Source organism: Zootoca vivipara, chromosome 4, assembly GCF_963506605.1.
Source record: "Zootoca vivipara chromosome 4, rZooViv1.1, whole genome shotgun sequence".
Lineage (NCBI taxonomy): Eukaryota > Metazoa > Chordata > Lepidosauria > Squamata > Lacertidae > Zootoca > Zootoca vivipara.
Genome location: NC_083279.1, coordinates 93,535,191 through 93,596,138, shown reverse-complemented (window position 1 = coordinate 93,596,138; position 60,948 = coordinate 93,535,191). Strand labels below are relative to the sequence as shown.

At 45.5% G+C, this 60,948-nt stretch overlaps 1 protein-coding gene across 4 annotated transcripts; it reads right to left on the bottom strand.

Moving 5' to 3' along the window:
• Window positions 1-1,660: 1,660 nt before the first annotated feature.
• On the bottom strand, window positions 1,661-48,031 carry NARS2 (asparaginyl-tRNA synthetase 2, mitochondrial). 4 transcript variants are annotated; one of them, XM_060273911.1, is made up of 15 exons: window positions 47,951-47,992; window positions 44,124-44,302; window positions 42,208-42,317; window positions 39,536-39,656; window positions 36,772-36,912; window positions 31,021-31,101; window positions 25,630-25,730; window positions 18,900-19,032; window positions 14,771-14,869; window positions 13,192-13,229; window positions 8,834-8,900; window positions 8,126-8,263; window positions 4,536-4,633; window positions 4,056-4,082; window positions 1,662-2,766 (listed from the first exon to the last, which is right to left on the bottom strand). In XM_060273911.1, exons 2-15 carry the CDS (start codon window positions 44,265-44,267, stop codon window positions 2,622-2,624), a joined length of 1,443 nt encoding a protein of 480 aa, XP_060129894.1. In that variant the 5' UTR covers window positions 44,268-44,302; window positions 47,951-47,992; the 3' UTR covers window positions 1,662-2,621. The 4 variants fall into 4 exon arrangements, with proteins under 4 accessions (XP_060129892.1, XP_060129895.1, XP_060129894.1 ...); XM_060273910.1 differs by having other exon boundaries at window positions 1,663-2,766; window positions 47,830-47,986; XM_060273909.1 differs by lacking the exon at window positions 42,208-42,317 and having other exon boundaries at window positions 1,661-2,766; window positions 47,830-48,031.
• Between the last annotated feature and the right edge of the window lie 12,917 nt (window positions 48,032-60,948).

Sequence of the window (60,948 nt, the reverse complement as noted above, 5' to 3'; positions counted from 1 at the left end):
ACTCTCCTTCCTTGGGTGTGGCAGCTAGATTGGTGACTGGGAGCGGCCGCCGAGACCACATAACATCGGTCCTGAAAGACCTAAACTGACTACCAGTATGTTTCCAAGCACAATTCAAAGTGTTGGTGCTGACCTCGAAAGCCCTAAACGCCCTCGGCCCAGTATACCTGAAGGAGCGTCTCCACCCGCATCGTTCAGCCCAGACACAGAGGTCCAGCTCCGAGGGCCTTCTGGCAGTTCCCTCACTGCGAGAAGCGCAGCTACAGGGAACCGGCAGAGGGCCTTCTCGGTAGTGGCACCCGCCCTGTGGAACGCCCTCCCATCCGATGTCAAAGAAATAAAAAAGTATCTGACGTTCAGAAGACATCTGAAGGCAGCCCTGTTTAGGGAAGTTTTTAGTGACTGATTTTTTAATTTATTTTTTAATATTTTGTTGGAAGCCGCCCAGAGTGGCTGGGGAAACCCAGCCAGATGGGCGGGGTATAAATAATAAATTATTATTATTGTATTATTATTGTTGGAGGTTTTTAAGCAGAGGTTGTCATGTATGAGGTAGTTGGGATTCCTGCATTGCAGGGGGTTGGATTATATGACCCTTGGGGGGGCGGTCACTTCCAACTCTATGACTTGTCTGAAAATCCTGAGATACAAAATTAGATGATGTGCAGTTAGTTCAGAGGGGTGGGAATCTCAGGTCCAGGGGCCGGATGTAACTCCCTATGTCTCTCTATCAGGCCCTTGGAAGTCCTCCAGGTCACATGCCCTCTTCCCCAGGCCAAACTCTCTTCACCCCACAAATGCTTTTGTCCAGCTGGCAACTCTTGATAATGCCTCTCTGCATGTCCAAACAGAGCAAAGAGAAGGGTGGATGCGGAAACTAACCTGCTGTAAAGATGGGGAAATTTACATACAAGCTCCGCCCATGTTTTGCCTCTGGCCCCACCCACTATTGTCACAGGGCCCTTGGAAGGTTGCCCTGAGGGGCAATGTGGCCCTCAGGCTGAACAAAGCTCCCCGTGAAAGCTACGACCTTGCTGAACCGCATGCTAAGCTGCTTGCTGCCTTTTAACCGCTGGCGGGGGTGTAAGAATGAAGCGGAGGTTTGAGAGAACGGCTGGCAGCAACCCCTTCTGGTTCTTATCCAATCAAGGTGTCATTTCAATTCATGCAGCGGTTCAGTTTCCCTAACAAATTCCCCGTGCAATCCCTGAGATACTCAGAGAGACTCTTGCAAGCAACGCTGTGACTTTCAGATGGGCGCCGAGCAGCAAAACGGAAGCAAGGCCTTGCCTGCAGTGGTGCTCTGCCACCGAGCTGGATTCGGAGGAAATTCCGTCTGGCCAAACACTTTTTACCCAAGAAAGCGTATCGCAAATTTTGCAGCGGCGCTTAGGGACTGTGCCGCTCAGCCCTTGCGCAACCTGGGCCCTCCACGTTTGCTTATTCCATGGGAAGGCAAATTAAGGCCCGGGGGCCGGATCCGGCCCAATCGCCTTCGAAATCCGGCCCGCAGATGGTCCAGGAATCAGCATGTTTTTACATGAGTAGAATGTGTGCTTTTATTTAAAATGCATCTCTGGGTTATTTGTGGGTCATAGGAATTTGTTCATTCATCCCCCCCCCAGAATATAGTCTGCCCCCCACCCCCAGGTCTGAGGGACAGTGGACCGGCCCCCTGCTGAAAAAGTTTGCTGCTGACCCCTGGTTATTTGCTTCAACAATTTATATGCCATTTAACTCTGTTGCCTCTAAGTGGCGTACAGGGAACTCCCCACTTGCACATGCTCAGCACACAGACGCCCGCAGGCGCATGTGCCGTTTTGGGCAATGAAAGGAGGCAGGGGAGGAATAGACTTGCGAGCGTCCCACTGACACATGGGGTGGCCAGGAACAGAGCCCCCGCGTTAAGGGGCGAGATCCCCCTGTACCGTAAAAAATTGAAGATAAATTCAGCTAAAACTAACCGCAAAACCAGAAGAGAAAGAATACCGTTCTTGAAATAACTGATGAGATAAAAATCTCTTCGCCAGGCACCAGAAGGGGAATTAGTCCAATATCAGCACAGAATTGGACACAGTCCCTGGTGAATAAGAGTAATATGCCCAAGGTACGGGGGACCACTAATAGTGGTTCATCTCCCAGCTGCCATCGACCCCAGCCAGCATAGCAAATGGTCAAGGAAGATGGGAGTTGGGGAGCCCAACAAATTCTGGAAGGCACCATGTTTGAGGAATGGCTGGCATCTCTCTCTCGCAACCTTCAGAGTATGTTGCTTCTTATCCCTCCGCGTTGAGAGCTTGGCGGTCAGCCCAAATGCTTCTCGCAGACGAATGGACACAAGGTGAAAGTTTAATTGTGTTCATTCGAGTTATGGCCAAAGACAAGGCAATTGTTCTCTCCCATCCCCTCCAACAGTCAGTGAGTCCTACAATGCAAAGTGCTCTGCGGATTTAAAAACAATGCAATAATCCAAAACTATCCTCTGTTCCAAATGTCTTCGGTGCGAAGTTTACCATAGTATTATCCAACGCTAAAAAAGGGGATGGGGGGGACAACATTGCAGTTTTGTCAGCAGGGCATGGATTCGTAAAAACGAGCAACGGCGGCATCTTCGGGAAAGGCTACAAAATGCAGGAGTGTGAAAACCGCGGGAAGGGGATGACGTCTTTGATGTTCTCGACTCCCAAGATGCAACGGAGGTACCGCTCAAATCCCATTCCAAATCCACCATGAGGGGTTGATCCGAATCGACGCAGGTCTATGTACCTGGAATGCAAGGCGGCAGATCAGTTATGTTTACCAATACTTGGTTTGATCCAGCAAGCCTCTGTTCCGGTTCCAGTAACTGAGGAAGTTGTCTCATTCAGAGTCAGAGAATTGGTCCGTCCAGCTCAGCACTGTTTCCCTTGCTGGGAGCTGCTCTCCAGGGTTGCCTCCTAGCCATACCTGGAGATGCTTGAAATTGAGCTCATGGTTGTCTACACTGACTGACAGCAGCTGTCTGGGGTTTCAGGTAGGGGAGATTCCCAGCCCTGTCTGGAAATGTCAAATGCAGTTACAGTACTGAGAAAGACGAGCAACCACTTTCCCCCTCTAAAATCGTTCCGAAGGTTTGTTTCTGGCCAACTTATTTACTTTAAGAGGTAGAATGGTAAAGGTAAAGGACCCCTGGACGGTTAAGTCCAGTCAAAGACGACTTTGGGGTTGCGGCGCTCATCTTGCTTTCAGGCCGAGGGAGCCGGCGTTTGTCCACAGACAGCTTTTCCGGGTCATGTGGCCAGCATGACTAAACCGCTTCTGGCGCACTGGGACACCGTGACAGAGGCCAGAGCGTACAGAAATGCCGTTTACCTTCCTGCCACAGCAGTACCTATTTATCTAATTGCACCGGCATGCTTTCGAATGGCTAGGTTGGCAGGAGCACGGGACAGAGCAACAGGAGCTCACCCCTGTCGCAGGGATTTGAACTGCTGACCTTCTGACCGGCAAGCCCAAGAGGCTCAGTGGTTTAGACCACAGCGCCACCCGCTGAGGGAGAATGAAAGCTCTGTAACTCACTTTGTCGGGCAGGTCAGGGGGTCCCAGGGGCAGGAACGCAGAAGACCATCATTCAACAGTGGATCGCTCTCCATCAGGAGGTTGTGGACTCTCCTTCCTGGGAGGTTTTTAAGCAGAGGTTGGATGGCCATCTGCCATGGATGCTTTAGTTGAGATTCCTGCATTGCAGGGGGTTGAACTAGATGACCCATGGGGGTCCCTTCCAATTCTACAGTTCTATGGTCCTATGTCCCAACTGATGCATTTAGCAGGTACGATGGGCCATCGCAAAACTGTGCTCCACCACAAGAGACTGAAAAAGGATTTGTTCTCCCCTCCAGGCTGCAAAGGTTTGGAATCATGAACTGCAGTATAAGAAGGGACCCCCAAGGGTCATCCAGCCCAACCCCCTGCAATGCAGGACTCACAGCTCAAAAACCTTGGACAGATGTGCCACCCAAAGGAGGGGGATCAGATCCACCTGGGCAACACTATGAACAAAGCCTGGCCGTCCTTACCATTGGTAGGTGTCTTCAAGCCCCAGCCTGTGGAACCAAGGGGAAAACATCATGAAAGCAACATACAAAAGGCCTTATATTATGGGAAACCGCTTTGCGAAAATGTGCGTATTAGTCAAAAAGAAACGATAGTGGACACAGGAGATTTTCAGAGGTGGGCGTTAAGATGAATAGAAAAACAGGCACTTGAGACAACAAGGCAATGCACAGCGGTGAATTTCTGCCCCCCTCCCCAGCCCAAACACATTTGTGAGAAAGGGGCTGCAACAATATATATTTTTTTGCATTTCTGCATATTGGACAGATTGCACCGACGAGTCTGGCATGCCAAGGAACACATCCCCCAAGAAGCATCTGTTCTGTCTGAACACGCGACCGGCCTCTCCCCTTTAATCGCTGGCGTCCTCAACAGACCCTCCTTGACCAACTGTCCAAAAGCTCCCCCCACAGTAAGCCAGAAGCAGAAAACCTCTCCCTGACCTCTGTAGGCGGGACTGTAGGAAATCGGGTCGGTCTTCCCTCAGGCTGCCTCCGCAAAGTTCCCCGACTCCTGGTACAAGGAGGTCAACTGCCGCCACCTTTAAAGGAAAGGGGAATAAAGGAGTAAGTCTCTCTCTGAATCGTGTATCTAAGTTGGCGTTAGCCAGTGCGTATACTAATGCTGAAACAGGACCGTTTTATTCTGCTTTTTAATTACGGGTGTTTAAGTTTTAAAGTCGTGCAATCAGGTTTTGTACGCTGTAAATCAAACCCAGCTTGGGTTTTGTGTATGTATGATTACGTATGTATGTATAATTAATCACTTGCATTAGTTAGTCCCTTTACAGAAAAAAAGAAGTCTCAAAGCGACTTAGCCACAAGATAAAATGCAAAACAGGTGAAATCAATTAAAAGCCAATTAAAGCAAAACAAAACCCAACGGCAGCGAACAATGTGCATTCCTAAAATGCTCACTCTTCTCATTGAATTGCTGGATAAATCCGGTTCCACCCCATTAAGGCATGACAATGTGGTGCCATTCAGATGCTGCTGACTGACAGCTCCCATGACCCCTGACCTCTGGCTGTGCTGGCAAGGGCTGATGGGAGTTGGAGTCCAAAAACACTGGCTATCCCTGGCCTAAGTAGTAAGCAGGGATACTAAATCACAGCAATTCAATGATTAATAGGAGTATCAATAGGAGTATAGCATCTAGATCAAGGGAAGTAATAGTACCACTTTATTTTATTTTTATTTTTTTAATATAATTTTTATTAGATTTTAACAAGAAATACAAGAAAAAAGAAAAAGGCACAAAAAAGAAAAATACATAAAAAAACGACAAAAAAAACAAAAAAAAACAGATTCAGACTTCCTCATTTCCCCTTCTTGAGTTCTTATTGTTAAAAATAGTTCTCGCATTTTCCCATTCTAACTTCACATTCTTTTTTCTAAATTTCAACTTTTTCATCTTTTTCATTGCTATTATCCATTCTCCTTGTACTTTAACCTCTTTTCTCTTAACATCCTCTCTCCAAAATTATTATTATCTAATCCGTAGTCTCTTTCCCTTACCCAAAAATATATAAGATTCACATCCTAATTTATTACCCATTTACTTCCACCCACACAACAAAGTTCCCACCCCCCCTTCCCTGGAATCGAAGTCTCCAGATGAATCAGCCAGGTTCTTCATACAATCCTTAATACATTCCGAGATCAGACCATATTATTTCAGACAATACCAAATAATCCAAGACCTCTCAACCCACCCCTAGTCTGTCCCATACCAACTTTTGCCGAACTCTTGCCCCCCTCTTCTGTAATCCCATCACTTTGTATCTTTGCACCTTTTCATCCTCTTTCTGCCCCCCAACTGTTTGTGTCCTCCCCTCTCTCACCGGGGCGCTGATTTTCCCAACCTCTTTTTTGGGGTGCTTTTTTGCTTTTACCCTCTCCTGTTTCACTTCTCTCACCAGTGAAACAGTGTTTTCTCCTACTTTCCCTCCCTGTTCCACCCCTCCCACCAGTAGAACAGTGTTCTTTTCAGGAAATAAATCCATTGGTTCAGCATATTGTCCTTCAGTATTATCTTTCTCCTCTTCTATGTTTTTTACATACGTCACTCCAGCACAGTCCTGGTCTTCCAATCTTTTTTCTTCTCCCTTCTCCTGATCTTCTATATCTGTTGGATCCTGTGTTTTACAGTCAAAAACAAATGTCTTGACAGTCTCTTCTCTCAGAAAGTTTACATCAAGCTTGGAGATGCTCACTTGCTTAGTAAGATCCAAAATTGTTGCCAATATTAAGTCCCACTGTGTGACTTCCTGTCCACTCTCTGGAACCTTCTCTCCTATTCCTTTGTCTAAAACCTCCTCCATCTTTGTACAGACCGGCCGTGGAGTTGAAATTTTAGTCCAATATATATGAAAAGTGAACAAATAGGCAAAAAGCCAAGAATCCAGTCCCACTTGGTCAGAATCTCTCTCTTTACTCCTTCTTTTCCTCAGAGTCAATACTGAGCAGCCTCAAGGCAAAACAAATCCTCTTTCACTGTTTACAGCTCTCAGTCTCTCACATTCAGCCAGACACATTCCTTTGTATTGTGACGTTAATCAGCAAGCTGACTGATCTTTCCTTTGACCCGACTCCAGGCTCGCAGGGGGCTTTTCTCATGCTGGATCTCAGTCTTTTGCAGAGATAAATACACCGCTTACTTTTTCCTTTACTCTGCCTCAGGAAAAAGCTCTTTTTACAGCATTTCTGGGTTTTCTAGCTTGCTGCGATCTTTAGTTACTCAATCGGGGGGAGATGACTTCCCTTTTTAATCTCCGCCTCCCACTGCCAAATTCTTGTTTCAAATTGATTGGTTTCAACTTACTTCGTCCAGATCGTAACTTTTTCAGGAAGAATCCACCGCCTGCAGGTTGGAGGCTCGGAGCTTCGCTTCTTGGAGGTAACGATGGTATGCCTAAAATGGCTCCCGCGACTGCCACTCGGCTGGCTCTCAGGGGCTCTTGCGGGCTTCCTGGGCAGCTGAGGAGTCGCTTCTGGAGCTCCGCCAGGCAAAATTTGCCCCCTGGACGCTCAACCAGGGGTATTTACGGGGATCCGCGTGCCCCCGCGGATTTCCCCCCCCTCCGCGATACCAGAAACCTCGCAGCGCGAGGTTTCTGCGCCTCCATTTTCCAGCGCGGCAGACCGGAAGTACGTAATAGTACCACTTTATTCTGCTCTGGTCAGACCTAACCTAGAGTACTGTGTCCAGTTCTGGGCACCACAGTTCAAGAAGGATACTGACAAGCTGGAACGTGTCCAGAAGAGGGCAACCAAAATGGTCAAAGGCCTGGAAATGATGCCTTATGAGGAACGGCTTAGGGAGCTGGGCATGTTTAGCCTGGAGAAGAGAAGGTTAAGGGGGGCCATGTTCAAATATATAAAAGGATGTCATGTCATATAGAGGAGGAAGAAAGGTTGTTTTCTGCTGCTCCAGAGAAGCGGACACGGAGCAATGGATTCAAGCTACAAGAAAGAAGATTCCACCTAAACATTAGGAAGACCTTCCTGACAGTAAGAGCTGTTCGGCAGTGGAAATTGCTACCAAGGAGTGTGGTGGAGTCTCCTTCTTTGGAGGTCTTTAAGCAGAGGCTTGACAGGCATATGTCAAGAATGCTTTGATGGTGTTTCCTGCTTGGCAGGGGGTTGGACTGGATGGCCCTTGTGGTCTCTTCCAACTCTATGATTCTATGCCTATGCAGCAAACAGAAGCTTTGGGAGTTCTGCATGGTGCCCTAGCCAATCCTCTCCTTTCCTGGGAGATCATGGGTTGCAGCCAACGTTAGTCCTACTCAGAGTAGACCCACTGGAATTAATGGACATGACCAACTTTTGGACGTTTGTTTCAACGGGTCTGTTTCGAGCTGGGAACTCTATTAATTCTCACCCACCACACACAAACATCCCCCCAAGACTAGGGGCATCAGAAAGGCAGCGCTGGACCAGACTGCTTCATTCCAGAAACTGTATTAAAAGCAAGATGCAAAAGGGTAATATCCTGCACTGCCTGGGCATTCTTAACTTGGAACTCTTACTGTATGTTGGGCTCCGTCTTCGTTGTCCCGCATATAGAACGGCTTCAGGTCATATGGATAGTTGAACACAAATACGGGGATCTCGCCGCAGTGCTGGACCAAGTATCGCTCATGCTCACTCTGAAGGTCACGACCCCACTGGAAAAAACAAGAGAGCGGAAAACAAAAATTATTAATACTCAGGCCTCGGTATTCCCGCTCCTGACATTTAGTTTTTCAAAGAAACCCTCTGTCAGAGGTTATTGCGGCTACTCTAGAGTAACGACGCTCCACATGCTTGTCTTTTAATAGTCTTTATTGGTGCACTCTATTTACAGTGTAACGGGGTGTTGGAAACATGTCTGCTCATTCCGATCCAGAATCCGGCACTGCCCCCCTGCGCGACTTCCCCCAACATAAGAGTCGCGGGACAGTGAGTCTCCTCCCCTTTCTCCTCCTCCGTAATTCCGGAACCGGGGGAAAAGGTCTACGCTCCGTGCTTTCCCTTTCCCCCCTTTCTCCTCCTCTCTCTTCCCGCCTGTGGAGCCGGGGCTCTCCCATGTTGCTAGAGACCTGGCACTCTCTCTCCCCGTTTCCTGACTAGCCTCTCCAGAGCCCGCGCTTCCATCGCTGCTTGGGGAGGAGCTGCTTCTGATGAGAGGGGGGGGGTACTCTATACTCTCTTCCCCTTACACTCTCCTTCACAAAAACACACAAGGCAACACTCACCTCTGGTTTGTAAATGAATTCTTGGTGAGCTCGCTTTAAAATCTCTATCGCTTCTGTGTAGGACATCCTAGAAGGTGGGAGAAAACCTGTTGAGAACTTGGGCTGTTTCATTCTGGGCACACATTTATTTTAGGACGGGGTGGGGGAGCTCCCTGCCGCAAAGGCTACCCCTGAGGCTCAGGTGGCCTTGGTAATAATAATAATAATAATAATAATAATAATAATAATAATAATTTATTATTTATACCCCACCCATCTGGCTGGGTTTCCCCAGCCACTCTGGGCGGCTTCCAACAAAACATTAAAATACAATAATCTATTAAACATTAAAAGCTTCCCTAAACAGGGCTGCCTTCAGATGTCTCCTAAAAGTCTGGTAGTTTTTTTTCTCTTTGACGTCTGGTGGGAGGGCGTTCCATAGGGCGGGTGCCACTCCCGAGAAGGCCCTCTGCCTGGTTCCCTGGTGGCCTGGAGTGCCTTCTATCAGCTTCGGCTGGTGGCCCAGCTGTGCCCCATCTGGACAGGGATAGCCTAGCGACTGCTGTCTATGCTCCGGTAACTTCAAGGTTAGAGTACTGCAATGCATTCTAAGTAGGACTGCCTCTAAAGACGGTTCGGAAACTTCAGCTGGTGCAGAATTCAGCAGCCAGTTTGCTCACCGGGGCAAGATAGTTTGAGCATATTACACCGTTTCTGGTCCGACTGCACTGGCTACCGATTAGTTTCCGGGCCCAATTCAAAGTGCTGGTTTTGACCTATAAAGCCTTAAACGGCTCAGGACCGCAATACCGCAAGGACTGCCTCTTCCCATATGAACCTACCAGGACCCTGAGATAATCTTCTGAGGCTCTCCTTCATGTGCCTCCTCCTCGAGAGGTCCGGAGCGTGGCAACACGAGAACGGGGCCTTCTTTGCAGTGGCTCCCCCCTGGGAAGTTCGCCTGGCGCCTTCATTACACACCTTTAGATTCCAGGCAAAAACGTTCCTTTTTAATCAGGCCTTTTAAAATGTTTTTTTTTGTGGTTGGGGCTATTGGGTTGTTGTTTTTATTCTTATTAAGTATTTTCTGGTTTTATATTTTCATTTTATTCAGTGAACCGCCCCAAGACCCCTGGGTATAGCGCAGTATATATATTCAATCAATCAATCAATCAACTTTACTCTTTACCCAGGCCTTTGGCCATCAAATAATCTATTTCCCGTGAAAATGTGTTTGGGGGGGGGAGCTGTTCTTATGATTATTAAGCTCTGTATTATGTTTTTATTATTAAGCTGTGCAAATTATGTTTTTATTGTTGTACACTGCCCTGCTGCAATAATAATAATAATAATAATAATAATAATAATAATAATAATAATAATAATAATAGGGTAGGCATGCCACTTTCTGTGCTGTTTGAAAGCAAGGCTATTTAAAAGCCCTTTTGCAAACAGCTCCTCACTGCTCTCTGAACCTCTGGTTGCAAAAGTGATTTCAAACAGCTCAGACAGTGCTTGGGCCCACCTGCCAAATTTGGCCCGTCAGGGGTGGGGAGATAAAAGAGCTGGCCTGCTGGTGAGAATAGGTCCCCCCACCCCCATTTCAGAACAGGTGATCCCCTAACATGCTCATTTGGGGAGGGAACGCAGCTCAGTGACTTTACACGCAGAAGCTCAAAGGCTCCATCTCTGGCACTTTTAGTTAAAAGGAGCAAGGAACAGGGACTGGGAAAGACCTCCCTCTTAAGACCCCTGAGGAGCTGCTTTCGGTCGGAATAGGGAATGCTGCACTAGCTCGACAAGAAAGGAGTACAGCTCATTGGAAGAGCAGCTGCTTTTCCAGCTTTATTTCTGAAGAATAAGGCGGCAGAAGGCCCCAGATTCATTCCCCAGTGGCAACTCCACTGTGTCCAGTTCTGGGCACCACAGTTCAAGAAGGATACTGACAAGCTGGAACGTGTCCAGAGGAGGGCAACCAAAATGGTCAAAGGCCTGGAAACAATGCCTTATGAGGAAGGGCTTAGGGAGCTGGGTATGTTTAGCCTGGAGAAGAGAAGGTTAAGGGGTGATATGATAGCCATGTTCAAATATATAAAAGGATGTCGTATAGAGGAGGGTGAAAGGTTGTTTTCTGCCGCTCCAGAGAAGCGGACACGGAGTAATGGATTCAAACTACAAGAAAGAAGATTCCACCTAAACATTAGGAAGAACTTCCTGACAGTAAGAGCTGTTCGACAGTGGAATTTGCTGCCAAGGAGTGCGGTGGAGTCTCCTTCTTTGGAGGTCTTTAAGCAGAGGCCTGACAGCCATATGTCAGGAATGCTTTGGTGGTGTTTCCTGCTTGGCAGGGGGTTGGACTGGATGGCCCTTGTGGTCTCTTCCGATTCTATGATTCCAAGTAGCTAGATAAGACTTCCTCAACCTCGGCCCTCCAGATGATTTGAGACTACAATTCCCTTCATCCCTGCCACTGGTCCTGCTAGCTAGGGATCATGGGAGTTGTAGGCCAAAAACATCTGGAGGAGCAAGGTTGAGGAAGCCTGAGCTAGGTGGACTAGGATTTCTTGACAGCTAACGGCAGTGCGAGTTAAATTCTGCTGCCCTGGGAACACTGTAGCATCGCTCCGTGGGAAGCCACAAACAGGCAGTTTGGAAAAGGAAAAAGCCACAGCCAACTGAGCCAAATACGACACACTTAAAATGAAAGCAGCCTGGTCTGCGGGTTTGATGTCACAGCCAGAGCACATTTCGGGCCGGAGGAACGATTAGCATTCATTTCTGCACTTACCGGCACAGAGAATGCGTCTCTTAAAGCTTACGACATAATACATGCAAGGGCTTATGACGAATGCCTGGCAGCTTTTTAATTTATTAATTTTTTAAAAGAAAAACCACTCGGGGGAGACAATTTCAACTGGAAAAGTGATGGGAGAGTTGGTGGCACTTAACCCCCCCCCCTTTCCCTGCTGCTATTTCTCTGCTCTAAATCATCCCCATTCTGAGGCAGGTTGTCTCGAGGGATGCTGTTAAATATTTGCCACCTCCAGATGTTCAGCTACAACTCCCATCATTCCTGATCACCAGGTCTTGCTTGCTGATGGGAGATGGAGTACGACAATATTTGAAGGGCTGCAGGCTCCCTCCCCCACCTGAGATAGGCCCTTTTTAATCCCTGCAAAGGTTCTGCGATGCCCTCAACACACACACTGTAGGCTTAAATGGAACATATCGCTTAAGAATCGCTTTCCCCTTCGTGAAAACTTCAATACTGAATGGATTGAATCTGTCATGGATGCTTTAGCTGAGATTACTGCATCTCAAGGGGCTGGGCCAGACGATTCTACGAAAGGAAGACTAGAGTCCACCCCAGTAATGGTAGGATTAATACTTCTTATTTTATTTGTTAAATTTGCATGCCGCCCGTCATCCGAAGATCACAGGGTGGTCCACAAGATCAACATGAAAACTCAAAATACAGAATAGGACAAAAGCAAAATAACAACCCCGCTGCCACAAAAACCAACAACTTTAAAGGCCACAGAATGTTGCTTGGCCAAATGCCTGGTGGAAGGGAAAAGCCTAAAGATACGTAATGAAGGTAACCAGCTGAGGCTCCTTGGGGAGAGGCTTCTACAAATGGGGAGCCACCACAGGAAAGGCCTGTTCCTTATGTTGTTGCATAGCTGCCAAGTCTCCCGTATTCCCCGGGAAACCCCCCGTTTCCCCAGCTGTTCCCAGCCGAAAAAACGGATTTTTTTGTTTTCCCCCGGTTTATTCTGGCACGGCGGCCATTTTGGAACTGGGCAGAGCATGCTCAGAAGCGACTTTTGATGCTGCTTTGCCCAGTTCCAAAGTGGCTGCAGCGCGACTTCTGGTGCGGCGGCCATTTTGGAACAGGGCAGAGCAGCATCAAAAGTAGCTTCTGAGCATGCTCCGCCCAGTTCCAAAATGGCGGCAGCGCTACTTTAAGTCTGCTACTTCCGGCCCAGTCCCTTATTTTTCAGGCCGGAACTTGGCAGCTATGTGTTGTTGTCCTCTAGACCTCTCAAGGGGGAAGCTGTGGGTTGTGGGGCTGCATGCGCTGCCCATGCCTCCATTTGTTCAGTGAGCATGAGAAAGGCTGGTTACCCATGTATGCCTATACAGAGCTCTACCATGTGATGACACCCCCCCCCCCAGGACTAGCATAGGAACTCTCAGCACCCTTAGAAAACTACAGTTCCCAGGATTCTTTGGGGGGAAGCCTGTCAGCTTAAAGAGGCATGTTACTGCTTGAAATGTACCGTACAGGATACATTTCATTGTGATATAATGAAAAAAGCTGGAAAACTTCAGCCGTAGCCGACAACAAACAAGAATGCCGATGTATTTTTGCTTACGTTATGAACTGGTTCTTCAGCATCCGTTCCACCTTCGCCTTCGGGAGAGGAAGAAACAATTCACAATGGCTACCGGAAGAAGAGTTCAGAAACCAGCACAAGTTTCACATTTGTGTTTTTCGGAAAGGCTTTCAGAATGGAACCGAAGATTTGCACATCTAATCTAAGCGGGAGATCGGTTTCCATTTCTGACCGAAACCAGAGTCAAGACTACCCGGGGAGGTTTTCCACATGGAAAGCTGAGTTATGCTGTTTCAACCAACGCACAAGGGACAGATGGTGGCTTCGTTTTGCATTGGGAGGGTCTGCTGGCTGTGGGAAGGAGCTAGGCAGAGCACCCACAACAAAACGATCTGTGCCAGGTCAGGCCGAAGGCTTACCTGGTCCATCCAATCCAATCATCATCATCATCATCATCATCATCATCATCATACTTTATTATTTATACCCCGCCCTTCTGGCTGGGTTTCCCCAGACACTCTGGGTGGCTCCCAACAGAATATTAAAAACACGATAAAACATCAAATATTAAAAAGTTCCCTAAACAGAGCTGCCTTCAGATGTCTTTTAAAGACACTTTATGCCGCTCGAGTCAGGAAGAGAGCAGAGAGAATTGCTGTAGACCCTTATAGCTTTTTTCCTTGTGCCATCAAATTGTTGAATCTGTAGTTGTGGGTGGAAAGGAGGCCAGTTGGTGGTATGGGGTCTTTTTTGTATTGTGAGGGGAATACTGTTTGTATGAGGTACGTTTTTCTTTACATTGCAATGTAGTCGAAGCAAAATTCCAAGTATGGTTGATACTTGGCCAATAAATTATTCTATTCTATTCTATTCTATTCTATAGTCGGATAGTTGTTTATTTCCTTGTCATCTGATGGGAGGTGTTCCACATGGCAGGTGCCACCACCGAGAAGGCCCTCTGCCTGGTTCCTTATAACCTCACTTCTTGCAGGGAGGGAACCACCAGAAGGCCCTTGGAGCTGGCCCTCAGTGTCTGGGCAGAACAATGGGGGTGGAGACGCTCCTTCAGGCACATAGAAAGGCCATAACCAAGACATGAAAGCCATAACAGAACCTAAGAGGTTTGCTTTAGTCACCATCTCTCTCTCTCTCTCTCTCTCTCTTTAAGCAAAATAAAAAAATTCCTTCAGTAGCACCTTAAAGACCAACTAAGTTTATATTTTGGTATGAGCTTTCGTGTGCATGCACACTTCTTCAGATACACTAGAAACAGAAGTGTCAGACCCTATATATATACAGAGGGTGGTGGGGGTGGGTGGGAATGGGAGATGGGCTGATGGGAGTGGTAAACCTGTAGATGGGTGTTAATGGCTGCTGATGGCTGCAATTAGTCCTGGGCTAGTCCACCCTCTGTATATATATAGGGTCTGACACTTCTGTTTCTAGTGTATCTGAAGAAGTGTGCATGCACACGAAAGCTCATACCAAAATATAAACTTAGTTGGTCTTTAAGGTGCTACTGAAGGAATTTTTTTATTTTGCTTCGACTCAGACCAACACGGCTACCTACCTGTAACTCTCTCTCTTTAAGGTAATAGAAATCTTTTCTTTCCCTTACCTCTTGACCAGGAGCTACGTGTTTATGAAAAAGCTCAGCATCGCGAGGGCAACTGGACAGAACCGCGTCGGTCACTTTCTTGAAAAGGTCCTCCATAGCCTAAGGAAAAGTGAGGGAGCCGTAGATGCACAAGGTACATGCAAGAATACAATACTTCTTAAATTTATTCCACGCTTTGGGTGGCTTAAATTCTCCACATACGGACGCCAACACCACACCACGGTTCAGCAAAACATGAACATTCCCAGCTGGATGAGTTTGGCAGCTTTGAGGTTTTACTTAACCTCAGTTTATCACCTTGCCTGGAGTGAGAAAACTGCTTCCTAGTTATCAATATTTTTACTTACGTTTTTGCATTCAACTTTTCTGGCTTAAGTGCGATCATTAAAAGAAATATTGGTTTAAAAATACAGCCCTGCACAAGAGAAGGTGGCGAAAGTTGGCCTCTTCTGAACTCCAGCTCACCCAGAGAGTGGAAAAAACTAATTTTCTGCTTCATGCCACCCACTTTTTTCCCCCCACGCAAGAGAAAGTTGTTTCTTCTGCACGCTGTGGGAACTTTAAAACTGTTAGTTGATGGCAAAGAGATGGGGGCAGGAAAGCCAAGACCGTGTTTTCCTTTCCTCGAAAGAGGAAGTGCTCCAATGCGTCACCGAGCTTTTGCCGGAGTAAAACCTACATAGCAGGTCGTTGCAGCTGTTTGAAGCCACTTTTCAACTTTTTTAAAAAGGAAATGGTGGTAATGATATATTTATTTATATCCAGCTTTCCCCCCTTAAATCAGTGGTTCCCAATTAGCTAATTACAGAAGAGCCCCTATTTTTCCCCCCAAAAGCCAAGCCACAGACCCCCTACTTTTGAAATTTTTGGCAACTCTGCTAGTTACTTCTGAAAAGCAATTTTTTGAACAAAATGTGGGGTAGCCCCTAAAAAGCAAATGATTTTAGGTATACTAAAACAAAAACAAAAAACCAGACCATTAGTTATACGGCCATACGAATATGGCAAGAATTAGTTGGGGAAAGGCAAGGGATGGGGCCACAAAGCCTCTGGATACGTTCCTCAGACCCCTAAACTATATTATGCATTTTTGAAACCTGTTTAAAGCATACAAATGATTGCAATGAAAACAGTACAGTCAACTAATCAGTTGACGATGAACAACAGATTGACTGTTAAATAGAAAGCTGTAATTAAAAAATAAATACAAGCTCCTGCTCACAGGCTTATGATCTTAAAACCCCCAAACCCCATGGACTGTAAGCGTTTGTGATAGGGCTTGCTTAAAATATGACATTGTGTACTGTGCTTGTTCTGGGCAACTTTCGTGCCAGTGGTTGGCACAGCCTTTGGCCAACCTACTGGTCAGGGCTGACGTGAGAATAAAAGGGTGGGGTACTGTTTTCACCCCAAATGCAGGATTCCCCTCTGGGGAACCCTTTGGGGCCAGGGGACAATAGCAGGTGGAACCAGAGTTGGCAGTATTATAAGGAACGTATGTCTTAGCTTTGCAAAGTGGGCAACATTCTATGCACATCTGCACAGCCCTTCTCTACCTCGCACCCAGACAGGAAAAAGCTAATGGCCAGGATACAAGGACAAAACTGCAGAGCCACAACTGCTGTCCTGATATGCAGCAGTTGCATAAATGTTAAAGGTGCTTTCAAATGCAAAACTTACATCCATAAGGTCAGAGAGATAAACAACTACCTGACATTTAGAAAATACCTAAAGGCAGCCTTGTTTAGGGAAGTTTTCAATCTGTGATATTTGATGTATTTTAATGTTCGCTGGAAGCCGCCCAGGGTGGTAGGGGAAGCCCAGCCAGATGGGTGGGGTATAAATAAATAAATTATTATTATTTATTATTTATTATTATTTTTATTATTATTATAGCAAGCCCAGAGTTGAAGATGATGTCAGCGTACTTTTGCTCCCCTTCAGTCTACTGAAGGACTTGGTCTTAATAATAATAATAATAATACCGGTAATAATAATAATAATACCCCACCCATCAGGCTGGGCCTCCCCAGCCACTCTGGGTGGCTCCCAACAGAATAATAATAATAATAATAATAATAATAATAATAATAATATAAGGTAAAGGGACCCCTGACCATTAGGTCCAGTCGTGACCGACTCTGGGGTTGCGCGCTCATCTCGCATTATTGGCCGAGGGAGCCGGCGTATAGCTTCCAGGTCATGTGGCCAGCATGACAAAGACGCTTCTGGCAAACCAGAGCAGCACATGGAAACGCCGTTTACCTTCCCGCTGTAGCGGTTCCTATTTATCTACTTGCATTTTGACGTGCTTTCGAACTGCTAGGTTGGCAGGAGCTGGGACCGAGCAACGGGAGCTCACCCCGTCCCAGGGATTCGAACCGCCGACCTTCTGATCAGCAAGTCCTAGGCTCAGTGGTTTAACCACAGCACTACCTGGGTCCCTCAATACAACACAATAAAACAGAAAACATAAAAAACTTCCCTAAACAGGGCTGACTTCATACGTCTTCTAAAAGTCAGATAGTTGTTTATTTCTTTGACATCTGATGGGAGGGCGTTCCACAGGGCGGGCGCCACCACCGAGAAGGCCCTCTGCCTAGTTGCCTGTAACTTCACTTCTCGCAGGGAGGGAACTGCCAGAAGGCCCTCGGAGCTGGACCTCAGTGTCCGGGCTGGACGATGGGGGTGGAGATGCTCCTTCAGGTATTCTGGGCCGAGGGCGTTTAGGGCTTTCAAGGTCAGCACCAACACTTTGAATTGTACTCGGAAACATACTGGGATCCAATGTAGGTCTTTCAGGACCGGTGTTCAATGGTCTTGGCAGCTACTCTCAGCCACCAGTCTAGTTGCCGCATTCTGGATTAATTGTAGTTTCTGGGTCATTTTCAAAGGTAGCCCCACGGTCTTAATCCTTTCACCCCAGATATCTTAGTAAGCAAGCTGTTTTCAGTAAGCAGCCATTGTACTTCAGCAAAAAGGGACCTCTAACAGTCTAGTAGTTTCTTGCTGAGCATTAATCCAGAATAAATTTGTAAAAAAACTAAAAGCCTAGTAGTGCAGCAATAAAACTGCTGGCACGTTTGCAAAGCTAAGCAGGGCTTGGTATGGTTTCAAATTGGGTGGGAGACTGGGAAAACCACATTTGGTCCCTGGACTTGAGGTTCCCCCTTCCCCTAGTCTGCGCTGACTGGCTGTGGTACACCTGCTCCAACACTTGCTTCCTGATAATTCGAGGTAGAAATCCTGGGGATTGAACGTGGGAACTTCTGCATGCCAAGCAGGTGTCCTGCCCATTCATCTACAGCTTCTCCCCATTAAATAAACTATCTTCTCTGATTCTGCAAATCCCTCACCAACAACCCACAGTTCTGGCCCTCCCATAGCTGTCAAGTTTTCCCTTTTCTCACGAGGAAGCCTATTCAACATAAGGAAATTTCCCTTTTAAAAAGGGAGAACTTGACAGCTATGGGCCCTCCTTGCTTTTTTGGCCTTTGTGACGTTCTTATTTTTGAAGGAGGGCAGTTTATGTTTCCTCAAAATCACTGGGCAACCTGGATGAAAATAGCGTCGGAGCTGCACTCGCCCCTCAGCCTAATTCATTTATTTTTAATCGCATTCACACAAAACGAGTTTGGCAGCTCAATATTATCGCCCGGCACAGGGACATCAGGACAGCTTTAAAAAAAATGAGCCCATGCTGGCTGCTTTGGGAGAAAAAGTGCTGAACTCTTTTCGTGGGAGCCACAAAGAATGTAATAAAACACCTAGCAGGACGGAAAAAACCACCACTTGTTGTACGATTATCAATCAGAGTTTGTGGAAAGTTAGCCGGAAGTGGAAGATATGATGGTTTGTTCATTCAGATTTCTGTTCACTCCTTTTTAAGGCAGCTGTGGGCCTCTGGATGTTGCTGAACTACAACTCCCATCATCCTTGACCATTGGCCACACTTGCTGGGGCTGATGGGAGATGTAGTTCAGCAAAGAGCCGAAGATTTCCCCCACGACTGCTTCAAAGGTAAGACAGGCAGCTGGTTTCAAACTACACATAAAATACCAGGTTCCCCCCCCTTTCTTTTGTTTTGAAACAACTCTACTTTCAACGCTCCCCGTAACTCGCTCCATACCTGCATGATATCCTGAAGGCTTTCGGCAAAAGCAAGCTCTGCTTCCACCATGTAAAACTCTGCCAAGTGCCTGCGGCTTTGAGAATTGTCAGCCCGGAAAGTCGGACCGAACGTGTACACCTTGGAAAATGCCCTGCAACGAGACGGTGGGAAAGTCACGCCCACAAAACACACAGGCTGTGATCAGCACCTACTGGCTAGAGCCCGTGAAGTCACCAATACGCTTCCCCCAGAATCCCTGGATCACATTTTCTTAAATAAGCATTTTCTCTGTTCGGGAGCCCACAACTGAATCAGAAGAGGCTGCCTTATATCTCAGTTCTGACTACATGCCCGATTCACCCAATACTTTCTACCGTTCAAGGATCATGCATGTCAATGAGAAGCAGATTTTTTGGGGGGGGGGGCGGGACACATGCAGGGGCTGGAAGAGACAGGAGAGACTGCACTGGGCAACTGGACATTTGCTCACGTTATGCTGGATCTCACCCAGAGCGAGTCACACATTTTTTTGGGAGGGAGGGCATGCCCTGTTTTTCTGCTTGAGGTGAAACACGAAGTACCACCTCTAACTCTAGAGAAGCCAGCGCCAATTTCTGGCGAGATCTTGTGTGCTCCTCGCAAGATCTCATGCAATTCTGGCGAGATTTCGCCATAAATTGGGGGGGGGCCCTCCTTCCGACTTCCACCACCTAAGGGAGTGGCAAATATTCCAAAATGCTGTATACGCTTTCGGCCCCGGGTGCTCCAAGCTGCTCATGGGGGTCATTTAGGGGAGCACAATTAGTGGTCCGTCCGTCCCTCCACCATGGAGAAGAAGCCTGAATCATTTCAACAAAGAGTTGTGCTTTCGGTGTACTGGGATCAATTCTAATAAAAAAAATTCCTTCAGTAGCACCTTAAAGACCAACTAAGTTTATATTTTGGTATGAGCTTTCGTGTGAATGCACACTTCTTCAGATACACTGAAACAGAAGAGCCAGACCCTTATGTATATTCAGAGGGTGGTGGGGGTGGGTGGGAATGGGTGATGGGCTGATAGGAGTGGTAAACCTGTTGATGGCTGTTAACGACTGCTGATGACTGCAATTGGTCCTGCGGGGGAAAAGCAAGGGCTGAGGCGCTAAAGAAAGCTTGATCATGCATAATGAGATAAGAATCCAATGTCTTTGTTCATCCCAGGTGGCTCCATGGTTTTAAGCTTGGTAATGAGTTCCAATTCAGCAACTTCTCTGTATATACATAAGGGACTGACTTCTGTTTCAAGTGTATCTGATGAAGTGTGCATGCACACGAAAGCTCATACCAAAATAAAAACTTAGTTGGTCTTTAAGGTGCTACTGAAGGAATTTTTTTATTTTGCTTCGACTCAGACCAACACGGCTACCTACCTGTAACTGGGATCAATTCTACGGCACACACACACACACACGGATTAGAAACCAGGCAGGCCAGGTCAGTGCTAAGTTTCTGACTCTGAGTTAGGATGGCTTAACATCAGGAGGTCTCGGCGCCATAAACACTGCTCTAGCATTTTATTCCTCCACGTTCAGATCTATGGTTAAATTCTGTACATTGCATGTTTTAGTTTCTGCAAGTCACTCCAGGACACAAGAAGAGTCTGGTGGATCAGGCGAAAGTCCCATCTAATATTAATATATTTTACTGATTTCAGTTATAAAGAAATAGCCCTGTCCTATGGATAGGCAGAGTTGAAGTTTTGCTCCAACTTCGGCACAACGGCCCTGAAGAGAGGGACATCAGAAAAGCATGATGGTTGCAACACACCAAAGCCCATCTATAGTCCAGCATCCTGTTCTCAGATCCCTTAGTGGGAAACCGGCAAGCAGGATTCGTGCAAAGGACACTTCTCCCCTCCTATGGCTTCCAGCAACTGGTACAGTGGTACCTTGGTTCTCAAATACCTAGGTACTCAAACAACTTGGAACCACTTTGCAAACTTTCGGAAGCCGAACGTGCTCCGTTTTGAGTGCCACACTTCTGATTTGAGTGTTACGCTGAGGTCTGTCTGTTTTTGCTATTTATTCTGCGTTTTTGTTTTTGCGGCTCTTTTTTGTTTGTTTTTGTGACTGTGTGGAACCCAGTTCAGCTACAGTTCAGCTATAGAGGAGGGAGAAAGGTTGTTTTCTGCTGCTCCAGAGAAGCAGACACGGAGCAATGGATTCAAACTACAAGAAAGAAGATTCCACCTAAGCATTAGGAAGAACTTCCTGACAGTAAGAGCTGTTCGGCAGTGGAATTTGCTGCTAAGGAGTGTGGTGGAGTCTCCTTCTTTGGAGGTCTTTAAGCAGAGGCTTGACAGCTATATGTCAGGAATGCCTTGATGGTTTTTCCTGCATGGCAGGGGGTTGGACTGGATGGCCCTTGTGGGGTCATCTATGATTCTACTGTTTGTTTGTTTGTTTGTTTGTTTGTGTGAATGCAGTACATTGTTTATTGCTTTCATTTTATGGATCAATGGTCACGTTAGATAGTAAAATTCATGTCAAATTGCTGTTTTAGGGGTTGTTTTTAAAAGTCTGGAACGGATCGATCCACTTTGTATTACTTTCTATGGGAAAGCGCACCTTGGTTTTGGAACGCTTTGGTTTTGGAACTGACTTCTGGAACGGATTAAGTTTGAGAACCAAGGTACCACTGTACTTGGAAACATTCCTGCCTCAACTGTGGCGGCAGAGCACAGCCATTGCAGCTAGCAGCCCTCCTTATCCCTCTCCTCTATGGATTTGTCTAATCTTCCTGAAGGAGAAAATCATGCCTCAAACATGGGTTCAGCGGGTGTTTTCTTTTGTCCTGATGCCAAGACTTCTCTCCCTACCTTCCTCCACAAGCTGGAACGTAGGGCAAGGAATAAAGAACAGGGCTTGCCAAAACTGCATATACAATGCCCACCAAATCTGTCCCCCAAGCTATCCTGGCACAGATTTCTGAAGTAACCCTGCAATAATCTGCACTGCATTGTTGCAGGATTAGCTCCCAGCCCCCCCCCCAGCTGCAAATGCTTTGTAAACACCAATGGAAGGGGGGGAGAGATTTCTGCATCTGTGTATTTTGCAGATAAGAAAATTCAGCAAAGATCTGCAGGGTTTGTGCGCGCGCAAGGAGCATCTCGTACAAAGCGGTTTTTCAGGGGCAGAAAAACCTCCCCCCAACAAGCTTTCCCTCTTATTTCTAATCAGGTCCTAAAGCAAGAAAAGGACCCCATTGTTCCCGTGTCCTCTGCAAACCTGGAATTTAATGGCAGGGAAGAAAGCCGAGTGCCCTGCCGATCTTAATTAAGAAGCAGTAGAGATGCTATTAAGGCAAACTGCACACAGCAAACCATTTCCACAAGGCTGAGAGACCCCATTAACCTGCAGAGGATTCTGGGAAAATGGTAGGAGGATTCTGGGAAAATTCTGGGAAGAGCTGGGAACATGGCGCCTGGAGAAGAATAAAGGGAAAGATGGATAGATGTCTTCAGTTAGGGCTGTGTTTTCCCTTCACTACCGGGGGCAGAATGCTTTTGCCTTTTATCTTATTTAACTAACAAGTTATTTGCCCATATCACCCCCTCCCGGGGGACTTGTGGACAGCAGCCAGCTGGACATCATAAAAACGACCAGTAGCCACACTTGATCTTAGCCAAAAGGCCGAGAAGCGAGGCCGAGAAAAGGCCGAGAAGCGAGAAACGACCAGTAGCCAAACTGAGAGAAAGCTCATTTTTCTTGGCCCCTAAGCAGGACTCCTTAAAATGTTTGCACAACTTAGAAGGGCATATAATTGTTGTTGTTGTTGTTGCATTTAATTGTTGTTGTTGTTCTCGTGATCATCATCATCATCATCATTGAATCTTACGAGTTGCAAGGGACCCGAGGGTCATCCAGTCCAACCCCCTGCAATGCTTGAATCTCAGCTAAAGCATCCATGACAGATGGCCATCCAACCTCTGCTTGGAAACCTCCAAGGAAGGAGAGTCTACCACCTCTTGAGGGAATCTGTTCCACTGACGAACAGCTCTTACTGTATTCTACTAATCATTTTTTTAAATAATAATAATAATAATAATAATAATAATAATAATAATAATAATAATATTTGTACCTTGCCCCTCTGACTGGGTTAACCCTGCCGTACTGGACAGCTTCTAACACAGGCACCCCCCAAACTTCGGCCCTCCAAATGTTTTGGACTACAATTCCCATCATCCCTGACCACTGGTCCTGTTAGCTAGGGATCATGGGAGTTGTAGGCCAAAACATCTGGAGGGCCGCAGTTTGGGGGTGCCTGTTCTAACATGTATAACATAATAAAACATTGCACATTGAAAAGCTGCCTTCAGGTGCCTTCTAAAAGTTGTGTAGTTGTTTATCTCCTTGACATCTGATGGGAGGGCATACCACAGGGTAGGTGCCACTACCAAGAAGGCCTGGTTCCCTGTAACTTCATTTCATTGGGTTGCCCCAGAGTGGCTGGGGCAACCCAGTCAGATGGGCCACATATAAACAAAAAAAATAATTACAATTGTAATTTCTCATTATTAGCACATTACTGAAAGAGCATGTTTGTCCAAACCCACCCAAGGAGTGTGAATTGAGCCATCATGAGACAGCCGCATTCCCTAATTCCTTATTTGTCAAGTGCCTTTCGGCAAGAAAGGGACATGCCGTGGCGATAAAAAATGGCGGCCAGTGCCCACTCGAAGACACAGATCCTGAGATCCTTAGTCCGTCTTTTTTTCTCCCCTCAGAGAAAAAGAGAGCGTCGTCGGAGGCAACTGGTCTCACTTCCTTGTAATCCGTTTTAAGACCCCCCTTTTCAGGCCCTTTCTTGAAGGCTGAAAAGCTTGGAATGTCATTTTGGCTCGAAAGAAGAAGAATCTCTCTCCAAGCGGATAAATTTAGCTCGTCTAAATTTAGCATGTATTCGAGCCACTTAAGATGCCTGGTGTTGTTCTTAAATAATAAAAGAACATGTTATTGAAGGACAGGGTGTGAAGCAATAACATTGTGTCCTGTACTCAAAGAGCCCGGACTGTTTATTTTGAAGTCCGGTACAAGGGTTGTCTGGGGTGTGTGTGTGTGACAAAACAAAATCCAAAAAACCCAAAACAAATCTGAAGGACATCACTGTAATAATGACTGACGTGACCCCCTTCATTCCCCCCCAATTATATTTGTGTGGAGTGTCTATACTTTATAATTCTCTGGAAAAATAAAAAAAGTTCTGATTTAATAGAGTGCTGTGTCATTACAACACCTTCATCCTGTTCAATTTACCAAAACGCTGACACCATACATTATAAGATTATTATTATGGGAAATCCTAAAACAAGATGAGCTAATTTGACAGGTGGGTGCGGCCGCACTGAAACAATAGATCGCCACCAATCAGCTGATCGGGGCTGAATTCAAGTCCCGCTTGCATCAGGTAGCTCCAAATTTTGGTGTCAAATTTAATGGTGTCGGACTCGGATAACAAGCCCTGCTCACAGTCTTTGCCTGCCCCACACCTGATGTCACACAGGGTGACAGATCAAGGACGCATCTTCAAAGCCCAGCGGAATGCCAATACAGATGGGGGCAACTCATATTTCAGCAGGCAGTATATTTGACAATAGTGAAAAAGCGGTTTGCTCATTACAACAAGCTGATCCTGTGCTTGTTAGTCTGATCTTAATGCCCTTACTGCACAATGGGGAGAAAGCCCGGTCTTTCGGGTACCCTGGGTCCAGAGCAGTTTAGAGCTTTATATTTTATTATTTATTCATTTATTAAACTTGTATACCACCCTCTACCTGCAAATCTCAGGATAAAATGACAATACGAAAACACAAAATGCATTATCAGAATAAAAGCAAAACCAACCCAATAACACCTGCCCCCCTGAAACAGTAACAAGACCCTAAAACAGGGTCAGTGGCGAACAGGCACCCTGCAATAGCTACAGCCTCTGGACCATCAACAAGGGAAGCCCCACACAAAGTATACTGCAGTAGTCTAAACGTGAGATTACCCAAGCCACAGTGGTCCAGAAAAGGGTGTAGTTGGACCTAGAGGTGGTGCAATGGGTCAGTGCGTCTGGCTTTTAACCTGGAGGTCGGTGGTTCGAGCCCACTCAGGGACAGCTGTGGGCAGAATTCCTGCATTTCACGGGGTTGGACTAGATGACCCTTGGCTCCCACCCAATTCTAAAATTCTATGATTCTGCGATACACCAGCTGAAGCTGTCACTCTTTCAAACTGAGACCACATGACTCTCCTTTGCCTGGCTTCTGTTCCCCTGCCTATTCCACTCTCAAGTTAACCAGACACACTGGAGGGAGGCAGTGCAGTGGTTAGAGAACCAGGCTAGGACCTGGGAGACCAGGGTTCGAATCCCCACCCAACCATTAGGCCAGTCCCTCTCTCAGCCAAACCTACTTCTCATCAGGTTGTTGCATGGATAACATGGGGAGAAGTAGGGGTGCCACCTTGAGGTCCTTGGAAGGAAGGTGGGGTAGAAATGTAATAAATAAGAAATAAATTTATTTATATTTGGGCTCGCCCCTCCAATATGATCTCACCCACCACTGGGCTTCCAGTGCCATTTACAAGCCCCACCCCATGGATATTTTCGTTGTGTCAGCACCTTACAACCTCCGCGGGGCCCATAACACACCCACAGAATCAGCCTTAAATCTCCCAACTGCAAAAAAAACACCACAAAAATAAACCAGCAATATCCATACCCAGCTATCACTTCCAAGTGGAGTTGGCCAGAGACTGTCAGAAATGCAGGGACATCAAAGAAATGGGGGTTTTCCCCAGGTTCTCGCTCTTCATTTGCAGGCTGCAAGAGTTAAAACAAAACAAAACAAAGGGAAACTGTTGGTTAGCTCAGGGGTGGGGAACCTCCAGTCACCTCCATCCCATGGGCCGAATTGCGTGCCCAGGGTTCAAATCTGGCCTGCGAGGCAGTTCTTGCCAAATCACACCCATCTTCCCCACAAGTGAAGTCCTGTCTGACACAAAGCATGTGCTGTAATGACGGCGCTACAGTCCCTCCCTGATGGAGCTGCTTCGCTGCGATGTCTAGAAACCGTGGTTTGTTCAAACAAAGGCTTGGTGTGATATCTGCAGTACATCAACCATTGCTAGCTGCCTATAGAGGCCATTGCACAACAGAAGTGAGTGTACAGATCAGATGGAAAACAGGAGGAGGCAAGCAGCCATAAACTACAGCACGTTGGTATGTGCAGAAGCTCCAAACCACAGTTTCCATTTCAACTGTGGTTGGCACAAACCATAGTTTGGCTGAATGTCTGAACAGTCACCTTGCTTTGCATACGCATGTGGGCACCTTGCTTTGCATACGCATCCTGAGGAGTGGGGTGGCGGCGGAGAGACTTGCACCAGTTGCGACTTCCCAGTGCGAAATATGCACAGGGGAGGCACTGTGGTGTAGTGGTTAGAATGCAGATCTGGGTTCAAATCACCCCTCAGCTCTTACGCTCCCCGGTTGACTTGGAACCTGTCAGCCGAACCAACTTCACAAGGTTGCTGAGAAGATAAAACATTTGGGGTGGGTGATATCTGTGGCTTGGATCCCAAACGCCTTGCAACTCGAACGTTTTGGCTCCTGAACGCTGCAAACCTGGAAGTGAGTGTTCCAGTTTGCGAATGTTCTTTGGAACCCGAACGTCCGACGCGGCTTCCGATTGAGTGCAGGAAGCTCCTGCAGCCAATCAGAAGCCATGCCTTGGTTTTTGAACGTTTTTGGAAGTCGAATGACTGAAATAAGGATTGAGTTTTGTAGAGGCACTGGCTAGCTTCAGTTTCCCCCACAATGTGATTCTTGCATAACACACACATCATGATTTGCAATATATTGCCAGGTCAAAAATTATGAAACCAGTATCATGATATGGACTTGAAGCTGGTTTTGGACACTATATCGCCCAACCCTAAAATACAAAGCACGATTCACGATATATTGCCAGGTCAAAAACTATGAAGTCGATATCACAGTATGGACTTCAAACCAGTTTTGGACAGTATATCGATGTATCACCCAGCCCTAGTATTCTGCTGAGGTCTTTGGAGGATAAAAAGATTGTTTAACGGCGACATGTACGTCCGGACATGCATTGCCCACATTTCCCGATGAATAAATGCGAGTTCTGCATCGTGCCTAAAAGCACCTGTGAGCCAGGGGAAAATGCTATTATCCTTTATCGAGACTCAGTTTTGCGAGTTACACTGGAACAGCTCAAAGGAAAGCTACAACTGTGTCCCACATTGTTGTCCTGCACAGACACACTCCACAAACTTCCTTTTGAACACCTCTCACTCTAAGCACCAGAGGAACATTTATTATACTCAGGAGAGTTTAAATGCACAGTTCTGCTGGGCGGGAGGGGCGAGTTCCCTTGGAAGCAACTGATGAAAGAAAGAAAGAAAGAAAGAAAGAAAGAAAGAAAGAAAGAGAGAGAGAGAGAGAGAGAGAGAGAGAGAAAGAAAGAAAGAAAGAAAGAAAGAAAGAAAGAAAGAAAGAAAGAAAGAAAGAAAGAAAGCCTTCTCTTTGAAGAGCCACAGGTGCTGTTCACAGACGTGGAAGGAAGGAAGGTTTCGTGTCAGGATGAAAACATCTGTCATAAAAATTAAAACAAAGAGCAACGTTTTCAAGAAGGGGCTTTTCGTTCTCTTGCAACAGCCACCGGTGAAGACTGAAAAAAGCTTTCAGGCTTCCTTCGCAAACGCAGCAGAGAGGAAACAAAAGGCGAAAAGATGAAATATTGAATAATTCTTTGGATTTCTTTCTCAAACGCCTTGCCTCAAAAGGAACAAGACAATAATAGGCCTGCTACGCTGTGGACGTCAGAAAAGGCCCTGGATTGGAAAGGAAAATGAAGATTTCACTCTCTGTTTGCAGAAACACAAACAAAACTTCCCATTCAACCGCATCCCTTGGTCACCTGAGACACCCAGAGAAATTGGAATGCCAAATGGGTCTCCCCCCTAATATTTCCCCTTCTCTGCCCCTGCCTCCATGAGATGAGATATTTGTAGCAGATAAGGGGGGGGGAATACACCAATAGCAAGAAAAAGCCACAGAAAAATCTGAGCTCTCTCTAAAAGCCTGGCTCCGTTTGATGAGAGATACAGTACACTGTAGTTCCCTACAGCGGACACTAAAACCCTTTTTCTTTTTAAACTCAAGGACCATATTCCATTCTGTACAACCTTCTGAGGGCCACATTCCCATGGGGAATGGAGCCAAATGCCAATGTGGGTGAAACAAGAAGTGTAAATTTAATATTTATACAGCTGGGGTGTATGGGTTGTTATGGGAGGGTAGGACCTTTGGCAGGAGACATGAGGAGTAGTTTGTCTGTCTACCTTTGGTCTGTGCCCTGAACTCAGCTCTCACCTGTGGCTCCTAGAAGCTGTCAGCGTGTGCATGCACACGAAAGCTCATACCTATGACAAACTTAGTTGGTCTCTAAGATGCTACTGGAAGGGGTTTTTTATTTTGTTTTGACTGCGTCAGACCAACACGGCTACCTACCTGTAACTCATTGTGAATTGACAGCCTGTCTTGTGTGTTGTCATTGTGTGTGTTTCCTGTCCTTTTATTTTTTTTTAAAAAAGCAACCAATCTGTTTTTCCCCCTTCCTTGTTAGGTTTGACACTTAAATTGTTGTTGTTGTTGTTTAGTCGTTTAGTCGTGTCCGACTCTTTGGGACCCCATAGACCATAGCACGCCAGGCACTCCTGTCTTCCACTGCCTCCCGTAGTTTGGTCAAACTCATGTTCGTAGCTTCGAGAACACTGTCCAACCACCTCGTCCTCTGTCATCCCCTTCTCCTAGTGCCCTCCATCTTTCCCAACATCAGGGTCTTTTCCAGGGAGTCTTCTCTTCTCATGAGGTAGCCAAAGTATTGGAGCCTCAGCTTCAGGATCTGTCCTTCCAGTGAGCACTCAGGGCTGATTTCCTTCAGAATGGATAGGTTTGATCTTCTTGCAGTCCATGGGACTCTCAAGAGTCTCCTCCAGCACCATAATTCAAAAGCATCAATTCTTCGGCGATCAGCCTTCTTTATGGTCCAGCTCTCACTTCCATACATCACTACTGGGCAAACCATAGCTTTAACTATACGGACCTTTGTAGGCAAGGTGATGTCTCTGCTTTTTAAGATGCTGTCTAGGTTTGTCATTGCTTTTCTCCCAAGAAGCAGGTGTCTTTTAATTTCGTGACTGCTGTCACCATCTGCAGTGATCAAGGAGCCCAAGAAGGTAAAATCTCTCACTGCCTCCATTTCTTCCCCTTCTATTTGCCAGGAGGTGATGGGACCACAAAATACCTGTTGCTTTTCACATCCTCTCCATTATTACTCAAAGGGGAATGGATGGGAGATGGCTTTACTAAATCCTCTCTGCTTCTTGGGGTGAAAGCACTGTCAATACACAACAGAGAAGCCTGGAGCAGGGGAGGCTTTGGGGACTAACTCCAGGCATACAGAACCCCATAGTCAATACCTGTTTTGTGCTTCCCTCTAAGTGATATAACAATGATTCGCTTTGATGTCAGCCTTCCTGGTTCCCTCCTTTAAGCTCTAAGGACGCATTTGGCTTTAGGGGCAAACAAAAAAGGTTTCATTTGCTAGTAAGCTTTTTTTTTTTTTGGCAGGAATTTTGCTCCTCCTCCTGCAAAAGGGACCCAGAGGCAGGGATCACTGCCCCCCCCTTCGCTCACCCCACGGGATACCTGCAAAGGTGCCTCTGGAGGGATTTCGGAGGAGACGTTCAGTGTGATGTGTCACACCGCGATGCTCTTCGAACTATGTTGACGCCAGGGTGGATAAAAATCAATGATATTTTTTTTTTTAAAAAAGGATTTTTTTGATTTAAATCGAATTTTTTTATTCAAATCAGATTTTTTTTTTAAATAAAATGCTTTTTGAGGAAAATATATTACCATCCAAAGGTTATTCCATCATGAAATAAATATTAGTTTTTTTAATTATGTAGAATAAGGTTGTATATGTTTAATTTTTTAGGTAAATAAATTCCATTAATCCATTCACAATATCATGCTCTTCCAGAGGTTTTTGTAAGATTATTGGGCAGTTTCTCTGCCTACAAGATATTATCACAGATGCTTGGTTTACTTTTGCAGTTCTCAAAACTGAATTTTACTCAACAGAGATCACATGCCTCTTCTTCACAGCAAAAATGTTATAACATGAACAGAGTTGAGAAAAAGACCTTAATCCTATTGTTCTACAAACCTATGAATACAGAAACAACCCCTTCAGTGCTAAGTTTCAAGAAGTTCAGTGAATAGAATAGAAACAATATTTTTCTGATTGTTTGGAGTGGACAGTATTTAAGTTTTTCATGTGTAGGCTGGGCTGACAGTCTTAAGTTTGTTTAAAAATATATATTTTGTTTTTGTTTAGCCAAATTAGTTAACAAACATGGATGTTTGTTTAAGCAAATAACATATGCTGTAATGTTATTGTTTCAGTTGAATAAATCTATTTAAATTGTTATTATTAAGGTAATGATTATTTTTCTCCTTCCTAAGTACAACAGTAAAGTTGTCCGAATATGAATGATTAACCTATTAAACGGGGGGTAAAAAACTAATATGAAAAGTTGTTATTCTAAAAATCTTCATCTACTTGCATATTAAAGTTATACCAGCAAGAATTAGTCTTTATGTAGAAAACTATGATTTAAATCAAGCCTTACTGACTAGTGATTTAAATCAAATCCACCCTGGTTGACGCTTCCCTAGGTTTCAAAACCAGTTTGCCGTGTGACACTATTGCTGGCGGGAAACACACACAAAGGCTACTTGCACAAAGGCTAAACCAAAAACGAGGGAAACTTCTGCACGTGGAACAAGTCAGATGGGGTTTTGGGATCCTGTACCAAGAGAGAATGTGGCTCCTCAGGCAAAACAAAAGAAACCAAGAAGAAAAAGTCAGTCCCCAAAGAGGTTGGGCGGCCATCTGTCAGGGATGCTTTAGTTGAGATCCTTGAATTGCAGGGGGTTGGACTAGATGACCCTTGGGGTCCCTTCCAACTCACTGATCCTGGCTTATTTATTGCTTAACTACCAAGGGCCTTACCTCTACTTGAAAGATTTCCCCGGCTCCTTCACAGTCGTTTGAAGTAATTATTGGCGTGTGAACATGCAAGTATCCGTTATCCTAAAAAAAAAAGTGATTTGAGAAGGAGGAAAAATTACAAAATAAAAAAATTCCTTCCAGTAGCACCTTAGAGACCAACTAAGTTTGTCATTGGTATGAGCTTTCATGTGCATGCAACTTCTTCTCATACCAATGACAAACTTAGTTGGACTCTGAGGTGCTACAGGAAGGAATTTTTTTATTATTTTGTTTCGACTACCGCAGACCAACATGGCTACCTACCTGAAACTAGAAAAGTTACAAGTTACTGATGCACGACTTGAGAGTCTGCCCAGATAAAAGTTTGAATGTGGCATAGTGGTTAGAGTGTTGGGACCTGGGTTCAAATCCCCACTCAGCCATGAAGCTTAACTGGGTGAACTTGGGCAAGCCACTCACTCTCCACCTAACCTACCTCGCAGGCTTGCGGTGGGGATTTAATGAGGAGGGGGAAAGAACCATGTATGTCCCCTTGAGCTCCTCGGATGAAGGGTGGAAGAGAAATGTAATTTAAAGAGGGCGGAGAGGCTCAGATTATCCAAACGCACACTTGCAAACTAACCACTTTCAAACAGGATACTTGGGGAATAAGCAGGCAACAGGATGCGAGACTAGGGAGGTCCTTGGTCTCGTTCATCATGGCCCTTATGTTCTCCCCCATTGTTTGCCATGAATAGACAGCGATTCAGAGGTAGACTGCCATTAAAGCTGGAGGCTCCATTTAGCCACCATGGTTTGTAGCCAAATGCCCTCAGGCTTCCCAGAATCATCCTGCCGGCTATTATTAAAAACAGGATGCCGGACGAGGTGGAACCTTGGCCTGATCCAGCAGGACTTCTTTTGTGTGCCAAGGGAGACAAGACCCATCAGTGGAGAGAGGCTGGACTTCAAAAGCAGCATTGCCAGGACTCTGGAATAACTTCCCAGAGGAAGTCCACTTCTATGTCTCCCTTGGGTCTTACAAAGAAACACAAACATGCCCCCCCCTCTCTCTGGTCACTCCTTGCAAATCAGGGCCCACCCACCCCCCATCTGCATTTGGCTTTGATTTTTTTAAAAAGTTCACTTTGAATTCTTTTTTGCACTGGAGACATTTTGAATGCTTTGATTACCATCCCCAGCCTCAGGCATTTAGAGAAATTGTGCTTAAAGAAAAAATATTTTTTGTATAGGCCTTCCAGCTCTACAATACAAGGATATTTCGCCACACAAGCACAGAATCTGCCTGCAGAGATCTCTAGGAGGCCTGGGAAAACCTTATACAGTGGTACCTCAGTTTACAAACACAATTGGTTCCCGGAAGTCCATACTTAATCTGAAGCGTACTTAACCTGAAGCGAACTTTCCCATTGAAAGTAATGGAAAGTGGATTAATCCGTTCCAGACAGGTCCGCGGAGTACTTAAACGGAAAGCACTCAAACCGAAGCGTACTTAAACCGAGGTATGACTGTACAGAGTCAAGGCCATTAGACCCTCCTCTTCTTCTTTGTTGATCCCTCCTAGCCAAGTAATATTGTCTTCCAAAAGAGGGTTTTGGAAGTAATATTGTCTTCCAAAAGCAAACAAGATGAATTTTAACAAGGAGAAATGTAAGGTACTACACTTGGGCAAAAAAAAAAATGAAAGGCACAAATACAGGATGGGAGACACCTGGCTTGAGAGCAGTGCATGTGAAAAGGATCTAGGAGTCTTGGTAGACCACAAACTTGACATGAGTCAACAGTGTGATGCAGCAGCTAAAAAAGCCAATGCAATTCTGGGCTGCATCAATAGGAGTATAGCATCTAGATAAAGAGAAGTAATAGTACCACTGTATTCTGCTCTGGTCAGACCTCACCTGGAGTACTGTGTCCAGTTCTGGGCACCACAGTTCAAGAAGGATACTGACAAGCTGGAACGTGTCCAGAGGAGGGCAACCAAAATGGTCAAAGGCCTGGAAACGATGCCTTATGAGGAACGGCTTAGGGAGCTGGGTATGTTTAGCCTGGAGAAGAGAAGGTTAAGGGGTGATATGATAGCCATGTTCAAATATATAAAAGGATGCCATATAGAGGAGGGTGAAAGGTTGTTTTCTGCTGCTCCAGAGAAGCGGACATGGAGCAATGGATTCAAACTACAAGAAAGAAGATTCCACTTAAACATCAGGAAGAACTTCCTGACAGTAAGAGCTGTTCGACAGTGGAATTTGCTACCAAGGAGTGTGGTGGAGTCTCCTTCTTTGGAGGTCTTTAAGCAGAGGCTTGACAGGCATATGACAAGAATGCTTTGATGGTGTTTCCTGCTTGGCAGGGGGTTGGACTGGATGGCCCTTGTGGTCTCTTCCAACTCTACGATTCTATGATTCTAGGGTTTTTAGCAGTGAGTCCGTGAGTGAGTGTGGAGGCCAATTCTGGATCCACACGTCCTTCCACAGTTGGGAGCACAGGTTTCCGGGTGGGAGTTGATCACGGTGAGCGTGCCTTCCTCTTAGCACGTTTCTCCCTTTTGTTCTGAGTTCGAGTGTCTTCAAAGTCCATGACACCTTAATACTACACTGACTGGAAGTGAATCTATAGGTTTTTTGGCACTGAGATGACAGGGATTGAACCTGGGTAAAGGTAAGAAGGTAAAGGACCCCTGGATGGTTAAGTCCAGTCAATGGAAGGGGAGATGGGAAGTCAATGGATAAACAAAAGGTATTGTTGATGGTAAAGTATGCAAACTTTTGGAAACTAAATAAAGAAAATGTAATAATCCATCTGGAGTAATAAACACACAAATACTGCCACCCAGTGGTAAGAGACTGCATACAGTCTCCAATTTTTTTTACACATCACTTGGGAAGACAGGCGAACTAATGCCAGTGTACTGGAAGAAGCAGAGATCACCCGTGTTGAAGCGATGATTCTTCAACATCAACTTCATTGGACTGGTCATGTTGGGCGGATGCCTGATGATCCTCTTCCAAAGACTCTATTCCAAACTTAAAAATGGAAAGCGTAATGCTGGGAGTCAAGAAAAATGGTTTAAAGACTCTCTCAAGGCAAATCTAAATATATACCTGTATATAGTATAAACACTGACAATTGGGAAACACTGGCCTGCGAGTGCTCCAGTTGGAGAACAGCCTTTACCAAAGGTGTCATGGGCTTTGAAGACACTCGAACTCAGGACAAAAGGGAGAAACATGTTAAGAGGAAGGCACGCTTGGCAAATCCACACCATGATCAACTCCCCCCCGAAAACCAATGCCCCCACTGTGGAAGGACGTGTGGATCCAGAACTGGCCTCCACAGTCACTTACGGACTCACTGTTAAGAGCAGGCACCCCCAAATTTCGGCCCTCCAGGTGTTTTGGACTACAATTCCCATCATCCCCGACTACTGGTCCTCTTAGCTAGGGATCATGGGAGTTGTAGGCCAAAACATCTGGAGGGCCGCAGTTTGGGGATGCCTGGTTAAGACTATGTTTATGGAAGACAATCTTACCCGGCTACGAGTGATCGCCAAAGAAGAAGAAAGAAGATTACTGGGGGGAAATAATACATCTCGGTAACACATTTTTATTCATTTTATGTACAATCTTTACAACCGAAGACTTCACATCCAAGACAAAACAGTATGGCAGGGAAAACGTAAACAACAACCAGACTTTGAAAAACTGGTATCGCTGGATCAAGTTCCATCAGTTTTGTTGAATTAAAGCTTAAAACTACCGTGGTTACCTCAGTTTTTAAGCGTTTCGGAAGCCGAACGTTTCAGTTTTTGAATACTGAAAACCTGGAAGTAATTGCTTCTGTTTTTGAATGTGCCTCGGAAGTCGAACGACTTCTGCGTGTTTTCAAATTTTCTCAACCGAAATTGCAGGCAGCCTCAGTTTTCGAACATTTCAGAAGCTGAACGGTCTTCCTTAACCGACTATGCTTGAAAACCGAGGTACCACTGTAAATAGTTTTGATTGTATTGCGAATAAACACGCCATTAATGGCCGCTGCTTTGCATTTTGTTGCGTTCTCATCTCCCTTAATGGATCGTACAAACTGTGATTCTGAATAACACTTTTTATAGAGTTAGGGAGGCACTGGGGGGACCAGTTTACGGAACCAAGGGGGCAGAGCCCCCGAGAAAAGTTTGAGAACTATTTTGCAACAATTCAGAGGCCCACAGCTTCTGAACCTTGGTGGCAGCCATCGTGACTTGTAGCTGTTATCGGTCATGGATTGATCCAAGCCCTGTTTGAAAGCCATCCCTGCTAGTGAGAATTATTTGGCCAAGGATTCCGCTAAGTTCTGGGGTGTGGGATTGTTCAGGGAGGCAAGAGAGGATATAATGTTTATTGATATCCTTCCTAACTTGCACTAGCAAGTTCTATAACTTAGCAGAGATTTACATTCCCCTTTTAAACGCACAGCGGCTAGCTTGTTGCAGGCTCGTGTAAGCCTCTCAATATTAGATTCCTGCTAATTTCCCTTATACAGTAGTACCTCGGGTTAAGAACTTAATTCATTCTGAAGGTCTGTTCTTAACCTGAAACTGTTCGTAACCTGAGGGACCACTTTAGCAAATGGGGCCTCCAGCTGCCGGAGCATGATTTCTGTTCTCATCCTGAAGCGAAGTTCTTAACCCAAGGTACTATTTCTGGGTTAGCGGCGTCTGTAACCTGAATAATAATAATAATAATAATAATAATTTGTTATTTATACCCCGCCCATCTGGCTGGGTTTCCCCAGGGTGGCTTACAACAGAATATTAAAATACAATAATCTATTAAACATTAAAAGCTTCCCTAAACTTGAAGCGTCCGTAACCCAAGGTACCACTGTATCCCTCTTAAAAGAATGAACACGCCACAATCTTGTGTAAAGTACTGTACTTTTCTGTCTATTAGATGCCCCCGTGCATAAGAAACCCCCCCTATTTTGGGGGACTCAATTTTTAAAAAATGAGGGGAGATGGCCCAAAGTTGTTGAGCCTCTCCTCCCACGCAGCTGCGGGCAGGAAACAGTCCCTAGATAATTTCCTGCATGCAGGCAGGGAGTGTTTCCCTCGTACAGCAGCATTGAGGGAAGTTGCGCTCCAGCCAGCCAGCCGGTTGGCTGGAGGGCACCTTCCCCCATGCCACTGTGTGCGGGAAACGATACAGGAAGTGCTTCCTGTGTGCAGCGGCATCGGGGGAAGCTGCGCACCACCAGCCAGTGCCCCCAGATTGCTCTCTGTGCGCAGCGGCATCTACCCCCCCCCCATGCCACTATCTGTGTATTGGACGGCCCGTTTTTTGACATGGTTTTTGTGTCAAAAAACCTCGTCCAATACATGGAAAAATACAGCATATAAAAGAAGTTTACTCACACATTCAGTTCACAGATGGATCCCTGAAGGCAGCCTTAGTTAGAGTATATACATGTGGAACTATCGCATATGGAGATAGTCCCTAGAGCATCTCTAGCTAAATGGCTCCTGGTCCAATGATGGAGGAGGTCAGAGAGAGAGCATCGGAAAGAAGGAAGTGTGCTGCGTGCCTTGCCCTTTTGTTACCTGGGCAGGTAAGGCCACACCCACCTCTAGTCAGATGCAAGAAGTATGTCCCAGCCCAGGAGGAAACAGGAAGTTTTCGACTGGCTGGTCCAAACATCCCCTTGCATGTCCACTCTAGGAAAACAAGGAATGTTGCACTTGACTGCTACTTATGTATCACACCCCACACGGGGTACCTTGAAAAAGGAGTGAATTGCAGCCGTGGCTTCGCTGCGGAGTCTCAGGAGGGCGCCCAAGGAATTGGTTTTGCATCGGACGTGAGGGAACTGCCTGAGGTAATCCAGTGGGTGATGCGTTTTGTACTTCAGTGGGAATGCCTGGATGGGGGAAGCAAGGAAGTGATGTCAGAGTAAGCTCAACTTTACGACACACTTGCATTCCCTAGTAGAAAAGGCGGCATGGACAAGGAAAAGGGGAAAAAAGTGAGTGATTAACAAGGAAAAGGGGAAAAAAGAAGCTCAACGTTCAACTTTCCGAAAACATTTATTTCTAGGCAGCTGGGAATTCTGCCGTAAAAATTTGATTGAATTTACTTCCATAGTTATAAGCTCCCTTCGCAAATAACTTACAATAACTTAACTCAGGGGTTCCCAACAAAATTTTCTCGAGGACCCCTCATCAAGCCGCTATTGTGACAAGGACCCCCATTAATTCCTAATCCTAAAATTAAAAAGTGAGAGCCAAATTAAGAGTCTTTTTATATTTTATATTTATACGTTTTTTACAGTTACAACAGAGTACTCCATCAGTATACAGTTAGTTTTAATTTTCAGTTTTTAATGAGATGAGTTAAATCTGTCCTTTGAGTCCATTATTTCTGAAATATTAGGTTCCAAACTTGAAACTTTCACTCTGCAATCCGACCGCATGTCGAGCCAATTCCTATATTTGTTTTTCATGAAACACATGGAAGAAAATGCTTGCTTTGTTTACAAACACTACTGTTTTGCAAAGAGGCAGCGCGCGCCAGGGAGGAGGGAGGGGAATGGAGAAGACAGGGTACCTGCGCAGTAGCGCACAAATGAAGCCGACGCGCGCAAAGCATCTTGGGGAGGTGAGCGTTAGTAGAATGCGCGCGCTGCCTCTTTGCAAAAAAGACTCTGAGCTAGACTCTGCTCATGCAGGAAGCGGCCAAAACAAAAAATCTGTTATCATACGAAATATATTTAATATATTTTTTATTCTAATAGCATCTTGCGGACCCCTCTGGCATAGCTCGCGGACCCCTGGGGGTCCGCGGACTACCTGTTGGGAACCACTGACTTAACTGATATCAGGTAGGTAGCCGTGTTGGTCTGGATCGAAGTAAAATAAAAAAATTCCTTCAGTAGCACCTTAAAGACCAACTAAGTTTTTATTTTGGTATGAGCTTTCGTGTGCATGCACACTTCTTCAGATACCTGGTATCTGAAGAAGTGTGCATGCACACGAAAGCTCATACCAAAATAAAAACTTAGTTGGTCTTTAAGGTGCTACTGAAGGAATTTTTTTATTTAACTGATATCAATCTTCATCTAAAGATCCAACAATAGTTATCAACTATTTCTGAGTAAGAATCATTATTTGAGACCAGAATCATTATCCCATCTAAGAAGCAAAAAAATCAACATGACACAAGAGGAAAGAATCGCACTCAGGGCCTGTTTAGAGAGAAGATGGACTGGATTTTCAATTAAAGATCCTCCTGTTTTAAATATATTTTTTAAATTATGATTCTATCATTCCTGTATTGGTTTGCTGGTCTCATTGGTGCTGTTGTGTTAAGTTTTTAATAGTTTAGATATGGATGTTTGGTATTTGAAAACTGTTTTATATTTGTTGTGAGCTGCCTAGAGAAAGCTATGTCTTGAAAGGTGGGATAGAACACTCTGAAATGAACAATGCAAAGGAAATATTCACCAAAAAAGGAGAAATAATTTCCGAGCCATAAAACTCAGCAAGGTCATGTTTATTCACCCTTAATTTGAACTTATTCCGACCAGCTCTTTCAGCACACTGACCAGCAGGCTGGGAGGTCACTCAGACGCTGTACGCCTGAGCCACAACCATTTTAAATAATATACCCTGGGAAAACCAAAGATAACACCTGTATAGTTTAAAACAGGCACCCCCAAACTGCGGCCCTCCAGATGTTTTGGCCTACAACTCCCATGATCCCTAGCTAACAGGACCAGTGGTCAGGGAAGATGGGAATTGTAGTCCAAAACATCTGGAGGGCCAAAGTTTGGGGGTGCCTGGTTTAAAATATGGCTTAGCAGCCGTAATCCTGTAAAAATTCTCTCCAAAATAAGTCCTGCTGTGTTTAATGAGGTTGACTCCCAGGGAAACAGACATCGGGTTGCAACTTGAGTTTCCTAAGACGACGAAAAAGCATAAATTTATAAACCAGGCATATCTTGCAGTTGGGAAAAACCTTTTTGCTGCAGATTTCATATGTGGTGGACTTGTGAACGGGTAAAAGAGTATTGGGAAATGATTCATAATGAATTGAAAAAAAATGTTTAAAAGTACCTTCCCCCAAAAAACCCAGATTCCTTTCTGTTGGGGATAATTCAGACTGAAATTCCCAGGTGTCAAAAAAGGTTATTTATGTAACTTAAACTGATGGAATAAGCGCAGATTGCGGACTTAACATATAGAATAAGAGAACAAGAAGAACATACGTTTAGAGAAGATTGGGAAACGTTTATTGAAGATATGGGAATAACCGTGTACAGCTGGAAAAGGCTGCCAGCGTTAAGATAAATTCAACAGTGAAAATAAGTTACGGTGGATGTAATAATGGAATGCTGAATTGTATCGTTTTTTTGTAAAATATGCAGGGATTTCTATGTAAAATGAACCACGGAAAGAAAAGAAGGGAAGTCATTGGTATTTTAAGGATGTAAAAATGAATATTTTAAATTGTAAAATAGTGAAATTAATAAAAATTATACTTACCTGGACATCACAAGGTCCCACCACGCAAATGTTCTCTGCAGCCAACTCAACATTTTGCCGTTTATGAGGACTTTGTATCAGTTTCCCTTGGACTTCGACAGAACTTCCGAACGTCAGCTCGCTGAGGGAAGGCAATCAACTGATCATAATGCGAATTTACGACACTCAGGCCACTTTCATACCATGCAGACTTACTTCTTTTTAAGAAAAAAAAAGGGATTTTATTGAAGCTTTTTCATAACGCGATAAAATAAGAGAAACTAATCTAAATAAAAACAAAAGCAAAGAGAGAAAGAGAAAAGAAAATACCCAATGAACCTGGGAGAAACTATAGGGAAAAGATTTAAAATTTACTGCATGTTACACACTGAAGTAAATTTTTATGAAAATGTTATATACGTGGCATTTAACACCAAGTAAATTAGCTAAGATGTATAAAACCGAAACTGATAGCTGTTGGAAATATAAAGGAAAAGAAGGCACCTTTTATCATATGTGGCGGGCATGCAAAAAGGTTAAAAACTTCTGGGAAATGATATATAACGAGTTGAAAAAAAAATGTTTGAATAGATGTTCGTCAAAACCCCAGACGCTTTTCTTTCAGGTATAACGGATGCAAACGTACCCAGGGATCATAACTCTCATTACAGCAGCACGACTGGTTTATGCTCAGAAGTGGCGGAAAGATACAGAATTAACGATGGAAGAATGGCAAAGAAAGCTAATAGAATATATAGAAATGGCAAGACAGACAAATAGAACAAGAGATCAGGAGAAAAAAATTATTCAAGGAGGATTGGAAATGTTTTATGGAATATTTAGAGACATTATAAACATATCAAGAAGTTAACAGTAACAGAATAAATTAAGCAGTAAATATTATTATTATTATTATTATTATTATTATTATTATTATTATTATTATTATTATTTCTACCCCGCCATCTGGCTGGGTTTCCCCAGAACATTAAAAACAGAATAAAACTTCAAACATTAAAAGCTTCCCTAAACAGGGCTGCCTTCAGAGGTCTTCTAAAAGTTAGATAGTTGTTTATTTCCTTGACATCTGATGGGAGGGCATTCCATATATATATATATATATATATATATATATATATATATATATATATATGTATATCACACCCACCCACCATATATATATATATATATATATATATATATATGACAGATAGATAGATAAATAAAAAAGTTCAACAACTTTCAGGGTGTCCTGGTTTTTACTTTTTGAAATACAGTGGTACCTCGGTTTAAGTACACAATTGGTTCCTGAAGTCTGTACTTAACCTGAAGCGAACTTTCCCATTGAAAGTAATGGAAGGTGGATTAATCCATTCCAGATGGGTCTGCGGAGTACTTAAACTGAAAGTACTCAAACCGAAGTGTACTTAAACCGAGGTATGACTGTATGGCAAACCTAAGGTATATGGTTTAGGGACGCGGGTGGCGCTGTGGTCTAAACCACAGAGCCTCTTGGGCTTGCCGATCAGAAGGTCGGCGGTTCGAATCCCCGTGACGGGGTGAGCTCCCGTTGCTCGGTCCCAGCTCCTGCCCACCTAGCAGTTCGAAAGCACGTCAAAGTGCAAGTAGATAAATAGGTACTACTCCGGTGGGAAGGTAAATGGTGTTTCTGTGTGCTGCTCTGGTTTGCCAGAAGTGGCTTAGTCCTGCTGGCCACATGACCCGGAAAAACTGTCTGCAGACAAACACTGGCTCCCTCGTCCAATAAAGCAAGATGAGCGCCGCGACCCCAGAGTTGTCCACGACTGGACCTAATGGTCAGGGGTCCCTTTACCTTTAAGGTTTGCGGAGAAATCAGAATATGTAGCGGAAAAGAATGTAAAAAAATGCACCATGGAAGGAGGGGAATGGGAGTCAATATTAATTGCATGATTATTATTATTATTAAATTTTATTTATACCCCACCCTCCCCAGCCAAGGCCAGGCTCAGGGCAGCTAACACTAGATACAAAACAACTAGATACAAAATACAACTTAAAGGTAAAAGGGACCTCTTACCATTAGGTCCAGTTGTGACTGACTCTGGGGTTGCGCGCTCATCTCGCATTATTGGCCGAGGGAGCCGGCGTACAGCTTCCAGGTCATGTGGCCAGCATGACAAAGCCACTTCTGACAAACCAGAGCAGCACATGGAAACGCCGTTTACCTTCCCGCTGTAGCGGTTCCTATTTATCTACTTGCATTTTGACGTGCTTTCGAACTGCTAGGTTGGCAGGAGCTGGGACCGAGCAACAGGAGCTCACCCCGTCGCAGGGATTCGAACCGCCGACCTTCTGATCAGCAAGCCCTAGGCTCAGTGGTTTAACCCACAGCGCCACCTTAAGAACAAGATTAAATACATTAAAATATTTGAAATATTGTTATTCCTTCAAGTTTTAAATAAAAATGGAAAAAATGGGGGGGACGACGACACCAAAGGGATAAAAAATAGAAAAGCGAGAGAAAATAAAGGACTTCTGATTTCCCACCTGTCAGTTAGATAAAAGAAATGATTCAAAATATTCACTCTAGAATGACACCCGCTAAAAATACGACACCCCCGCTTACAACCTGAAGCAGCCACTGCCCATTCTCAGTTGCCAATTGGCCGCATTCATGGGCGACGGGCCCCAATTCAGCAATTTCTGCCAACCTGGGTCCCAATCCTGGGTCAGCGACCACCTGCAGGTTCTCCAACGAGGAGCCGTCATTCATGTGCAGAAACAGGACGCCTTTCTGGGAGCGGACGGAACGGACCCAACCCTGGAAGCAGAGAAGAAAGAGGAACTCTCCAAGATGTACAAAAATCTTGAAACAGGAGGCACCTTGTTTCATATATGGTGAAACAGGAAGGTCAAAGGGTTCTGGAATGGCCTATACACTCAGAACGAAAAATAATGTGAAAGGCAAATTTCCCGAAAAATCCAGAAGCATTCTTTCTGGGGATTACAGGCATTGACACCCCCGAAGGATATAAGGAAAATCTTTTTGTACGCAACGGCGGCCACGAGGGTGCTTCTTTTATGGGCTACTACTAAAATGAGGCTGCATTTTAAGCCGTATTTTAATTAACTGTTTGTTTGTTGTTGTTTTCTATTATGTTTAATTGTAATTTATATTATGGTGTTAGCCACCCTGAGTGCAGCCCTGGCCGGGGAGGGCGGGATATAAATAAAAAAATTATTATTATTATTATTAGTCCAGCTGTCCTTTGTCAACAACAAATTGTCACTGTTTTTGGTGTTGAATATATGCTATACGGTAATTTATGGACCTAATAGGTATCTCAAGCCATTTGCCCATGTTGCCATGCAACCCATCCATGCAGAACGTAGGCACCCTATATATAGAAAGGAGCAAACCAGTGATATTTTAGGGAGCAGGCTAGCAAACGGGGCCCATGACTTACATCACAGGAGCTTACACAACACAAAACACTGTTGCTGTATGTAGGTTTTATTCTATTTGTTTTTTATCTTATATTTTGGAAATGTACAGCCAGGTTCTTTTCCCTTTAAATTTTTGTGGGGCCCCCAAGAGAGTGGGGCCCTAAGCTATAGCTTGTTCAGCTTATACGTAAATCCACATAGTCCTGAACTCCTCAGAGGAAGGACAGGGTAAACTTGTGGCAAGATACAAAACAAGTCTCCCTACTACCCCCAGAGGCGTCCATCCCATAGGGGCTAGTGGCTCGTTGCGCCAGGGCGCCGGCCTCTTGGGGCGCCCCAGCATTGACGGGGTGCAACGAGCCACTAAGCCCTATGGGCTCCGCCTCCTCCTCCTCCTCTCCTTCGGCCGCGGGAATCCCCTCAGCCACTGCCCGCCGAGCTGCTGTTGCCTGCGGGAGAGGCGGTGGCGGGAGCGGCTCCCGTGGGGCCTCCTCCACGCCACTGGTGCCCGCCGCCCCACTACCACCACTCCTGGGGCACAGGCGGCGGCGTGGCAACCGCTTCCTGCTCCTCGGGCCGCTGGGAGTGCAGTGAGAGAGCGCAGGCGGAGGCAGCGGTGGGCTGGCCAGCTGGCCAGAGAACAAGCGGCTCACTGCAGGAGCTGGAATTCACCACTCACGCTTGTTTCCTCCGGTGCGGATGGTGGCCGCTGGGCCACGCGGCCTCCAGGACCAGGGAGGTGTCGGGAGCCGGGGCGGAGAGGGGTCGGCGGCGTTACCTGGCAGCGGGACCCCGCACAGCAGGTGAGGGGCGGTGGGAATAATAATAATAATTTTTTATTTATACCCCGCCCATCTGGCCAGGTTCCCCCCAGCCATTCTGGGCAGCTTCCAACAAAACATTAAAATACAGAAATCCATCAAACATTAAAAGCTTCCCTAAACAGGGCTGCCTTAAGATACCTTCTAAAGGTCTGGTAATCATTGTTCTCTTTGACCTCTGGTGGGAGGGCGTTCCACAGGGTGGGTGCCTGGGCTGGTGGCGCTGGGGACCCTGAGCCAGGGCGAGAGAGAGAGCAGCTTCGGGAAAGGGAGGGGGCGGCAGTGGAACCTTTGCGCCATGGCGCTGGATTTGCTTAAGACGGTCTTAACTACCCCTCTCTCTTGCTTGCAATACCCACCTGGACTTTAATGTCCTGCCCTGCTGGCTGTCGGACTTCCAGCGCTTCCCGAACTCGGAGCAGTTTGGGTCTTGCCGCATGCCTGGGGCAGGGAGCAGAGGAACAGCGGCGAAGAACCAGGTTCGTGCAACGCGCCCCAAACATCCTCGCTCAACTCCTTCTTCCAACCGCTTGCAACCCTGCAAAGAAACAAAAGAAATCAAAACCCGAAAGGCCCCAAAACCCCTTTGGTGACTCAGTTTTGCAGAGAGGGAAAAGGTCTTCTGATATGATCAAACACTGCGATGAACTCAGCTAGGAACTCTGCCTATTGTGAACGTAATAGCTATTAAGAACCAAAGACCCTGGCGAGATTACCAGCAAGACATTACAGATGGAAAATTTATCAGAGAGTGGGACATATCGGTGTATAGTGTCTATGCAAAAGAACATTGTCAAAAGATCAATCCTTTGGCAGGTATTGACTGAGCTTCGGTGTGCAAATAGGGTAAGTTTATCAAATAAAATGGATAGTAAGTTAAATAATACCGAGAATGTAAAGTTTAAGCGCCTATTTAGGGAATTCAATTTGGGAACACAAGGGGAAGATCGGAAGTCTCGCAAAATTTAATTACAAATGGATATACAAAGCAAGTATGAATAATGGTTTGTGTTTTATTTTGTCTATAACATCTACTGTACATTTTTTGTCATAAAGTTTTGAATCAATAAAGCATATAATAAAAAAAGAACCAAAAACCCTTTAATTCATAAAGACCTTAATAAAGTGATTTTTGTGATTTTAACTCCTGCCTCTTGCAATTGTTTACACACACACACACACACACACACATGAATGCTGTGAGCTACCCTGAATGTTGCATTTATATCCTGGAGTACATGCCTGATTATTGCGCTTATAAGCAAAATTGCTTAAAGCCAAAACACCCCCTAGAATATCGCAAATTGAGAAAAACGTTTAAAAGTACTTTCCCAAAAATCCCAGAGTCCCTTCTGTTGGGGATAATTCAGACTGAAATTCCCAGGCGTCAAATAAGGTTATTTATGTATGGCACTACTGTTAGCCCCCAAAATGGAAAACGAGCGAGGTCCCAACCAAACACGTTCCAGCTTGTCAGTATCCTTCTTGAACTCCAGTTCTGGGCACCACAGTTCGAGAAGGATACTGACAAGCTGGAACGTGTCCAGAAGAGGGCAACCAAAATGGTCAAAGGCCTGGAAACGATGCCTTATGAGGAACAGCTTAGGGAGCTGGGTATGTTTAGCCTGGAGAAGAGAAGGTTAAGGGGTGATATGATAGCCATGTTCAAATATATGAAAGGATGTCATATGGAGGAGGGAGAAAGATTGTTTTCTGCTGCTCCAGAGAAGCGGATACGGAGCAATGGATTCAAACTACAAGAAAGAAGATTCCACCTAAACATTAGGAAGAACTTCCTGACAGTAAGAGCTGTTCGGCAGTGGAATTTGCTACCAAGGAGTGTGGTGGAGTCTCCTTCTTTGGAGGTCTTTAAGCGGAGGCTTGACAGCCACCTGTCAGGAATGCTTTGATGGTGTTTCCTGCTTGGCAGGGGGTTGGACTGGATGGCCCTTGTGGTCTCTTCCAACTCTATGATTCTATGATTCAAAGAAGAACGGCAACTTACATTGACAGAATATGCGCAGCTTGCAGACTTAACATATAGAATAAGAGAACACGAAGGACATGTTTAAAGAAGACTGGAAAAAGTTTATTGAATACAGTAAATGGAAATTTGTTTTGTAGAGCTGAATATGCTGGCGGCATTGAGACAAATTCAACAGTGTAAACAAGTTTTGATAGATGCAATAATAGAACAGTGAATGGTATAGTTTTTGTAACTACAGGGATTTATGATATGTAAAGTGAACTGTGGAAAGAGAAGAAGGGAAGTCATTGATATTTTAAGGATGCAAAATGAGTATTTTAAATTAAAAAATTAGAGAGATAATATCGCGAAAGCCCCCAGCGAATCCCATCTTCCTCCACAGCTCTCTCTGGCCTCTTCTCATTACGCCAACATCCTTCAAAACTCTCTGCAACTTTCTCACTCCACCGACTCTCCAACCACAGCCAAACGCTTTCTCAATGGCCAGTGGAACTGCTGGCCACTTGTTTTTCCTTGTTTTTCTCCTCTCCTGCTGCTTCCCACCCGCCCTCTGCATTTATTTATATTTTGGCAAATGCACGTACAGCTGCAACCCACAAGGGAAACCCGCGTACGATGAGACCCCCCTTGCATTTACGATAGAAATAAAATGGCGATCGCTCAGGGGCAGGGCACATGCTTTGCATGCAGGGAGAGGGTCCCGGCTCCAGCCCTCAAGGGCATCTCCGGGCAGAGCGGGGAGAGAACCCCGCCGGAAACCTTGCGAGAGCTGCTGCCAGTTTGTGCAAGCATTATGGAGCTAGATAGGCCAACAAGTCTACCTCAGCGCGAGGCGAAGATTCCTATGTTCCTAGGAGAGCAGCATAAAAACCAGAGAGGGGGAAGAGTCTGTGTGGCCCCCCTCCAGGTATCGCTGGTCCCCTGACTCCCATCACCGCTGACCACTGGCCCTGATGGTTGGGGGTGATGGGGGCAGTCCAACATCATTATTCTAGAACAGTGGATCTCAAACTTTTTTTCCCCTCTGGGCCACATTTCAGAAGGAAATCCATTGGGAAGTTTTTTAATGTTTGATTTTTTAAAAAATTGTTGGAAGCTGCCCAGAGTGACTGGAGGAACCCATTCAGATGGGGGAAATAATAATAATAATAATAATAATAATAATAATAATAATAATAATAATAATAAAAGAAATGCATTGGAAAACAAAATGAAACAACTCCTAGCAGTGCTTGATTTATAATATAGAAGACAACTACTGTAGAATATGATCATGGGGCATCCAGGAAGAATAAAACAAGGCAGCTGCATAATAACATGAATCAAAATTGACAGCGTTGGAAATCCCTGTTTCCCACCACTGACCGCTCCAGATTTCCCGCTGCAGGCTTTCAAATCCATTACTGTAATTCCCAACCCCTCTCTCCCCAAAATGCTCTTTAGGAGGCCTGGGAAACTACCTTATACAAAGCCAGACCATTGGCCCACCTATCTCAGTCGTGCCTGCACTGACTGGCAGCCGCTCTCCAGGCTTTCAGCCTGGGTTTGCCCCCAGCCACCCTACCTGGCTATTGCACCCGGGACCTTCTGCATGCAAAGCAGGTGCTCTGGTGCTGAGCTGCGTGCGGCCCTTTGCAAAATGCCTTAGGCAGAGCCTGGCCATTGCCCCCCCCTCAATCTCAGTAGAGCCTGCACTGGCTGGCAGCCGCTCTCCAGGCGCCCCCAGCCACCCTACCTGGCTATTGCACCCGGGGCCTTCTGCATGCAAAGCAGGTGCTCTGGTGCTGAGCTGCATGCGGCCCTTTGCAAAATGTCTTAGGCAGAGCCTGGCCATTGCCCCCCCCCTCAATCTCAGTAGAGCCTGCACTGGCTGGCAGCCTTCTCTGGAGTTTCAGGCAAGGAGACTTTCCCAGCTCTGCTCGGGGTTGCTGGGGATTGCACGGGGGGCCTTCTGCACGCATGGCAGCTGCCCCACTGAGTTACAGCCCTTTCGCCCACTCAGAGTTGCCCCAGCCCCCTTTGCACAACCCTGGATCCCACCCCTTGCCGTTTCCCAGGCTTCCCCTCCCCAAACTCACCTCCTCCGCTCCTCTCCCCAGCTTTGCTTCCAATTCTCCCCAATGCACGCGCAAACCAATCGGCTGCAAAGCATGCAGCAAACGCATGCAATGCGCACCCCCGTCTTCCCCTGATCCCCACCTTCCTCGCAACCGATGGAGGCTGCAGGTTTGCAAAAGCTCAGCCCATCGGAGATAGAGACCTAGGGGCACTTCCGCAAAGAGTTCCCTATCTCTCCCTCTCCTGCGCAATGCATGACGGGAGCTGTAGTTCCAGGAGCTCAGAGCGCCTGCTTTCCTTTTCATTGGGAGCAGAGTTTTTTGGGGGTGGGGAATGCCACGTGGGAATGGGGACGGCGCCCCCGGCAAAGCTGCTTTAAGCACTTCAAAAGCATTTTAAGCATGCTTTTTTCCCGCTGAAATAATTTTGGTTAAAGATTTTCTTGAATCACAAAAGAACGTGCCATGTCTTTCCCCCTCCAGATCATAGAGCAGGCACCCCCAAATTTCGGCCCTCCAGAGGTTTTGGACTACAATTCCCATCATCCCTGACCGCTGGTCCTATTAGCTAGGGATCATGGGAGTTGTAGGCCAAAACATCTCGAGGGCCGCAGTTTGGGGATGCCTGTCATAGAGTCTCTTAGCTGCGTTGGGTGTAAAACGATGTTGTATTTAATATAGGGTTGAAGGGGGAAGCGAGGTGGGAGGGAGAAGGGGGGGATGAAATGGTGCGTGGTAAACTTAACACACTATTTTTTGTTTTTTCCAGCTTGGTAGATGTGGGGGAGAAAAAGGCTCGGTGCAGCTGTTTTTGCCAGATTGATTTTGTGTTGTACAGTGCAACTTGAGTGAAATGTGTGTGTGTGTGTGTGTGTGTCAAGGTTTAATTCAAAAGTTTACTTGCAGAACTTTCTTTAAACATAACAAAAAAATAATAATGGTATACATTCAAACAGTTCCATATCTTGTGCATATCCAGCACAGGCTGAGCATCTTCTTAGAAATAACATAAACTTACAATTTAGGGTTTCAAAAAGTAAAAACCAGGACACCCCAAAAGTTGAGCTTCTTTTTTTTTCAAAAACTCCAAAAAAACCTGATTTTTCGGTTGACTTCCCTAAGATCATCCAGGACAAAGCACCGCCTTTCGGAAATCCCCCCCCATGTCAATTCTGCCTTTGAAACCCCAGTAATACCTGGGAAAAATCCGACCTTATGGCAGTCCTATGTAATCAGAGCTGACAAACATAGCTCTTCCTCACACACAGACTTCTTTGTCTGCATCCAAGGCTCCTTTTCTCCTGGAGCTGTTTCCTCTACCTTGAAGAGAAACTTTTACAGGTGTTTACTCCATAGAGTCTGAAAGAACAACAAAACCAGCCACCACCCCTCCAAGATGGCAAATGTGCAATTCAATATCTTACCATACCATCTCAGGACTATTTAATTGCTCATCTTCTAACATTGTGTATGCCATCAAATGCCAACAGTGCCCTTCAGCTCTCTATATTGGACAAACAGGCCAAACCCTACGCCAAAGGATAAATGGACATAAATCTGACATCAGGAACCACAAGACAGAGAAACCAGCAGGAGAACACTTCAATCTCCCAGGACGTTCTATACAAGATCTGTTTTATTACAGAAAAATTTCAGAAACAGACTGGAAAGAGAAGTTGCTGAAATGCAACTCATTAGCAAGCTTAAAACCATGGAGCCACCTGTAATGAACAGAGACATTGGATTCTTATCTCATGATACATGATCAAGCTTTCCTTAGCACCTCAGCCCTTGCTCCCCCCCCCGCAAGACCAATTGCAGTCGTTAACAGTCATCTACAGGTTTACCACTCCTATCAGCCCATCACCCATCACCCCCACCCCCACCCTCTGAATATACACAAGGGTCTGGTTTCTTCTGTTTCAGTGTATCTGATGAAGTGTGCATGCACACGAAAGCTCATACCAAAATTAAAACTTAGTTGGTCTTTAAGGTGCTACTGAAGGATTTTTTTTATTTTGATCATCTGAGCTAAGGTTACACATCACTGTTAGCTGCTAGAGAACAACAGTCAGTCAGTTATCAACCAGTTAAAGCTCAGATAAAGCTTTTTGCTCTCCTTTAGCTTCAGTAGAATATCCCATGTTTAACCCTTTTCACCAGGACACAGGTGTTCCCATTTCAGTGTGAATTAAACCAATTATACTTAACATGATCTTCACCTGGTCAGCTAGTAAGCTGGGCTGTGTTTCCTTGTCCGCCTCAATTTCCTGGAGGGCACTTTCCACAGTTCCTCATGCCTCAGAGCCCGCCATGTCTGTGGAGAAGGAAGAACCTCTGGTTCTGGTGATGTGTCAACTTCCTCTGGCTCCCATGAACTATCAGCTGCCCCTTTGACATCCTCTGATGACCTGTGAGTACCCCCTAAGCCCCCAACCTCCCCTTCTCCACCTTCAGCTTGTCCCAGTATTTACCAGTTTTGGCTACATCCCTCTCTAGAATCCTCTTCCCCTTCCTTGGCGTCCTCTTGGTTCATGACAAGTCTTCTTTCTTTGCCAATCCCTCATAGCTTTACCTGCTGCACTGGCTCCCAGCGGAGTACAGGGTCAGGTTTAAGGTGCTGGTTTCGACCTTTAAAGCCTTATGTGGTTTAGGACCCTCATACCTACGGCACCGCCTCTCCTGCTATGCCCTGCAGAGGACATTAAGGTCCACAAATAATAACATCCTGGAGATCCCGAGTCACAAGGTGGTTAGACTGGCCTCGACCAGGACCAGGGCCTTCTCAGTACTAGCCCCGACCTGGTGGAATGCTCTCTCTCAGGAGACTAGGGCCCAGCGGGAGTTGTCATCTTTTCGTAGGGCCGCAAGACAGAGCTGTTCCGCTTGGCCTTTGGACTGACCCCGGTGTTACCCTCCCCTAAGGCTTTATCCTACAGATATTTAAATGAGGTTGCACTTGTAGATTCCTAATTTTAAAATTGAATTTTAACATTGTATTTAATCTGCATTTTAATTGAATTGTTTCTTTTATGCTTGCTTTGATATTCTTGTTGTTAGCCGCCCTGAGCCCGGTCTTGACTGGGAAGGGCGGGGTATAAATATTATTATTATTATTATTATTATTATTATTATTATTATTATTGCCGAGTAAGATTGTCTTCCATGAATGTGGTCTTAATGGTGTGGCTGTGACTGTGGAGGCCAATTCTGGATCCACATGTCCTTCCACAGTGCAGACACAGGTTTCCGAGCAGGAGTTGATCAAGGTGAGGGTTCGCCAAGCGTGCCTTCGTCTTAGCACATTTCTCCCTTTTGTCCTGAGTTTGAGCATCTTCAAAGCCCATGACACCTTTGGTAAAGCTGTTCTCCAACTGGAGCGCTCACAGGCCAGTGTTTCCCCACTTGTCGGTGTTTATACTACTGTACAGTTTTTTAAGATTTGCCTTCAGAGTCTTTAAACCTCTTATGTTGACCACCAGCATTACGTTTTCCATTTTTAAGTTCGGAATAGAGTAGTTGCTTTGGAAGACGATAATCAGGCATCCGCACAACATGACCAGTCCAATGAAGTTGATGTTGAAGAATCATTGCTTTGACACAGGTGATCTTTGCTTCTTCCGCTACACCCGCATTAGCTCACTTGTTTTCCCAAGTGATGTGTAAATTTTTTTGGAGACACCATTGATGGAATCTTTCAAGGAGTTGGGGTGGTTATAAGTGGTCCATATTTCACAAGCATACAGTAAAGTTGGTAGTACAATAGCTTTGTAAACAAGCATTTTGGTTTCCCTGTGAATGTCCCAGTCCTCAAACATGGCAAGGGCTGTGATTCTGGGGCAATTTTGGGGCATTTAGACACCAGGGTATCTTTAAAAACCACAGAAGTTCTACGAATTAACTCCTAAGGCTCATAGTTGAAGTTCATGTGCTGTTTTGTGCAGAAATATTTCCCCACACAGTATATCTATTTTTTTTATAAAGCAATTTATTAGATTTTCAAATAAACACATTGGACAATAACAAAACATTCAGCAACAAACACAATACACAACAAACACAATTTTTTCTTCTTTTAACATCTATTCTACTATCTCATATTCACTATGCTCTGCTGAGCTTTGACATCCCTCCCTCCCCTCATTCGGTTTTCTTATCCGCTCCTATCTCACAGTTCCTTTACTTCCTCTACTTAAAGTCATTTCGTAGGATTTATTTCAATCCTGCAAGTGTCTTTAAACTTCTACAGTTCCTTTCCATATAGTTCACAAATTTACTCCAGTCTTTTTTGGAACCTTGTCTCTCCCTGGTTTCGGATCTTGCTAGTCAGTCTTGCTAATTCCGCATAGTCCATCAATTTCGTCTGCCACTCCTCAATCATCGGTAACGCCTGAGTTTTCCATTTTTGGGCTAACAAAGTCCTAGCCGCGGTTGTCGCATACAAAAATAATACTTGGTCTTCTTTTACAATCTCCTGTCCTATAAGTCCCAATAAAAAAGCCTCCGTTTTTTTGGGAAAGGTGTATTTGAAAATCTTTTTCAGCCCACACAGTATATCTAGATATAGACAGATATAATACAATTTGAGAAGGCCTTGCCCAGTCACAACAGTAATGGTGGACATCCCAAGGTTGGAGCGCCACGTGACATGGATGCTTTAGTTGAGATTCCTGTATTGCAGGGGGTTGGACTACATGACCCGTGGGTTCCTTCCAACTCCAGAATTCTCTGATTACAAAAGAAACAGGAGCTTCTGAACAACGTTGCTGTCTAAAAGCGAGAAGCTAACTTCTGAATGTCAAAAGATGCCAGCCTGAAAGGCACGTTGGGCTGTGAAGCAGATGGTTAAAAATGTACATAGATATGAATTAGCCCGCTAATCAAAACCAACCGTTTGTGTATTTTGGAAGGGGGGAACGAGTATTTAGAAGCAGAGCAGGTTTGATCCATAAGCTACTTAGTGCAAACTTGTTTACAATTTACTGCTAATCCCGTCCTGTGTGGGACTTCATTAACACCATATCTGGTCAACTGATAATCCAACTCTGTTTCAATAGTGGATTTTCCAACCCCAATGAAAGGGAGATTAACCCAATGACTTTTCAAAAATTGAATTTGTTTGTTCATTAGCCCAGTTGGTATTGTTCTCTATCAATTTATCTACTATTAGTGGTGTGTGTGTGTGTGTGTGTGTGTGTGTGTGTGTGTATGTACCGGTGCTGCCCAGAAACTCTTAAGAAACCCAAACCTGTCTCAGAATCTTGAGAACAATCTTGCCAAATTTGGAAGGTACCGGTAAATGGCGTTTCCCTGCACTCTGGCACACGTCACAGTCATCCATGCACCAGAAGCGGTTTGGTCATGCTGGCCACAAGACCCGGAAAGCTCTGTGTGGACAAACGCCGGCTCCCTTGGCCTGAAAAGTGGAAATGACCACAGCATCCCACAGCCGAATTTGACTGGACCTAACCATCCAGGGGTCCTTTGCCTTTTAGCTTTACCTTACCTATGGTGCGGACATGTGATAGGCAAACAGACACTCCCCCCCCCCAAGGGACTCTCAGTAATGTAAACACGGTTTTTGTATGCACATCCCTGGTGCCTGTGATGGTGGGAATGGCAATGTCCTTTTGTGTTACTCCTTTCCCTGGAGACGAAGAGGGGGCAGGGTGGGGAGACACAAGGAACACAGAAAACAGCCCTAGATTTCACCCTTTATTGATTAACCTGAGGAAGCGACTGAGCGCATTAGATTGCCGGCATTTAGCCCCACGTTCTGTTCCCGAAAACGTGGCCTGCGTCTGTATGGTGCGGCAAATGACACCAGTCGTTATATTTAGGACTAGCTGGCCCTGCCACGCATTGCTGTGGCTAATCCCTGTGACTACCCCCACCCTGTGCCGATCCATGACGTATCCTGCCCCCTCCTCCCCCCACCCTGGCTTATCCCTGTGATTCCCCCCACCCTGTCCCGACCCATGACGTACCACATCCCCTCTTCCCCCATCCCCTGGCTCATTCCTGTGACTGGTCCCACCGTGTCCTGACCTATCCTGTCCCCTCCTCCCCCCAACCCCACCTAGGCGAGTCTATACCTCCATTCGGCCTAGTCTGTAAAGACTTGTGCCTAGTATGTAAGCGGGAGCCGAGGTGCTGTTGAGAGGGAAGGTTTTATAGGTGCAGTACCAGTGTAGTCGCCACTAGAGGGCGCTGGTTTGCAACCTGGTTCTTTTCCCAGAATGCATTTTCGTCTGAGTGGTGTGTTTTGAAACATGGGGTTTTTACGTGGCACAGATATGAATCTGTCTTTGAAAACGGTATGGGCTTGCTCTCATATTCGCATGTGGCATTGTGTCAAAATTTGAGCGCAATCGGTCAAGCGGTTTTGGTGAAATGTGGATACTAATGGACATGGCCAGTTTACATTTTTATATATATAGATTGAATTATGGTAAGAGCATGGAGGTCGTGCACACGTCAGAGGCTTTCTGTTGGTGACTGCAAGTGTTGAGAGGGAAGGTTTTATAGGTGCAGTACCAGTGTAGCCGCCGCTAGAGGGCGCTTGTGCCCCCAAATGCGTCTGTTACATGTAAATTGTCCACAGGGTACTTTGGACGCCTTGCAGAAAGTAGAGGAAGTTCCATTGTTGTTATGGATTGGCAGCAAAGGGACCACCAGGGAGGAAAGGGAGGGAGGGAGGATGGATAGTGGAAGGAGAGAGGTGAAATGAGAAGGCGAAGAGATGTCAGCATTCAAGCTGAAGAATAAACTGACCTTCCATCTACCAAATGGAGATGGAGGAGACTCCTTCAACTTACAGATGGGTAAGTCGAAGGCATCTCCTCTAGGCTGGTGGTCAACAAAAGAGGTTTAGACTCTCTCCCAAGGCAATTTTTTAATAAAAAAAGTAGTATAAACACCAACAATTGGGAAACACTTGCCTGCGAGCACTCCAGTTGGAGAACAGCCATTTCCAAAGGTGTCATGGGCTTTGAAGACACTCAGGATGTAAGGGAGAAATATGCTAAGAGGAAGGCACGCTTGGCAAAAGCACACTGTGATCAACTCCTGCCTGGAAACCAATGTCCCCATTGTGGAAGGACATGTGGATCCAGAATTGGCCTCCACAATCACTTGCAGACTCAATGTTAAATTAAACCATGTTTATGGAAGACAATCTTATTCGGCTACGAGTGATTGCCAAAGAAGAGAAGAAGAACCTCACCTGGAGTACTGTGTCCAGTTCTGGGCACCACAGTTCAAGAAGGATACTGACAAGCTGGAACGTGTCCAGAGGAGGGCAACCAAAATGGTCAAAGGCCTGGAAACGATGCCTTATGAGGAACGGCTTAGGGAGCTGGGTATGTTTAGCCTGGAGAAGAGAAGGTAAAGGGGTGATATGATAGCCATGTTCAAATATATAAAAGGATGTCATATAGAGGAGGGAGAAAGGTTGTTTTCTGCTGCTCCAGAGAAGCGGACACGGAGCAATGGATTCAAACTACAAGAAAGAAGATTCCACCTAAACATTAGGAAGAACTTCCTGACAGTAAGAGCTGTTCGACAGTGGAACTTGCTGCCAAGGAGTGTGGTGGACTCTCCTTCTTTGGAGGTCTTTAAGCAGAGGCTTGACAGCCATCTGTCAGGAATGTTTTGGTGGTGTTTCCTGCTTGGCAGGGGGTTGGACTGGATGGCCCTTGTGGTCTCTTCCAACTCTACGATTCTATGATTCTAAGAAGAAGAAGACAGCCGGTTCAGCCTTCTCCAAACTGGGTTTCGCCAGTTTTAAGAGTAGGTTTTTTGGGGTGGTGGCTCAAGCAGAAGTGCGGGCGAGTCCTAAGTGTGGAAAACAGTGGTGCCTTTTTCATATGCCCATAAATCAGAGGCGACAATGTGCAAAGCTACCCAACAGATGGCAGCACAGCATAAAGAAAGAATATAAAAAAGGGTTGGCGCCCAAGAATTCCAAATGGAGAATTTTATCTCCCAGGGTTTGTTTTGATTTTTCTAAACCACATTCTCTCTCTCCGCACCTCCATTCGAAAGACTATTTTTTCCTAGCCGTCTACTCTTTGCAGAACTGTTTCAGAAACATTAAGTCATGGGTAGGCAAACTAAGGCCTGGGGGCCAGATCCGTCTCGATTGCCTTCTAAATCCGGCCTGCGGATAGTCTGGGAATTAGTGTGTTTTTACATGAGTAGAATGTGTGGGTTTTTGTTTTTGTTTTAAATGCATCTCTGGGTTATTTGTAGGGTATAGAAATGCGTTCATTTCCCCCCCCCCCAAAAAAAATACAGTCCGGCCCCCCATCAGGTCTGAGGGACAGCCCCCTGCTGAAAGAGTTTCCTGACCCCTGTGTTAAGTTCTCTTTATTTTCCTAAATAAAGCCTGCATGTACCTCATTTGCCAGACATTGGGGAAGATCTATGCTTTGCCATATTGTCCACCTTCAAATTGGTTCGATGATTCCTGCAAGTTAAAATAATAATAATAATTATAACGATGCGGCAGAACTTTGTTTTTTATGAACTGCAAAATATCATGAAGCAAAGGTTTCTTAGGTGAAGCAAAATAAAAAAAAATCTTTCAGTAGCACCTTAAAGACCAACTAAGTTTTTATTTTGGTATGAGCTTTCGTGTGCATGCACACTTTTTTATTTTGCTTTGACTCAGACCAACACGGCTACCTACCTGTTTCTTAGGTGAGTTACTTCATGCACTGAGTTGCAATGTTATGCTCGTAAAATCAAAGAGACGGTGTAGTATAATGAGTTACGGTGTTGGGCGTGGGAGATCTGGGTTTGAATCCTATCACAGCAAAGCACGAATGCCAACAACATGAACTGGAGTTGCCCAAGATGGCTAAGGTTTTGTTCTGGGGTTATTTGGGGCTGGCGGATTAAAGGTAATTTGTGGCTCATCCTCCCAACTGTAGGGGGAGCTGCTGCATAATTAACTAAACACAATTCTAGTTTAGTAATGGAGTAGGTCCGGCTAAAGAGATAGAGGAATATCAGGGCATCTTGGGATTGTCAGTATTTTGTGCGAGAGATTCAGATGCATACTAGGCAATGTTGGCTTCCACAATTAAAGTGGATTAACATTTCCCTTTGTGCAACAAGCCTACTTTGAAAAAGAAACAGACCTTTTGCGATTAGGAGAGTGACAGCGGGGAGATTCACTGAACAGCATGGAATGAACGAATGATTAACACCCACAAGCAGATAAGAATGAATGCCCATTGTTGTACAACCCCCCTGCAAAGTAACCAGAATGAATGCACAATGCAGACCTTTGCAAGTTTTTTTGCAAGCAAATCAGGAAGAATGCCTCATCTGCAGCACCGAAGATGAGCCAATGGGCAGTTGCCAGAGTGGAACCCTGAGCCAGGGATTGTGCCAAGGGGTCAGGGGCCACCTGAGGCCACCCTTCGTGTGTGCCACCTCCACGAGAGGTCTGGAGGCCAGCAACACAAGAACTGGACTTTTCTGTGGTGGCTCCTCGCTTGTGACATTCTCTCCCTAGAGAGGCCCACCTGGCTCCTTCATTACGTATCTTTAGGTACCAGACGGAAACATTTTTCGCAGGCCTTTGACTGACAATGATGTGTTATTAAACTGTGTTTCAGGGTTTTGTTTTCGTTTGGTAATATCGCATGTGTTTTTGTGTTTTTATATTGCAAACCGCCCTGTTTACAATCTTTGGATGGAGGGGGTGGTATATAAATTTAATAAATGAAGAACAGCAAGAACAGCAACATATTATCTCTCCTGAATCTCCCAACATTCAGCTTCACTGAGTGTCCATGAGATCTCTTATCGTGGCTGATAGCAACTGACAGCCTTCTTCTCCATGAATTTGTCTTTTAAAGTCATCCAACTTGGTGGCCATCACTGCTGCTTCCGTTGAAGGTCAGATAAGAAATTCTATTGTCGCCATCAGCCTGCATGGGAATCCGCATTTAAATAAATATGTGTTTAAATTAGTAGTTTTGAATGGATTTTCTCTCCAAACTTGCAGTTCCAAGCAGGGAGCCTCTTTAAAATATGCACCGCTCGATGCATTTCGTCTCAGCGTACGCATTTTAAAAAAATGCATTTTCATGCCTCGAGCTGTCGTTTCCGCTTCTTCTGCATTCCTGGGTACATTCCAGAGACAGCCTCTAATGTTTTGCTCATCTACCGTACCATGAAGCCATCATGAGTTGGTTCCTAAGAGTTAATTCACACATCTATTATTAATGTGTGCCTGGAAATTCAATTTACTCTCATTAAAGAGTGATTAATGGCAAAAGATTAGGCAGATTACGGTTATGGCAGCTGCACCTCTTCCAGTATGCCCAACTTAATGAATGCACTATCCCCCCCCCAATTTTCCAAATAATAAAATAATAATAATAATCCAAATAAACAATAAAAACCCTCAGCAAATTCTAGCCATTTGGAAGTTGTCTGGATTTCCCCCCCTTTTTTTAATGTTCTGGCTGCGAAAAATTGGCATCCCTGTTGGGAATATTTTGTAACGGGAAGGAAGGGAAAGAGGGTTAGGATTCTTAATTATGAAAATGTCACCTTTCCCTGGCGCCTCTCCGTCATCTGCTCCTTTCAAAAATAAGCACAGATGGTAAAACAGAACAGGCCTCCATCTTGATAGGAAAGCACAAAGAGGTGTAACGTCATTGTCTGGGTTACAATCTTGGACAAGAAACAGTTTCATCCCAAACTCCTTCAACATGTTGGGATTTGAGGCTGGGCCCTGAGCCCAAACCTGAAAGTGGTCTAAGCAGTGGCGTAGCAAGGTCAGGTGGTTCTTGGTGCAGAAAATTTGGTATCTGAAGAAGTGTAAAGGTAGAGGTAAAGGGACCTCTGACCATTAGGTCCAGTCGTGACCGACTCTGGGGTTGCGGCGCTTATCTCGCTTTACTGGCCGAGGGAGCCGGCGTACAGCTTCCACGTCATGTGGCCAGCATGACTAAGCCGCTTCTGGCAAACTTAGCAGCACATGGAAATGCCGTTTACCTTCCTGCTGGAGCGGTACCTATTTATCTACTTGCACTTTGATGTGCTTTTGAACTGCTAGGTTGGCAGGAGCTGGGACCAAGCAACGGGAGCTGACCCCATTGCGGGGATTCGAACTGCCCTAGGCTCTGTGGTTTAACCCACAGCGCCACCCGTATCACATCTGAAGAAGTGTGCATGCACACAAAAGCTCATACCGATTACAAACTTAGTTGGTCTCTAAGGTGCTACTGGAAGGAATTTTTTTTATTTTGTTTTGACTACCTGTAACTAGAAAATTTCTTGTCACACCCCCCCCCCGTTGAAATTATTAAAAGAAGGAAAAATAAGATACTTACAGTCAGTGGCGTAGCTAAGGTTTTTGCTGCCCGGGGCGGTCACTGACTTTGCCACCCCTCTTGTTATTCCTCATGCGGGAGTCCTGTTGATTTGCCACGGTCCCCCCCTCCCCTCCGACTGACATGGATGAGCAGGGAGAACAGAGGTGGAAAGGGGATGCGGTGCAACTTGATCCTGCTCCGTTCTTTGAGGTAATCGCGTGCACAAACACACACACATGCACATGCACACACATGCAGAACATGCCCAGCCCACCACCTGCCCTGGGCGCCTCCTTCGCCTCGAGTACAAATTCAGAGGCAGCGTTGAGATGAGTTCAGCTGGCATTTTGCCACCCCCCTCAGGGATGACACCCGGGGTGGCTCACAACCCCCCTTCCTACGCCGCTGGGTCTAAGCTCTGTGGCGGCTGGTGCCCATAGGGACTCGGAATGCAGATGGCAGAGATGCCTGTGGGAAGTGAGGCAGCTCCAGGGATAGACAGAAGCTTTTGCCTTCATTCTCCTGCCTCCTGAGTTTGGTAGGGACAACATTGAGGCCACATCTGCACAATATATTTAATGCAGTATCGTACCACGGCTTCCCGCAAAGCATCCTGGGGACTGTAGTTTGTTAGGGTGCTGAGAATTGCTAGGAGACCCCTCCTCTTCTCTTCGCAGAGCTACAGTTCCCCGAGTGGTTTAACCATCGATTCCTCTTCCCTAGGAATTATAGCGCTGTTTGAAATACGTGTCGTCTATCAGCTCCCAGCACCCTTAACAAACTACAGCTCCCAGGCTCCTTTGGGGAAAGCCTAGATAGATCGATAGAAAAATTCCCTGGATGCCAAAATCCAGTTTGGGGGCAAGTACTCTTTGGCGAGAGAACCCCAGCAGAGAATTAAAATCACAAAACATGCAGCAAAGTAAAGTGGGGAATTATAGGCTGTTAGACCTTTAAAATGTGCCCCTGTGATTTCCATCCAAAGTTTCCCTCTTCCCACAACATAGAAAAAGACCATGTTTGTCAAGTTAAAAATGGTTTACTTACAGACTCTCCAAAGCTCAGATTCATGTGCTTCAGGAAGTTGCACAGGCAGCAAAACCTGGCTTAGTTACAAACCGGTGAAAGTTCCCAGATTATTGGCATAGAAACTCAGGAGAGGCTGGTGAGAGCTATGTGGTCTGAGCGGGAGCTACCAGCTCCAACTTCTTCACATATCGAGTTTCTCAGGAAGACTAGGGATGAACAATTGCTTGATTAGCCAGTTCCTCCCAAGGTGAGGAGAAGGGGATTTAGCTAACACCGGCAGGGTAGGTTATTCTATGGTACTGGAAGTTAAATGGCGTTTCCGTACGCTCTGATTTCTGCCACGCTGTCCCATTGCACCAGAAGCGGTTTAGTCATGCTCGCCACATAACCCAGAAAGTTATCTGTGGACAAACGCCGGCTCTCTCGGCCTGAAAGCGAGATGAGCACCTTCGAGTGAACTTAACTGTCCAGGGGTCGTTTGCCTTTTTTTCCCTATATACCGTGTTTCCCCGAAAATAAGACACTGTCTTATATTTATTTTTCCTCAAGAAGACACACTATGGCTTATTTTCAGGGGATGTCTTATTTTTTAATTACACATCCAGCCTCGCCTCTTCCTTGGCACCCTCCAGAACTGCGTCTATCGCTATGTCTTATTTTCGGGGTATGGCTTATATTGCGCAAATGCTTAGAAATCCTGCTACGGCTTATTTTATGGGTATGTCTTATTTTCGGGAAAACAGGGTATCTGCATATACTGTATTAAAAGCAG

Excerpts from the sequence above, each read along its gene's own strand:
- NARS2 (XM_060273909.1), bottom strand. The coding sequence starts at position 47,916 with ATGCGTTTGCTGCATGCTTTGCAGCCGATTGGTTTGCGCGTGCATTGG. Across the intron at positions 36,913-39,535 it reads TGGGACCTTGTGATGTCCAG|GCATTCCCACTGAAGTACAA; the intron begins GTAAGTATAATT and ends TCCCCCATCCAG. Across the intron at positions 14,870-18,899 it reads GCCTTCAGGATATCATGCAG|GCTATGGAGGACCTTTTCAA; the intron begins GTATGGAGCGAG and ends ACTTTTCCTTAG.